General features: G+C 51.5%; 1 protein-coding gene and 1 long non-coding RNA gene across 2 annotated transcripts; both read left to right on the forward strand.

Annotated features, from left to right (window-relative positions):
- Positions 1-19,619: 19,619 nt before the first annotated feature.
- Positions 19,620-21,144, forward strand: LOC147965691 (uncharacterized). The gene is made up of 3 exons (XM_087530560.1): positions 19,620-19,874; positions 19,970-20,632; positions 20,674-21,144. The coding sequence occupies exons 1-3, from the start codon at positions 19,620-19,622 to the stop codon at positions 21,142-21,144; spliced, it is 1,389 nt and encodes a 462-aa protein (XP_087386686.1).
- Positions 21,145-33,534: 12,390 nt separating this feature from the next.
- Positions 33,535-35,971, forward strand: LOC125514060 (uncharacterized). Its single transcript, XR_007286251.2, has 3 exons — positions 33,535-34,050; positions 34,342-34,464; positions 35,316-35,971. It is a non-coding gene; the product is annotated as an uncharacterized LOC125514060 (long non-coding RNA).
- Positions 35,972-71,678: the final 35,707 nt, after the last annotated feature.

Raw genomic sequence — 71,678 nt, forward strand, 5'->3', positions numbered from 1 at the left:
CCCATCGTCGGCCGTCGTGGCCGCCAGCCAACCATCGACCGCCGGGGTCATCACCCGCTCCGCCACTGCCGCCCGAAGGCGGGAGGCGGAGGTGGAGGCCCGTACTGCATCAGCAACCTTGCGTGCTACATCGAGTTCCTGCGGGAGGAGGAGGAGTGCCTCGTAGAGCATGCAAAGAGCCTTACTGTATCCTTGGCTGCAGCACACGCCGAATTAGAGGCGAGGAATTAGGAGATCTACGAGCAGTCCTGCCGCTTCAAGAGGGGTCGTCTGGAGCGGCAGAGGGCGTTCGAGGTGAGTGTCGCTGAAGGTGCAGCAGCAGCAGGCACCATATTGTAGTTGTCCAACTCGTCAGTAGTCTCCTCCTCCTATGGCTCTTACTGAGCATGCTCGGCAGAGGAGAGGCTACCGGAAGTAGTACAAAGCCCCTCCGTAGTAGTAGTATTTAGGGGCTATTTTATTCAGTTCATCTGACTATAGATGTGGTGGAACTGTAAACGTACTTAAAATTAGCTAGTATGTATAGTTGAACTAGCTATTCAGTACGTGGTTGGCAACAATTGGGGAAAAGTTTGGTCGGCTCAGCTATCGAGTTGAATTGTTTGTATAAAGAACAACTAATTAATCTATGAATGAAATCTATGCTTGATTACTGAATATTAGTTGCAAAAATTAGATAGTGCTAGTGATTTTTAGCTGCATATTTTGACAAATGGCAGTGTTACAAGGTTGAAAAATGGAAATTTTACTAGATCAACAAATGTCAATTTTTCCGGTTTGACAAATGGCAATATACCCAATATGACAGATGCAAATCTTACCAAATTGTCTGTACGTGGTTGCACATGGGTCATCCTAAAAAATCATTTGCGTCGAAGGGGGGTACAAATCCTGCTTGCCAGATTTTCTCTTGGCTTAGCGCCGAAGTCTCGTCTTGCATACCTTATTCAATCTGAATCGTTTGCGTTGAAGAGATGCACAAATACTGCATGGTGAATTTTCCCTTGGCTTACTGCGGAATGATACGTCTCCAACGTATCTATAATTTTTAATTGTTCCATGCTATTATATTATCTGTTTTCGATGTTTAATGGGCTTTATTATGCACTTCTATCTTATTTTTGGGACTAACCTATTAACCGAAGGCCCAATGCAAATTGTTGTTTTTTGTGTGCCTATTTTAGTGTTTCATAGAAAAAGAATATCAAACGGAATCCAAACGGAACAAAACCTTTGCAAGGATCTTTTTTGGAACAAACGCAATCCAGGAGACTTGGAGTGGAGGTCAAGGAAGCAATGAGGCGGCCGCGAGGTAGGGCGGCGTGCCCCCACCCTCGTGGGCCCCTCGTAGCTCCACTGACCTACTTCTTTCGCCTATATATACTCTTATACCCTGAACACTTCCAGGGGAGCCACGAAACCACTTTTCCACCGCCGCAACCTTCTGTACCCGTGAGATCCCATCTTGGGGCCTTTTCTGGCAATCTGTCGGAGGGGGATTGGATCACAGAGGGCTTCTACATCAACACCATAGCCTCTCCGATGATGTGTGAGTAGTTTACCATAGACCTTTGGGTCCATAGTTATTAGCTGGATGGCTTCTTCTCTCTCTTTGGATCTCAATACAAAGTTCTTCTCGGTGTTCTTGGAGATCTATTTGATGTAATACTTCTTGTAGCGTGTTTGACGAGATCCGATGAATTATGGGTTTATGATCAAGATTATCTATGAACAATATTTGGTTCTTCTCTGAATTCTTATATGCATGATTTGATATCTTTGCAAGTCTCTTCGAATTATCAGTTTGGTTTGGCCTACTAAATTGATCTTTCTTGCAATGGGAGAAGTGCTTAGCTTTGGGTTCAATCTTGCGGTGCTCGATCCCAGTGACAGAAAGGGAAGCAACACGTATTGTATTGTTGCCATCAAGGATAAAAAGATGGGGTTTATATCATATTGCTTGAGTTTATCCCTCTACATCATCTTGCCTAATGCGTTACTCTGTTTTTATGAACTTAATACTCTAGATGCATGCTGGATAGCGGTCGATGTGTGGAGTAATAGTAGTAGATGCAGAATTGTTTTGGTCTACTTGACATGGACGTGTTGCCTATGTTCATGATCATGCCTAGATATTCTCATAACTATGCGCTTTTCTATCAATTGCTCGGCAGTAATTTGTTCACCCACCATAATATTTGCTATCTTGAGAAAAGCCACTAGTGAGACCTATGGCCCCCGGGTCTACTTTACATCATATAAGTTTCCAATCTACAATTCTAGTTTACTATTTAATTTATTTTGCAATCTTTACTTTTCAATCTATACAACAAAAATACCAAAAATATTTATCTTATTATCTTTATCATATCTCACTTCCCTAAGTGGTCGTGAAGGGATTGACAACCCCTTTATCGCGTTGGTTGTGAGGTTCTTGTTTGTTTGTGCATGTACTAGGCGACTTGCGTGTAGTCTCCTATGGATAGATACCTTGGTTCTCAAAAACTGAGGGAAATACTTACGCTACTTTGCTGCATCACCCTTTCCTCTTCAAGGGAAAACCAACGCATGCTCAAGAGGTAGCAAGAAGGATTTCTGGCGCCGTTGGCGGGGAGATCTATGGTCAAGTCAAGATATACCAAGTACCCATCATAAACTCTTCTCCCTCGCATTACATTATTTGCCATTTGCCTCTCGTTTTCCTCTCCCCCACCTCACCTTTGCCATTTTATTCGACCCTCTTCCATCCGTCCTTCTGTTTGTTTGTGTTATCCTATGCCCTCTATTAGCTTGCATCTTCGCTTGCTAAATATCTATTGATATGGATCCTCATCCGCTTGCCAATATTTTTAAGAGATCCAATTATGATGAACCAATTGCTAGTGAGTTTTGTGCACTAGATTATCTTTATGAAGTTTTGCTCGAAATTCGTGAATCTGAAAATTATGATGAAGTACTTTATGAAGTGATTCATGATAGGTATTTGAATAAAAAGCATGATTGCAATGATGTTATTATAAATTCTATTGATGTAAATTGTGCTAATAATATGCAAAGGTGATTCTTGGGGATGCTAGTTTTGCTATGTCCTCTATTTGTTGCAATAATCATGATTTGGGGTGATTCTTCTTTTGATCTTGAAAATTTATTTAAGCCCCATGATGAATATGAGATTGATATAGTGTTTGCAATATTATTGAAAGTGGGTTTGGAAGAGTGTCAACTTTAGATCCCACATATTTGGGGAATGTTCAATCTTATATTATTTTTTGATAAAAGTGGGTTTGGAGAGGTCATGACTTTAGTTAATGTTAATCCCACTATTTTGGAACAGTGTCAACTTTGCATGCATGTGGATCGTGTTGAGAATATTTTATGTGATAGCTATATTGTTTAATTTGAGTATGATCCTACATGTAATTATTACGAGAGAGGAAAATATGGTTGTAGAAATTTTCATGTTGCTAAATTTCCTCTCGTTATGTTGAGAGTGCTATTGTTTCTTCCTTCTTCCTTCCATATGCTAGATCTAGCTTTTTCTTGCTAATTTGTTTTCCTGTAAAATGACTATGCATATGAAGTATGTTAGACTTAGATGTGATTCTCATATACTACATGATGCTCCCTTCATGTTTCAGTTGCTATCTTTCATGTGAGCATCATTAAAATTATGCCTAGCTAGGGGCGTTAAATGATAGCGCTTGTTGGGAGGTCACCCCAATTTTATTTTTGTTCCTTGCTTTTTGTTCCTGTTTAGTAATAAATAAATCATCTATCATCTGTTATGATTGTGTTTTTTATGTTTTAATTAGTGTTTGTGCCAAGTAAAGCCTTTAGGATCTTCTTGGGTGATTGTTATTTGATCTTGCTGGAAAAAACAGAAAGTATATGCTCATGAGAATAACTTTCCTTTTTTACCAGAGTGATAAAATACCAATTCCAACTGCAGTAGATCAATATAAAAATTATTTAGGACGTCCTAATTTCTCAGGATTTTTGAAACTACAGAAGTATTCAAAACCTACAGATTACTACAGACTGTTCTGTTTTTGACAGATTCTGTTTTTCATGTGTTGTTTGCTTATTTTGATGAATCTATGTCTAGTATCGGGGGGTATGAACCATGGAGAAGCTGGAATACGGTAGGTTTAACACCAATATAAATAAAGAATGAGTTCATTACAGTACATTAAAGTGGTGGTTTGTTTTCTTATACTAACGGAGCTCATGAGATTTTTTGTTGAGTTTTGTGTTGTGAAGTTTTAAAGTTTTTGGGTAAAGATTTGATGCATTTTGGAACAAGGATTGGCATGAGCCTAAGCTTGGGGATGCCCAAGGCACCCCAAGGTAAAATTCAAGGACAACCAAAAGCCTAAGCTTGGGGATGCCCCGGAAGGCATCCCCTCTTTCGTCTCCGTCTATCGGTAACTTTACTTGAGGCTATATTTTTATTCACCACATGATATGTGTTTTTCTTGGAGTGTCTTGTATGATTTGAGTCTTTTCTTTTTAGTTTACCACAATCATCCTTGGTGTACACACCTTTTGGGAGAGACACACATCAGAATTTAGTAAAATACTCTATGTGCTTCACTTATATCTTTTGAGCTAGATAATTTTGCTCTAGTGCTTCACTTATATCTTTTTACAGCATGGTGGTGGTTTTATTTTATAGAAATTATTGATCGCTCATGCTTCACTTATATTATTTTGAGAGTATTTTAGGACAACATGGTAATTTGCTTTGGCTGTAAAATTAGTCCTAATATGATAGGCATCCAGGATGGGTATAGTAAAAACTTTCATATAGAGTGTATTAAATACTATGAGAAGCTTGATACTTGATAATTGTTTTGCGATATAAAGGTGGTAATATTAGAGTCATGCTAGTTGAGTAACTGTGGAATTGAGAAATACTTGTGTTGAAGTTTGCAAGTCCCATAGCATGCATGTCAGGGGGATGAACCCCAGGCAGGCAACGGAACCCGGATCTTTTTCAAAAACAACGGGGCCGACAAGCCCCTCGAGCCGGCTCACTCTTGGCCAGGTCGCTTGACCCGGCCAAGCCCCTTGACCCGGCCAAACCCCGCAACTCAACCGGACTCCTCAACTCAGCCTCAACCACCAGCTCAAGACAGCCGAGCCCAGCACGTCAAGACTTCTCCAACAAGCCAGCTCAACCCTTGGCGCATTCCTCAACCCGACCACGGGTCAGCTCCCGTCCCATCCTAGCCGTATGATGGGACGAGTCTCCACCTACCGATGACCGAGGCAACAATGCCCCGCCCATGCCTCTTGTCAGCCGGGGCGTGGCAAAAGTGCCCCACCTACCCTCTGACCAGGGCCAACGTGGCAACAGTGCAACCATCGTCACCAATGACGCCAGCAAGCGATGACCTGACGGAGCGCCACTTTAGCCGACTCAACCCGGCCACTCCCTGACGATCGACAAGACGGCCAACAGTGCCCCCGTACCTGGCTGGCCCCACGCCCGGAGAACCCGGCGAGCCCGGACCCTCGGTGGGTCCCAGCGCCGGTTTCCCGGACAATGACAACCCGGCCCCATGACCTTGTAACGTTACCATTGTACCCCTGGGGGGTTGACCTATAAAACACCCCAGGAGGCCTCCATGCACAGGGTGAAGAAATCCGATCAGTAGAATACACACACACACGGAGAGGGAGTAGCCTAAGCCCTGGCATGCCTTCCTTCTTCCCCGACATAGCTCAAGAAGCAACTCTATACTGATACACATCAACCACACTCGGCAGGACTAGGGGTGTTATCTCTCCGGAGAGCCCCGAACTTGGGTATGTCTTGCGTCCCGCGCTTGCTCATGCCGACGTCACCTCTGGAGCCCACCAGTGCCCTCGAGCCTCCTCCTATCTTTAGCCATCCCTTAGCATCTTCCGTGAGCCCACCACGACAATGCACGTATGGTAAACGTTGTGTGACAAATTTGAAGCATGGGGTGTTCTTTGATTGCTTTCCTTATGAGTGGCGGTCGGGGACGAGCGATGGTCTTTTCCTACCAATCTATCCCCCTAGGAGCATGCGCGTAGTGCTTCATTTTGATGACTTGTAGATTTTTGCAATAAGTATGTGAGTTCTGTATGACTAATGTTGAGTCCATGGATTATATGCACTCTCACCCTTCCATCATTGCTAGCCTCTTCGGTACCGTGCATTGCCCTTTCTCACCTCGAGAGTTGGTGCAAACTTCGCCAGTGCATCCAAACCCCGTGATATGATACGCTCTATCACACATAAGCCTCCTTATATCTTCCTCAAAATAGCCACCATACCTACCTATTATGGCATTTTCATAGCCATTCCAAGATATATTGCCATGCAACTTTCCACTGTTTTATTTATTATGACACGCTCCATCATTGTCATATTACTTTGCATGATCATGTCGTTGACATCGTATTTGTGGCAAGGCCACCTTCATAATTCTTTCATACATGTCACTCTTGATTCATTGCACATACCGGTACACCGCCGGAGGCATTCACATAGATCCATATTTTGTTCTAAGTAACGAGTTATAATTCTTGAGTTGTAAGTAAATAAAAGTGTGATGATTTTCATTATTAGAGCATTATCCCATGTGAGGAAAGGATGATGGAGACTATGATTCCCCCACAAGTCGGGATGAGATTCCGGAGAAAAAAAAGGCCATAAAAAAAGAAGAGAAAAAAGGCCCAAATAAAAAAATGAGAGAAAAAGAGAGAAGGGGAAATGTTACTATACTTTTTCCACACTTGTGCTTCAAAGTAGCACCATGATCTTCATGATAGAGAGTCTCTTATTTTGTCACTTTCATATACTAGTGGGAATTTTTCATTATAGAACTTGGCTTGTATATTCCAATGATGGGCTTCCTCAAAATGCCCTAGGTCTTCGTGAGCAAGCAAGTTGGATGCTGGACCTCCCCGAGACGCTCGCCGCCATGCAGCGTCGCCTGGACTCCGCTCAGCTGGAGTGCAACGCCGCCTACGGCTTCACACCGGCCGTGCCTGAGCCAAGCCGGGTCGCCGATGTGTGGGCCCGGGGCGGCGCGATTAGACGCGCCTTCGGCGCCCTCCCGCCCGTCTACGAGACTCCCGTGAAGAACATGCGCGCCGCTCAGGCGGCGGCAGTCGGCCTGGATCAACTCGCAGGTGAAGAGCTGCAGGACTGCCTCCAGAGGGTAAATGACCTCCTCGCTGCAGCCAACGCACAGCAGGACCGCCTCAACCAACTCGCCAAGCCGACGGGATCCTCCTCCCTACGCGACGACGGACCCGGCGATCATCAGCACACGACGTCTTCACCACCCGGCGAGGCGCACTTCGGCCGCACCCGGACCCGGTGCAACCCCGCCCCGATGACTGCCGGTGCCCTGGGCGACGAGATAGCCTTGGAAGAACGACGCCGGCTCGGTCCCCCTCCCCAACCCAGCCGACGTCTGATTGCAGTCGACCTGGCCGCCCGTGGCGCGGTCGCTAGCCGCCTGGGCCCTCGCGCCATCGACGACACAGACGCCCGCCACCGCCTCGATTGGCTCGCCCTCTCCCGGAGCTGGAGGAGAGCAGTCATGTCAGCCCGGCGTGCTTCGGTCCGCGCATCCGGGATGAACCCTTCACCAAAGGGTTCACGCTCCCCCACGACACCCCCAAGTACAATGACACCATGAAGCCGGAGGACTGGATCACTGACTACACCACCACCATCGGCATCACCGGCGGCAACCACCGCCTCCCGTGCGCTACGCGCCGCTCATGCTCCAAGGATCGGCCCGCACGTGGTTGAATAGCCTGCCGGTGGGCAGCATCAACATGTGGTTCGACTTCGAGCAAGCCTTCATGCGCAACTTCACTGGCACCTACAAACGACCCGGCCGCCCCAGTCAGCTCGCCATGTGAGTGCAGGGACCGGTGGAGACCGGCCGTGAGTATCTCGCACGCTTGACCGAACTCCGGAACAGCTGCGAGGGCGTCCACGAAGTCCAGGCGATCCAGTACTTTGTCAACGGGTGCTGGGATGGCACCCTCCTCAAGCACAAGCTCTTGCGCAATGAGCCGGCCACCATGGCCGCTCTCATGGTGACGGCGGACAAGTAAGGCAACGCCGACTCCGCCATGAAGATCCGGGTGGCGCTGGATGAAGCCGGCAAAGCAAAGCCGGTTCCCCCTCCGAAGCCGGCCGGCGAAGGAAGCCGGCAACAGCACAACCACCAGAACAACAAGCGCAAGGCCGATCAGCCTGCCCAGCGCTACGATAACCGGCTCCTCGCGGCCGCTAAGCAGGTGCCCGCGACTGACCCGGCCGCCAAGCGCCGGTAGACCATCAAGATGGCATGGGCTTCGAGGAGATGCTTGACGCCCCTTGCAAGCACCACAGCGGAGCAAGGCCATCCACGCACACGCTGCGGTAGTGCGCCATCACCAAGCGCCTCATAAGGGGCGACTTCCCGCCTCCTCCAGCCCCGGCTCCGGGAGCGGGGCAGCCGCCTCCACCTCCACCACCGCCTCGGGCAGGTGGCACGATGCACGACGACGCCTACCCGTCCTAGAATGCGACCTACGTCATCTTCACCAGCCTCGGCAACGACAAACGCAACGAGCGCCTCCTTCGGCAGGAGGTGAACACCGTCATCCCGGCCAAACCACAGTATATGCATTGGTCGGAGCACCCGATCACATGGACCCGGGAAGACCACCCGGCTGTCATGCTGAGTCCAGGTGGCTACGCCCTCGTCCTCGACCCCACCATCGTCGCGCCTCGGCGCACGTGCAAGTTCTCCCGAGTCCTCATTGAGGCGGCAGCATCATCAACATCCTGTACCGCGACACCATGACCAAGCTCAGCCTCGAGGCCAAAGACCTGGAGCCGACCCGGATGATCTTCCATGGCATCGTTCTCGGCCTCTCCTGCTCTCCAATCGGCCGAGTCTAGCTCAACATCCTATTCGACAACATCGACCATTTCCAACGCGAGCCGCTCTGATTCGAGGTGGTGGACCTAACCAGCGCGTACCACGCCCTGCTGGGCCGGCCCGCGCTCGCCAAGTTCATGGTGGTTCCCCACTATGCCTACCTGAAGATGAAGCTTCCGGGTCCGAAGGGCCTCATCACCATCACCGGCGACTACCGCAAGTCGATAGAGTGCGCCCGAGATGGCGCCAAGCTGGCCATGACACTGGTCGTAGTCGAGGAGCGGCGCCAACTCGACCGGATCATCGCCTTGGCCAATGAGGCATCGGCTACGCCAATCCCGACTGAGTATCCAGCCGACGAGGCCTCGTTCAAGCCCTCCAAGGGGAATAAGAAAGTGAAGCTAAACTTGGAAGACCCCGGCTGAAACAAGTACATTGTCGTAGGCACCCGCCTCGACAGCTAATAGGAAGGCGAGCTCATCGACTTCCTCTGTGAGAATCGGGATATTTTTGCATGGACCCCAAAGGACTTGACGGGTATCCCGAGGAAGTACGCCGAGCACAAACTCCACGTTCATAAGGACGCCAAGCCTGTCTATCAACCCCTACAACGTTTTTCCGAAGAGAAGAGAAGAACCATCGGTGAAGAGGTCGCCAAGCTTTTGGCGGCCGACTTCATCATGGAAGTGTTTCACCCCGAGTGGCTGGCCAACCCAGTCCTCGTCCTGAAGAAGAACAAGACATGGCGCATGTGTATCGACTACACCAGCCTGAACAAGGCTTGCCCCAAAGATCCATTCGCCCTCCCGCTAATCGGCCAAGTCATCGACTCCACCACCGGGTGCGAGCTCCTGTCCTTCCTGGATGCTTACTCCGGCTATCATCAGATCTAGCTGGCCCCGGCCGACTCCCTAAAGATGTCCTTCATCACGCCCTTTGGGGAATATTGCTACATCACCATGTCATTCGGCCAGAAGAACGTCGGCGCCACCTTCCAGCGCTGCATGCAGAAATGTTTCCTATCACAACTCGGCCACAACATCCACGTCTATGTGGCCGACACCATGGTGAAGGCCAAGCAGCACCTCACACTCCTCGATGATCTAAAGGAAACCTTCGCCAAACTGCGCGAGTACAAGGTCAAGCTCAACCTAGAAAAGTGTGTTTTTGGCGTCCTGGCCGGAAAGCTACTCGGCTTCCTCATCTCAGAGCACGGCATTGAGGCAAACATGGAGAAGATCAAGGCCATAGAGCGCATGCGCAAGCTGGCTTGGCTACGCGATGTCCAGAAATTCACCGGTTGTTTGGCCTCGGCCAGCCAGTTTCTCAGTCGGCTGGGCGGGAGGGCCTTGCCCCTGTACCAGCTGATGAAGAAGACGACGCCATTCGAATGGAGCGACCAAGCAGACGAGGCCTTCCGGGACCTCAAGCAAATGCTCTCCACCGCACCCGTCCTGGCCGCACCAACTGAGAAGGAGACGTTGTTGCTCTACATCGCCGCAAACTCATGGTCGGTCAGCACGGTTGTCGGTGTCAAAACCGGCGGATCTCGGGTAGGGGGTCCCGAACTGTGCGTCTAAGGAGGATGGTAACAGGAGGCAGGGGACACGATGTTTACCCAGGTTCGGGCCCTCTTGATGGAGGTAATACCCTATGTCCTTCTTGATTGTTCTTGATGATATGACTATTACAAGAGTTGATCTACCACGAGATCGGAGAGGCTAAACCCTAGAAGCTAGCCTATGGTATGATTGTGTGTTGTCCTACGTACTAAACCCTCTGGTTTATATAGACACCGAAGGGGGCTAGGGTTACACAGAGTCAGTTACAAGGGAGGAGATCTACATATCTGTATTGCCAAGCTTGCCTTCTACGCCAAGGAAAGTCCCATCCGGACATGGGACGAAGTCTTCAATCTTGTATCTTCATAGTCCAACAGTCCGGCCAAAGGATATAGTCCGGCTGTCCGGAGACCCCCTAATCCAGGACTCCCTTAGTAGCCCCTGAACCAGGCTTCAATGACGATGAGTCCGGCGCACAGTATCTTCTTCGGCATTGCAAGGCGGGTTCTTCCTCTGAATACTCCATAGAAGATTCTGAACACAAGGATAGTGTCCGGCTCTGCAAAACAAGTACCACATACCACCGTAGAGAGAATAATATTTCCACAAATCCAATCTGCTGATACGTTTGACAGCATGACATCATGTCATGGCCCGGTCATTATTCGAACTGTTTTTCCCAACTAGCCACTGCGCACATCGCGAGGTGGTTTTCTTAGCATGTCTTGTCAAAGTAGAGATCGTGTCCCCTTATCACGGGATTCTCATCAATACGGATGCGGGTAACCCAACCGCGCCATCAATTATGGCACTTGGGGAATAAGAGGTTTTATCAGGCGAGTGGGGAGGCGCATCGCCTCTGCCCCCCTTATAAAGGGATCAGGATTCATTCTTTTCTCTCACGCCTTCTTCCCAATTCATTCCATTCTGCTCAGGCTCCAACACCCAGGTGTTCACCTTCTCTACCCAAAAAAGTTCTTCCAAAGATGTCCGGATCCAGAGCGGGAGGCAAATGGATGGCCTCTACCGTCCGAGAGAAGGATATCAAAAAGCTTCGGGAAGCCGGGTATCTAGTCAAGAAAATCAACCACCGTCTCCCGACGGCGGGACAGATCGTCCCTACTTCGGAACCCCATGAGAGGGTTGTATTCCTCCCTCATTTTGTCCGCGGGCTAGGGTTTCCTCCCCACCCGTTCGTCCGTGTCCTCATGTATTATTATGGGATCGATCTTCACGATCTGTCCCCTAACTCCTTCCTCAACATATCGACATTCATTGTCGTGTGCGAGGCTTTTCTCCGCATTTTGCCGCACTTCGGTTTATGGCTGAAGATTTTTAATGTGAAGCCCAAGGTGGTGTGCGGCGAGCACGCCGAGTTCGGGGGCGCTATGGTGAGAAAGATTCCCAACGTCGTGTGGCCAACGGGAACCTTTAATGATTCTGTCAAGGAGTGGCAACAGCAGTGGTTTTACATCACTGAGTCGTGCGGCAAGGAATGGGCCGCCTCTTTTGAGTTTCTCTCCGGCGCCCCTCTGCGGCATACATCTTGGGTCAAGAAAGGCCTGGACTAGTCCTCGCCCGACGAACTGTTGGTGCTTCAGACGCGTGTTAAAGATATGGGAGATAAGAACATTGAACTTTTCAACGTAGTCCAGGTGATGTTAGTCCGTCGTATACTGCCATGTCAACACCGGACTTGCAATCTATGGGATTTTGATCTGGCCAGGCACCAACCTTTGTGAAGGTTCTTTGGCTCCTCGCACGAGGACATTTGGAAGGTGCTTTTCAAGTCTGGCGAATCATGGCCGGACTCCGCCGAAGACCGCGGGTACCAACTGTCTCGCCCTGCAAGTTCGGTGAGTTTATTAAACTTTTCTATCCGCATGACCCAAAGGAAGCGCTTAACGCATGTTTATTGAACTCCCCCAGAGCTGGACGAAGAAGGCAGAGCGGATCCATTGTCCGTCCCCGTTTCCCGAAGACCCGGCCATTCCACTTCTGACGAAGATGCTGGTCCCAGCGCCCTACAAGGTGCCGAAGAAGACATCCGAAAAGGAGGCCAAAAAGACCCGGGGCAGCCTTCGTCATCGCGGCACTTCGGACACAGTACCCGAATGCTCTGATTCCTGTTCCGCCTCCGAAGAGGATAAAAAGGAGGAGGAAGATGAATCCCCTGTGGGGGGAAGGAGGAAGAGGACAGGCTCCGCACCCTTAGAGGCAGAACTGCCCAAAAGGGGAAGAGCTTCTCTTCCAGAGGGGTCCACTGCCGCCGCCGACAGCGGCCTGGCATGGGATCCCAGGGCCCAGCCCCTGGTCAACTCTTAAGGATATAAAATCCGAGTACGTTTAAGCGTCCGGACTCATCATGGCTTAGCATTTTAACCTTAAGCCATATTTTTTGGTAGTCCGGTGAGGTCCCGTACCAAACAATCCTCATCAGAGGACATGCTGAGCTCGAATGCTATGGAGAGTGGGACGCCCCAAAAGGCCCCTTCCTCCAAATAGGTGCATAACACCGAGGCTTCGTCCCAGAAGGACCACGACCAAGGAGGAAAGGAAGAAACCGTGAAGGCGGCACCTGGAGGTCAAACCGCAGGGGTCGGACACATGGGAGAAAAGATTCCCACAGGGTCTGACGGCAGGGACGACCCTGAGTTCGGTTCCTCACCGTATGTGATTCCAGAGGTTTATACGGCTCCAGAATCGAGAAGGCAGCCTCCTTCGGCTAGAGGGGGCGTGCCTGTTTCGCCGACGACCTCTGTCCATCCAGAGGTGTCGGATGCTTTGTTGGCGGCGTTACGAGACGCCTCCATTGTTGACGAACACCGTGCCCTTATGGGTGCGGTGATTAAGAAAATTCAGTCAACCGAGAGTGGACTGAACGAAGCCTGTATCAGCCGTATAAGAGGCTTTGAGGTATGTTTTATAAGTTTGCCAAAGAGTGTCATAGTATAGATAGTAGCCCCTGATACCTTGTTTGGTGAAAGAAGGAACCGGACAAGGGATCACATTGAAGATCACAGGAAGACTCATTGAGTGATATTGATTTCTCTTCTATTCCATGCAGGTACCTACAGCGGCTGCTGCCTCTCGCACTGTGGAGATCTCCGGACTGAAACAAAGTCTGGAGCAGGCCATGGAAGAAATTGGCCAAGTAAAAATGCAGTTGAGGGATAAACAAGGTATGCACAAGCATTGCACGCATTTATTGTGAAGTAAATGTTCAATATGAAATAAGCCACTTAATTTGTGCTAGGGGTTATGACCGAAGTCGAGGCCCTCAAAAGGGTCATTGCCGAGGCCGAGAAAAGGGCGGCCATGGAGCATACTCTTCGTGAGAAACACGAAGCCAGAGTTATTAAAGCTGAGCAGGAGCTACAAGAGGCCGTAAGTAAATGCGAGGCCTTGGAGGAGAGTTTAACGGAGAAAGAGTCCAAACTCTCCAAGGCGCGTCAAGCCATGAGCGACGCCCAGGGGGAAACCCAAAGCGCCCTGCAGGGGATCCAGGAGGCGAGGAAGATCGCGGCGGGTAAGCTTTTCCCATGTAAAGCAAAAATTTGAAGGGAAAACTATGTTTCTGATTGTGAATCCGGACTTCTCAGGTGTATTTGCCGAGCTACCACACAGTATATCAGATGCCGGTCATTTCTACTAAGCCAAAGGAAGGAACACCGCCGATAAGCTCTTTTGGTCGCAGTATTTGGCACCGAATTATCCGGTGCCTTTTGCCGATTAACTGAAACAGCTGGTCGAACTGCATAAGGCGGCAGAACTAGCCATGAAAGATGTGGTTATCCGGCTATGGCCTGCCGAGCCAATTCCAAGCAGCTACTTCGGGCTCGTGAGGCGGCTTGTAAGCGCTTGCCCTCGACTTGACGTTATCAAGTGGTCGGTCTGTATAGACGGAGCGCGAATGGCCTTCGCGCTCGCAAAGGTGCATTGAGGGTAGATGGACGCTGAAAAGTTAGTGACCGAGGGACCGCCGGAGGGGAAGGAGCACCGCAAGCCTGAATTGTATTATAAGAGTGTCCTGAAAGGATCCTACCTTGCAGTGGAGCTATGTACCAAGGACATTATATTTGCATGAATGCTGATCATGTTGTCCGTTGTAATGTTTGAACAAGGTCGTTGATATGTCGCCTGTTATATAAAAGTTTACCCTCCTGTGCGGCCGTTTGTATGTTAAGGCTGAGAGTTGGCCAGTCGTCGGCTTCTGCCCCCACGTAAAGAGTACGGGGGTGTTCGGGATAAACCTGAGCACTCTTTATCCCAGTTTTGGGTCCTCCGAAGGAGGTGCTCAGCACAACGAACCAGACAATCAGACTATAGGGCTTTATCACTCTCACTTAGCCATAGGAGCTTTAGTATGGTCGACGCAGCCCCTTGTGTTCGGAAGACTGTACTAGGGGCTCTATAAGCGCCTGATCGGAGAAAAAGCCGATCCATCGCATGCTGCATTGGTTATGGCATTGTGCGGGAGAAATCCTTAAAGATTTTGTGACCGCTCGAATAGCTGACTAGCTCTCGCCGTATCATAACAGTCAGTTTTCAGCTTTCTCTACTGAGGTGCTCATCTGGAAGAACCGCGACACAATCGTAGTAGTTCTCCCAGTGCTACCTTAGCCGATATAGCGGAACGTAAGGTACTAAAACATGGGAGCTGGGCAAACCCAAATATTGACCCAAGACATGATTCGGAGCTGATGCATATAATGCTATAAGTTCGGGGTGCCGAACTTCCATGAAGGTGTTCGGACTTTTATTGCCATGTTACGGGGAAAACGAAGCCCCTGGCGTATTTAAGGCATATCACTGTGTACGGATGCCATTTGACGAAATGATTTCGATAAGAAATAATCAGCAAGTAAGCGTCATATGAATCCACATGTTGTATTTGACTAATACGTCTATGCATATGGGTACAAGTAATGTGATAAAAATGGTTGTGATAGCAGAACCTGCTGTGACCAGGGGGAAGAGGTTGAGTGCGGATCCGTATTGTAGCCGGACGTTTGCTGCAGGGAACGTCTAAGGATCCCCTGACGCGTTCGAGCTGCCTCTGTGGAGTCCGTCCTGGTCGGTGCGAAGGTGAACCTGCAAAGGAAATATAAGAAATGTTTACGTGCCGGAGGGCGGTTGAACCGTTGAGTGCGGCCTGTCATGGCCTTCGTCGGAGTGTTTAGTTGAGCCCTGGACGAGCCGGGGTACTCTTCCGCAAAGTAGTTCGGAGCCCCTTGACGGTGTCCGGGAGCCTAGGTGTTGACTTGAGGTTCGTCTGCAAGGTGCTGCTCGGTGTTCCTGCTGCTAAGGCAGGGATGTATTTGTTGGTGCCGAAGGAAGGTTCGGCCTTGCCATGAACTGTGATGACGCCGCGTGGACCGGGCATTTTGAGCTTATAGTAGGCATAATGTGGCACCGCGTTGAATCGAGCGTATGCGGTTCGCCCGAGCATTGCTTGATAGTCACTGCGGAAAGGGGCGATTTCGAAGATTAACTCTTCGATACGGTAATTTTCTGGTGATCCGAAGATTACCTCGAGGGCAATGGAGCCTGTACACCTGACCTCCATACCTGGTATGATGCCTCTAAAAGTGGCTTTAGTGGACTTGATCGTTAAATGATCGATGCCCATCTTGCGCACTGTATCCTGGTACAGCAGATTTAAACTGCTACCTCCGTCCATAAGGACTCGAGTGAGGTGGAACCCGCCTACTATTGGGTCAAGGATTAGTGCGGCTGGATTGCCCCGATTCTCGTTAACCAGACGATCCATGTGGTTGAAGGTGACCGGCCCTAGCTTATATTGTGAGACTGCGAGTTCCGTTGGGCCGCCGTCCCAAAGGGTGCATATCTGGTGCAAGTGGGCAATTTGGGTGGTATTTACCACATTTACCGAATGAGTATGGGGGGGAATTTCTTTTGCCCTCCTGTGCTTGGCGATCTGGGTTCTTCGTCGCTATCGTCTCTTTGAAACCCCTCTTCATTTTTGGCGCCTGCCTTGCTGGCTTGTTTGAAGACCCAACATTCTCTGTTAGTATGGGTGGCTGGCGTTTCTGGGGTGCCATGAATTTGGCATTGATGAGCGAGTATGTGGTCCAAACTGGATGGACCAGGATTTGTATTTTTGGGCGGCCATTTCCGCTGACCGAACTTTGAGACCCTGAGCCCGGCATTAACTGTCGTATTTTTGGTTTTATCACCATATTTACAGCGCTTGTGTTTGTTGTGTCGTGGTTTGCCGTTGGCATCTTTGGTATCTGGAGTGCCCGGATTCCTAGATGTGTTGTTGCTGCGAGCCAGCCAGCTATCCTTGCCCGCGCAAAAGCGGATCATGAGTGTCGTGAGGGCTGCCATAGACTTTGGCTTCTCCTGGCCGAGGTGCCGGGCAAGTCACTCGTCATGGATGTTATGCTTGAATTCCGCTAAGGCCTCTGCATTCGGACAGTCGATAATTTGGTTTTTCTTAGTTAAGAACCGTGTCCAGAATTGCCTGGCCGATTCCCCTGACTGCTGAGTTATATGGCTCAAGTCATCAGCATCCGGTGGTCGCACGTAAGTGCCCTAGAAGTTGTCAAGGAATGCGTCTTCCAAATCCTCCCAACTGCCAACGGAGTCTGCTGGCGAGCTATTTAGCCAATGCCGAGCTGGTCCTTTGAGTTTTAGTGGGAGGTACTTGTTGGCATGTAGATCATCACCGCGAGCCATGTGGATGTGAAGGAGGAAATCCTCAATCCATACAGCGGCATCTGTTGTACCATCATACGATTCGATATTTACGGGTTTAAAACCCTCCGGGAATTCGTGATCCATAACTTCATCAGTGAAGCATAGGGGGTGTGCGGCGCCTCTGTGCTGGGCTATATCACGATGCAGTTCATATGAGTCTTGTCTGCTGTATTCGGCCCGGCTGGATTTACCTTTAGTGTATCCGTCACGACGGTCATCGTCCCGCGTTGGCGCGTGCCCCGTGACCGGTATATTGACCTTGCCTATTTTGCCCTACTGTCCAATACGTCTCACAGGTCCCGTGTGTTACCCCGGGCCTTGGTGTTTTTGATTAAGTGGCGGCGGGGTGCAGGCTGAACTTCGGGCTAAAACACCTTTCTGGCTCGGCCACACGGTGGCCGGTCAGCCGCATCGTACACTGGTGATGGAGGTTTCAATGCTTCCTCCTCGAGGTGAGGTAGCAACCTGCATTTTGGGTAACTCTTGGAAGGACGCTCGAGTTCATATTCCTCGGCCGCAAGGACTTCGGTCCATCTGTCTGCTAGCAAGTCTTGATCAGCTTGAAGCTGTTGTTGTTTGTTCTTCAGGCTATTTTCTGTGGCGATAAGCCGGCGCTTAAAGCGCTCCTGCTCGACGGGATCCTCAGGCATGGTAAATTCTTCGTCGCCGAGGCTCACCTCGTCTTCGGAGAGAGGCATGTAATTGTCCTCCTCTGGTTCTCCATCTGCTGCCTGCTCTGGAGGGCTAGCTTGTTCATCCTCCGGCCCTACATCGTGCTGTAGGGGATTGTGGTTGTCTTCTGCACTATCTGGATTGTTATTGTCTCTTGTGCCGGTATCACTACTTGTGCTGTGGCGGGACTTAGAGCGGCACCGCTGATGTTGGCGCTTGCGTTGATTCTTGGAGGGGTCGTCCTCCGTTGTCTCGTCGCCATTGCCTTCTTTGGGTGTGTCCACCATGTATATATCATATGATGAGGTGGCGGTCCAGTGCCCAGTGGGCGGTGGTTCCTGTTCATCTCCTGCATCATCGTCCATACTGTCGATGTCTTCAGAGTCGAAGTCGAGCATGTCGGTTAAATCGTCAACAGTGGCTACTAAGTGGGTGGTGGGTGGGCAGGGAATTTCTTCGTCGTCTGCATCCCATCCTAGCTGGACATAGTTCGGCCGAAGTTCTCCTGACAAGGAGAGAGACCTTAATGAATTTAGAACATCGCTGAAAGGCGAGTGCTGAAAGATATCCGCGGAGGTGAACTCCATGATCGGCGCCCAGTCGGATTCGATAGGCACAGATGTAGGCGGCTCGGAGTCCGTGACCGGGGACGAATCTAGTGGTTCGGCGGCACGGCTCTCGTAAGGGGTGAAGTCAGTATCCGGCTCCATCGCCACTGAAATTGCGGCCTCTATGGCGGGGTCTATCCCTTTGCTCTCGGATGACGCAATTTGCTCCGGATTGAAGGCCGGAGTAGTTGCAGATGCGATCTCCCGAACACTGTCCAACGGCAGAGTTACGTCGTGCTCGTCGTGACTGTGCGGCGCACCTGACATGGGCTCGAATCCGTTGAAGATCAAGTCTCTGCGGATGTCGGCAGTGTAGTTTAAGTTTCCGAACCTGACCTGATGGCCAGGGGCGTAGCTCTCAATCTGCTCCAGATGGCCAAGCGAATTGGCCCGCAGTGCGAAGCCGCCGAATACGAAGATCTATCCGGGGAGGAAAACCTCACCCTGGACCGCATCGTTACCGATGATCGAAGGAGCCATCAAGCCTTACGGTGACGGCACAGTGGAACTCTCAATGATAGCACCAATGTCGGTGTCAAAACCGGCGGATCTCGGGTAGGGGGTCCCGAACTGTGCGTCTAAGGCGGATGGTAATAGGAGGCAGGGAACACGATGTTTACCCAGGTTTGGGCCCTCTTGATGGAGGTAATACCCTACGTCCTGCTTGATTGTTCTTGATGATATGAGTATTACAAGAGTTGATCTACGACGAGATCGGAGAGGCTAAACCCTAGAAGCTAGCCTATGGTATGATTGTGTGTTGTCCTACAGACTAAACCCTCTGGTTTATATAGACACCAGAGGGGGCTAGGGTTACACAGAGTCGGTTAAAAGGGAGGAGATCTACATATCCGTATTGCCAAGCTTGCCTTCTACGCCAAGGAAAGTCCCATCCGGACACGGGACAAAGTATTCAATCTTGTATCTTCACAGTCCAACAGTCCGACAAAAGGATATAGTCCGGCTGTCCGGAGACCCCCTAATCCAGGACTCCCTCAACGGTGATGGTGGTCGATCGACCAGAGAAGGGTAAGATCCAAGTCGTCTAGCGTCCCATCTACTACCTGAGCGAGGTGCTCTCCGCCTCCAAGCAGAACAACCCGCACTACCAGAAGATGTGTTACGGCATGTACTTCACCACCAAGAAGTTGAAGCAGTACTTCCAAGAGCACATCATCACCGTGGTCAGCATGGCCCCCCTCAGCGAAATCATCGGGTGCCGGAATGCCTCTGGCCAGGTCGCCAAGTGGGCTCTCGAGCTAGCCGCTCACACCATCCTCTCCGAGCCCCGCACCATGATCAAGTCCCAAGCCCAGGCCGACTTCCTCGTCGACTGGACCGAGACCCACTCCTGTCGCCGTCACCGGACTCAACGCATTGGCGTATGCACTTCGACGGCTCGAAGATGCGTCTCGGCCTAGGGGCCGACATCGTGCTATCCTCCCCATAGGGCGACTGGCTCAAATACGCGCTCCAGATCCACTTCACTGCCTCCAACAACGTTGCCGAGTACGAAGCGCTTGTGCATGGCCTCCGGCTAGCCAAGGAACTCGGCATCCAGCGCATCCTATGTTATAGCGACTCGGATCTGGTGGTGCAGCAATGCTCTGGCGAATGGGACGCCCGCGACCCCAACATGGCGAGCTACCGCTTCCTTGTCCAGAAGTTGTCCGGGTTCTTCGTGGGCTGCGAGTTCCTCCACGTCCCGCGTGCAGAAAATGAGGTGGCCGACACGCTCGCCAAGATCGCCTCGTCTTGGCAATCCATCCTTTCAGGCGTCTCCCTCGAGCACCTGCGCAAGCCATCTCCGGACTCCGGGTCCATCCACGTCCCGGACGCCCCAGCCGCGCCTCAACCCGACCCAGGGACTGCTGAACCCTGCCCGGGGGTTGCTGCCGTTGACCCGGCCACCGCCGTTCCCGTCCTAGGGATTGCTGAACCCGGCACGGGGACTACTGCCGTCGACCCGGCCACTGCCGTTCAAGACTCAGGGGCCGCTGAACCCGGCTCGGGGGCTGACGTCACGGAACCCGCCATAGTGGTCATCCTTGCCGTAGTGATAGCGCCATCATGGGCCCTGCCCATCTCAGTGTTCCTGGAGAACGGGGTTCTCCCCATGGACGAGATCGAGGCCTGGCAGGTGCAGTGCCGGGCGTCCGCAACTCCACCAGTGTGTTCCAGTGCTGCGCCGAGCAAGACAAGGGCATTGAGATCCTCCTCGACATACACCAGGGTGGGTGCGGATACCACGCCGCCTCGCAGTCCCTGGTGGCCAAGGCCTTCCGCTATGGTTTCTACTGGCCCATGGCCCTCGAAGATGCCGAGTCGCTCATCCTCAAGTGTAAGGGATGCCAGCGCTTCACCAAGCGCAGCCACCAACCGGCGTCGGCACTCCGGACCATCCCGATCGCCTGGCCCTTCGCGGTCTGGGGACTCGACAAGGTGGGGCCTTTCAAGACCGCTCGAGGCGGCATGATGCATTTGCTGGTGGCGGTGGACAAGTTCACCAAATGGATCGACGCAAGGCCAATCAAGAAGCTGGATGGGCCAACGGCTGTCCGATCCGTCAAGGACATCGCAGTGCGCTACGACATGCCGAAGAGCATCATCACGGACAATGGCACCAACTTTGCCAAGGGCGCGCTCGTATAGTACTGCTCCGTCTTTGGCATCCGCCTCGACCTGGCTTCCGTTGCACACCCGCAGTCCAACGGTCAGGATGAGTGGGCCAATGGCCTCATCCTATCCGGCATCAAGACACGGCTTGTCGAGCCGCTCATCCGTTCGCTCGGCAGCTGGCTCGACGAGCTGCCAGCCGTCCTCTGGAGTCTTTGAACAACGCCAAACCGGTCGACCAGGTTCACCCCGTTCTTCCTCGTCTACAAAGCGGAATCCGTCATCCCGACCGACGTCGAGTTCGACTCGCCGCGTGTCGCGATGTACACCGAAGCCTAAGCCAAAGAAGCCCGCGAAGTCGGTGTCAACCTGCTCGAAGAAGCACGTCTCTTAGCGCTTAGTCGCTCAGCCGTTTATCAGCGAGGCCTATGGCACTACCACAGCAAGAAGATCAAACCCCTGGCGTTTCGGGAGGGAGACCTCGTCCTCCGACTCGTCGAACAACAAGCCGACCAGCACAAGCTGTCCTCCCCGTGCGAGGGCCCCTTCATCATTAGCAAGGCCTTGTGTGTTCGCAACGCCTACTACCTCATCGACGCACGCAAGTCAAACAAGCGCAAGAGAGACACCACCGGTGAAGAAACAACCCGGCCGTGGAACGCGGAACTCCTCCGCCCGTTTTACAGTTAGGCATGTGTACATATGTATAACTGCCTTTTGTAATCATCTGAAAACCATGGAGTGCCCAAACGACCCTCGGGGGCTGCCTTTCCGACGAAGCTATTGTGTCTCCTACATTTGTGCATTTTTTACCTCTCCATCAAACCTGGCCACCAGTCCGTATCGCTCGACCCAGGGGCTCGGGGGGTGGCCAGCTTGGTCACCACCTGCCGCCTTACTTAGTGGTTCTTGACGCATTGGGATCGCCACGGTCTTTCACTTCGCCCTAAGCCACAGAACCGGCTCCGGCTGTCGGCCGGCAAGATCGCAAGGCCAGAGCACCAGCGCGTCATGAACACTAAGTTAAGGACCGCCGGGTTACCCAACCCGACCACGCTACTTTACGTTACCGCACGACCGACTGCTCGCCAACCGGCTTCGCCGGGTTGCCGCCAGTCCGCCCAGTGGGTGTTTCGCTCGCGCTCAACGTTTCGACAGCCTAAATACTGCACGCTCCTCTCAGAGGCCGAACTCCTTGTCACGGACCGGCGCCTCGACCGTCATACTTGCGGGGGGAAGCCCTAGAGGGGAAAATCGCGCGCGTGGCCTGTCAGGCCTCTACAGCTTCCGGGCGCCACATGGCATCCGCGCGAAGTTCAAAAGATCACCCCAAGATTTGACAGACTCTTTAGTTTCCCGCCCCTGCCAGGGTGCCGTGATCTGGCTTCCGGAAGCCGGCACACAGTGGCTGTTGCCGGACCCAGCGGGCATGAAATTCACCTCCTCAAGGGGGAGGGACTGTGAAGGCCCTCCCATCCGAAGACGGCGGACCTTCACAGCTTCGGGGACTACTTTCGGGGGATGAACCCAAGGCAGGCAATGGAACCCGAATCCTTTTCAAAAACAATAGGGCCGGCAAGCCCCTCAAGCCGGCTCACGCTTGGCCAGGTCACTCGACCCGCCCAAGCCCCTCGACCCGGCCAAACCCCACAACCCGGCCGGACTCCTCGACTCGGCCTCGACCACCAACTCAAGACAGCCGAGCCCGGCACGTCAAGACTTCTCCAACAAGCCAGCTCCACCCTTGGCACATTCCTCAACCCGGCCACGGGTCACCTCCCGTCCCATCCTAGCCATACGATGGGACGAGTCTGCACCTACGGATGACCGAGGCAAAAGTGCCCCGCCCATGCCTCTGGTCAGCCGGGGCGTGGCAACAATGCCCTATCTACCCGCTGACCAGGGCCAGCGTGGCAATAGTGCAACCATCGTCACCAATGACGCCAGCAAGCGGCGACCTGACGAAGCGCCACTGTAGCCGACTCAACCCGGCCACTCCCTGACGATCGACAAGACGGCCAACAGTGCCCCCGTACCCGGCGGGCCCCGCGCCTGGAGAACCCGGCGAGCCCGGACCCCCGGCGGGTCCCAGCACCGGCTTCCCGGACAATGAAAACCCGGCATCACGGCCTTGTAACATTACCATTGTACCCCTGGGGAATTGGCCTATAAAATCCCCAGGAGTCCTCCATGCAGGGGGTGAAGAAATCCGATCAGTAGAATACACACACACACACAGAGGGAGTAGCCTAAGCCCTGGCCTGCCTTCCTTGTTCCCTGACACAGCTCAAGGTGCAACTCTGTACTGATACACATCAACCACACTCGGTAGGACTAGGGGTGTTATCTCTCCGGAGAGCCCCGAACCTGGGTATTTCTTGCGTCCCACGCTCGCTCATGCCGACCTCGCCTCTGGAGCCCACCAGTGCACTCGAGCCTCCTCCTATCTTTAGCCATCCCTTGGCATCTATCGTGCGCCCACCATGACAATGCACGTATGGTAAATGTTGTGTGACAAATTTGAAGCATGGGGTGTTCTTTGATTGCTTTCCTTATGAGTGGCGGTTGGGGACGAGCGATGGTCTTTTCCTACCAATCTATCCCCCTAGGAGCATGCGCGTAGTTCTTGATTTTGATGACTTGTAGATTTATGCAATAAGTATGTGAGTTCTTTATGACTAATGTTGAGTCCATGGATTATACGCACTCTCACTCTTCCATCATTGCTATCCTCTTTGGTACCGTGCATTGCCCTTTCTCACCTCAAGAGTTGGTGCAAACTTCGCCGGTGCATCCAAACCCCGTGATATGATACGCTCTATCACACATAAGCCTCCTTATATCTTCCTCAAAACAGCCACCATACCTACCTATTATGGCATTTTCATAGCCATTCCGAGATATATTGCCATACAACTTTCCACCGTTATGTTTATTATGACACACTCCATCATTGTCATATTGCTTTGCATGATCATGTAGTTGACATCGTATTTGTGGCAAGGCCACATTCATAATTCTTTCATACATGTCACTCTTGATTCATTGCACATCCCGGTACACTGCCGGAGGCATTCACATAGAGTCATATTTTGTTCTAAGTATCGAGTTGTAATTCTTGAGTTGTAAGTAAATAAAAGTGTGATGATTTTCATTATTAGAGCATTGTCCCGTGTGAGGAAAGGATGATGGAGACTATGATTCCCCCACAAGTCGGGATGAGATTCAGGACGAAAAAAAAGAGGCCATAAAAAGAGAAAAAAGGCCCAAATAAAAAAATGAGAGAAAAATAGAGAAGGGGCAATATTACTATCCTTTTTCCACACTTGTGCTTCAAAGTAGCACCATGATCTTCATGATAAAGAGTCTCTTTTTTGTCACTTTCTTATACTAGTCGGAATTTTTCATTATAGAACTTGGCTTGTATATTCCAATGATGGGCTTCCTCAAAATGCCCCAGGTCTTCGTGAGCAAGCAAGTTGGATGCACACCCACTAGTTTCTTTTGTTGAGCTTTCATATATTTATAGCCCTAGTGCATCCGTTGCATGGCAATCCCTACTCCTTGCATTGACAACAATCGATGGGCATCTCCATAGCCCCGTTGATTAGCTGCGTCAATGTGAGACTTTCTCTTTTTTTGTCTTCTCACACAACCTCCATCATCATATTCTATTCCACCCGTTGTGCTATGTCCATGGCTCGCACTCATATATTGCGTGAAAGTTGAAAGAGTTTGAAAAGGCTAAGTATGAAACAATTGCTTGGCTTTTCATCGAGGTCGTGCATGATGGGAGCATTTTGTGTGACGAAAATGAAGCATGGCCAAACTATATGATTTTGTAGGGATAAGCTTTCTTTGGCTATGTTATATTGATAAGACATAATTGCTTGGTTAGCATGCTTGAAGTACTATTATTTTTATGTCAATATTAAACTTTTTTCTAGAATATTTTCGATCTAAACATTCATGCCACAATAAAGCGAATTACATTGAAAATTATGTTAGGTAGCATTCCACATCAAAAATTCTATTTTTGTCATTTACCTACTCGAGGACGAGCGGGAATTAAGCTTGGGGATGCTTGATACGTCTCCAACGTATCTACATTTTTTTATTGTTCCATGCTATTATATTATCTGTTTTGGAAGCTTGGGGATGCTTGATACGTCTCCAACGTATCTACATTTTTTTATTGTTCCATGCTATTATATTATCTGTTTTGGATGTCTAATGGGATTTATTATGTACTTTTATATTATTTTTGGGACTAACCTATTAATCGAAGTCCCAGTGCAAATTGCTGTTTTTTTGCCTATTTCAGTGTTCCACAGAAAAGGAATATCAAACGGAATCCAAATAGAACGAAACCTTCGCCAGGATCTTTTTGGAACAAACGCAATCTAGGAGACTTGGAGTGGAGGTCAAGGAAGCAATGAGGCGGCCACGAGGTAGGGTGGCGCGCCCCCCACCCTCATGGGCTCCTCATAGCTCCACCGACCTACTTCTTTCGCCTATATATACTCTTATACCCTGAAAACATCCAGGGGAGCCACGAAACCACTTTTCCACCGCCACAACCTTCTGTACCCATTGGATCCCATCTTGGGGCCTTTTCTGGCGATCTGCCGGAGGGGGATTCGATCATGGAGGGCTTCTACATCAACACCATAGCCTCTCCGATGATGTGTGAGTAGTTTACCACAGACCTTTGGGTCCATAGTTATTAGCTAGATGGCTTCTTCTCTCTCTCTCTTTGGATCTCAATACAAAGTTCTCCTCGATGTTCTTGGAGATCTATTTGATGTAATTCTTTTTGCGGTGTGTTTGTCGAGATCCGATGAATTGTGGGTTTATGATCAAGATTATCTATGAACAATATTTGATTCTTCTCTGAATTCTTATATGCATGATTTCATATCTTTGCAAGTCTCTTCGAATTATCAGTTTAGTTTGGCCTACTAGGTTGATCTTTCTTGCAATGGGAGAAGTGCTTAGCTTTGGGTTCAATCTTGCGGTGCTCGATCCCAGTGACAGAAAGGGAACCGACACGTATTGTATTGTTGCCATCGAGGATAAAAAGATGGGGTTTATATCATATTGCTTGATTTTATCCCTCTACATCATGTTATCTTTCCTAATGCGTTACTCTATTCTTATGAACTTAATACTCTAGATGCATGCTGGATAGTGGTCGATGTGTGGAGTAATAGTAGTAGATGCAGAATCGTTTCGGTATACTTGACACGGACGTGATGCCTATGTTCATGATCAAGCCTAGATATTCTCATAACTATGCGCTTTTCTATCAATTGCTCAGCAATAATTTGTTCACCCACCATAATATTTGCTATCTTGAGAGAAGCCACTAGTGAAACCTATGGCCCCGGGGTCTACTTTACATCATATAAGTTTCCGATCTACAATTCTAGTTTACTATTTATTTTATTTTGGAATCTTTACTTTTCAATCTATGCAACAAAAATACCAAAAATATTTATCTTATTATCTTTATCAGATCTCACTTTCATAAGTGACCGTGAAGGGAATGACAACCCCTTTATCGCGTTGGCTGCGAGGTTCTTGTTTGTTTGTGCAGGTACTAGGCGACTTGCGTGTAGTATCCTATTGGATTGATACCTTGGTTCTCAAAAACTGACGGAAATGCTTATGCTACTTTGCTGCATCACCCTTTCCTCTTCAAGGGAAAACCAACGCATCCTCAAGAGGTAGCATGGAAGACCACAACTCTCACTTTGCATATGGGTGTTCCATCAAAAACGTTTGCGATGACTAGCTGCACAAATCCTGCTCGGCACATTTTAACTTAGCTTACTTGAGAAGCTGTCGATTTACATACGGGTGTTCTATCTAAAACGTTTGCGATCAAGAGCTGCACAAATCCTACTCGACACATTTTCCCTTGGCTTCCTGGGGAAGCTGTTGGTTTGCATACGGGTGTTCTAACTAAAACTTTCGCGATGAGTTATTTATATTTAAAAAATGTATTAAACGGCGACTTGGGAGCCATTAATGGAGAGGATGCGAGCAAGGCGGACATCCATGGAAGTCAAAGGGCTCACTTCCTAGTGAGCCTGCGCGGCGTACAGCTCACACGCTTCCCGATGAGCCTGCCCACTGGAGTACAACTCGCAAGCCTCCCGTTCAGTCAAGTACCTGTCCTCACGACACCTCCTAGCCATTAAAAGAGTGAGGCATGGCGTCACGTTAATGGTTAACAAAACGCACACGATTTAAATTATACAAAACGTTTGAGATTCTACAGTGGCAGCTATTTGTTTCAAAATGCCTTTGTTTGTGGTTATTCCAGTGCACCTTCTCTCAAAATGGACAAGAAAAATAGCAAAGTATGTCAGGTGCTATTCCATGATAGCATGCCAAGTTTCATGAATTTCAGACGAGTTTTGGATTTACTAGAATTTAAAAACAAAGCATCTCAATGTTTTCTCGGCAATCAACACCGCCCTGATATTTGAAATTCGTTCTCATTTCTTGCATGGGACCTAAGCATGCACCCAAGGACACACATTTGATATGTCAACCCATTTTTCTGCAATGGAGCATGTGCATGTAATTCAAATTTGAATTATGCACATAAAATGCCTAGAAAACCCAATTAATGTATAAAAATATCGTAGCAAACCCCAAAAAATCCCAAAAATTGACACAACACTCCTATTGTTCTTTGTTGAAACTAGAAAAAAGTTAAAGCAAGAAGAGGCAACGGATATTGTTTCGTCCCCAAAGGTGGCACGTTCGCTACCGAAACCATCAGGCTTGTTGTGAGAAGCTCTGGTTTGCGAGAAGCTTAATTATACCCAAACCTGCCCCAAATGGGACAAAAAAACTTACCACAACATGTTGATGCCACTCCATGATAGCATGCAAAGTTTCTTGAATTTCAGACGAGTTTTGGATTACAAGAATTTAAAAACAAAGTATCTCAACATTTGCGGCCGAGCGACGGTGGAAGGTGCTTGACATTCATTCCCATTTCTTGCATGGGACCTAAGCATGCACCTAAGTACACAGATTTGATTTTTCAACCAATTTATATGCACTGGAGCATGTGCATGTAGTTTAAATTTGAATTATTCACATAAAATGCCTAGAAAACCCAGTTAATGTATAAAAATGTCCAAACGAACCCCAAAAATTCCAAAATTTAACACAACACTCATGTATTTCTATGTTGACACTAGAAAAGATTTGAAAGCAATAAGTGGCAACGGATATTGTTTCGTCTCCAAAGGTGGCACGTTCCCTACCGAAACCATCAGCCTTGTTGTGAGAAGCTCTGGTTTGTGAGAAGCTCTAGTTTGTGAGAAGCTTATACCCAAACCTGCCCCAAATGGAACAATTTTTTTTCCATGACATGTTGATGTCGCTCCATGATAGCATGCCAAGTTTCATGAATTTTAAACGAGTTTTGGATTTACTAGAATTTAAAAACCATGTATCTCAATGTTTGCGGCCGAGCGACCGTGGCAGAGTGTTTGACATTCATTCCCATTTCTTGCATGGGACCTAAGCATGCAACCAAGGACACATATTTGATTTTTCAACCAATTTATATGCATTAGAGCATGTGCCTGTAGTTAAAATTTGAATTATGCACATAAATGCATTGAAAACTCAATTAATGTATAAAAATGTCCAAAAGAACCCCAAAAAATTCCAAGATTTAACACAACACTCATGTTGTTCTATGTTGACACTAGGGAAAAATTGAAATCAAGAAGAGGCAATAGATATCGTTTCGTCTAGAAAGGTGAAACGTTCTGTACCGTAACCATGAGGCTTGTTGCGAGAAGCTCTGGTTTGTGAGAAGCTTATACCCCAACCTGCACCAAATGGGATAATATTTTTATCACGACATGTTGATGCCGTTCCATGATAGCATGTCAAGTTTCATGAATTTTAGACAAGTTTTTGATTTACTAGAATTTTAAAACCATGTATCTCAATGTTAGTGGTCGAACGATGGTGGCAAAGGTGTTTGACATTCATTCCCATTTCTTGCATGGGACCTAAGATTACAACCAAGGACACACATCTGATTTTTCAACCTGTTTATATGCACTGGAGCATTTGCATGTAGTTAAAATTTGAATTATGCACATAAATGCATAGAAAACTCAGTTAATGTATAAAATGTCCAAGCAAGCCACGAAAAATCCCAAAAAATGACACAACACTCCTGTTGTTCTATGTCGACACTAGAAATGTTTTGAAAGCAAGAAGAGGCAACGGATATCGTTTCATCAACAAAGGTGACATGTTTCCCTACCAAAACCATGAGGCTTCTTGTGAGAAGCTTATACCATAACCTACCCCAAATGGGACAATATTTTTCCCCCAGCATGTTGATGCCATTCCATGATAGCATGCCAAGGTTCACAAATTTTAGACGAGTTTTGGATTTACTGGAATTACAAAAGAAAGCACCTCAACATTTGCCAGAGAGCCACGGTGTTGTGGTGTTTGAAATTCATCCCCATTTCTTGTATGGGACATAAGCATCAACCCATGGACACATAGATCATTTTACAACCCATTTTGGTGCATCGGAGCATGTGCATGTAGTTTAATTTTGAATTGTGCACCTGAAATGCCTAGAAAACCAAGTTAATGTATAAAAATGTCCAAATGAACCCTGAATAATTCCAATTTTTTTGACGACACACCTATAGTTGCATGTTCACTGCAGATAAAAGTTTTAGCAATTCAAACACCATCCTTTGGAGCCGCGACCCCATTATGTAATTCAAATCAAGACGAAAAATCAAGTAGATTGCACACAGTTTATTATCACCAACCGTGTGAGATGCAACACAGAATATCTTGGAGCACCGTCCGAGTACAGTACGCATATGGCTTACACGAGAAGGTACGTCGGCTACAGTCGACGGCAGGCGTGTCGAGCACACTAGCTCGCTCCCCAAATATCAATTCACTGTTCAATCATCACCAGTGAAAGATGGGGATGTGGACCCGCTTCGTGAGGGCAACTTCGGTGACCCACTCCAGCGAGAGCATGGCCGCAACCGCTAGGCGCGTGCTAACAAGCTTCGTGAGCGCGGCCGCAATCTGCGACCGGGCGGCCACGGTAGCCCAAATGGGTGATGTTGCTTCTTAGGTTGCGGTGGCAGCATCTGCCTGGGGGATAGAAACTAGCAAGAGGGGCACAATAACTTTCCGTTTCGCAGCGGCGGCATCAGCCCCGATGGAGGCCGCCCATGACCATGTTGAGGCCGCCCACGCCCAGCTCATGGCGGTCACCGCACAAATTGAACGAAGCTTCTCCGACAATGGTCGACAACCCACGACTGAAGAGTTGGCAATCGCTGAGACCGTTCGAGCAGCCGTCCGTTCCTGCGCGGCATACCTTGCCACGACAGAGCCCACCCAAGCCCAGATCACGGCCACCCACGCCCAGCTCATGGCGGCCTATTCTAAAGATATGGCAGATGCAGATGGTGAGATGCTTGCCGAGTATGCTGTGATTGATGCCATGGAGCCCCTTCCCCAGGAGATCGTCGGGCGCGAGCTGGACATGGAGGAGGCGGCGGAGATCGATGAGCACCAGCCATAGTAGTACTCTTTGTTTTGCTTAATTAAGAGAATCATTCTTTAATTTGTTAGAGTAATGTTTAGGCCAGCTAGCTCTGTTTAATTACTGAACTTGATCGATTAAGAAGTGTGGGTGTGTTGCAGTCTCCTTTGTGTACCCAAATTATGCAATGACGTGGATGACCACTGTAACCAGGGAAATTCAAACCAAAATTTGCACGTTCAAACTCATCACACACGGGTTAAGCTATATGAATCGTTTGTGATGTCCACATATCGTACACAATGCCGAATAAGGGACAGTGTCTGATGACACTTTGCACGCCTTTCGCTGCACCGATCCAAATTTTTTGGCTTCCACAGAAATATCTACCTCCCCGCCCATCCCCCTTACCAAAAGGCACATTTCCCCTGCTTCCGCCTTCCTTTCCAAGTTGAAATCTTCACTCCTTTCTTGCAGCGCCACCTCCTCGCCGGTGACCCTCCTTCACGCTGCTCGGCCTCGCCGATCCAGGCAGGTAATCCACACCCGACCCCCATCCTCCTCCTTCCACATCCCACATGCCCTGACTACCGGTGCAACACCTTCCACCCAAATCACCGACCCTCCCCCAATTAAGCACCGCCTTAAGTCATGGTGCACGCAGTATAGCCAGGAGCTCAAGGAGTATTTGGCAGCGGAGAAGCAAATCACAGCCGCACACGCGGATGAGGTCACGATGGCTGCAATTCGTGCCGACCCCCAAATCTTGGAGGAGCACCTCGCCGTCGAGGCCACCATCGATGCCTCGAGAGCCGACGCCACGACACGGTTGGCTGCTTTAAACGATAGTTCGTGGTATTTTCTCGAGGCCACCATCGGTGCCTTCGACGAAGACTACGAGGTGTTTTCTCAGCGTGCCCGTGCTTACCTCAACTCGAGAGCCAGCAGGTTGGTGCCCAGAGCGTCTCAGGAAACTAAACACTACGATGAGGGCACCCATGTTGTGGAGGCCTCGCCCTCTTCCATGTCCAATGAGACAATCATCATCAATATCTCCCATGATGAGGAGTAGCTTGTCTTATTAGCTCACTCTAAGGACCTATGTTTAGTTTGCTAGCTACGCCGGTTAAGCATGCTTAGTTTACCCGTTGCATGTGCTGCTCCTGCCTTTCCTTAACAAATTCTAGTGAATTGTCCAATCTACTTTTACCATGCAATCTGTTGCTCTAGTGTATATGTTCTATATGTCGTGCAATATGGTGCTCACTTATTAACTATTTGGTTAATTTGTTGTCGTGTTCAGTTAGCTGTTTGGTTCAATTCTGCAAATGTGTTGTTCAATTCTTCAGGGTGCAATTTTGTATTGTCTTCCATGTGAGAAATAAATCAAATTTATCTTTACAAAATACATGAGAAACAAATACAATTGCTATATTTCCAAGTTGTCAAGCATGCTTGGTTTGGTTAACTGTTTGATCTTCTAGTATGTTATACATTGTGCAATGTGGTGCTCAGTTAATGTTTGGTTCATTTGTTGTGGTGTTTAGTTAACTGTTTGGTTCAATTCTGCAATGCGATATTCAATTGTTGTGGGTGCATTCCGTTATTGTATACCATGAGAAATAAATCGAATTTTGCTGTACTAAATACATGAGAAACAAATACAATTGCTATATTTCCAAGTTGCTAAGCATGCTTGGTTTGGTTAACTGTCTGATCTTCTATTAGGAGTATGTTATATCTTGCAATGTGTGCTCAGTTAATATTTGGTTCATTTATTGTGGTGTTTAATTAATTGCTTGGTTCAATTATGCAATGCGATGTCCAATTGTTATGGGTAGAATTTTGTATTGTTGTGCATGTGAGGAATAAATCGAATTTTACTGCACTTAATACATGAGAAACATATACAATTGCTACATTTCCTAGTTCTTAATCATGATTGGTTTGGATAAATGGGTTTTCCATGTGGCTTGAATTAATCTGATGAATCTGCAATGTCCTTATTTTTCATCAACATATTTTACTAATAGCATTAGCATGCGAACTCTCAGTTAACCTGATCACTAACTACCTTATATGTGTTGCAGGGAAACAATGGGAAGCTCCGAGGTTTACAATAGAGGTTTGCACATGCATGGTTCTTTGTTTAATAACACATTATTGTGCAATTGCAGGAAACATTCTAATATTTAGGTTTTTAACAACTAGTACAAATGCCTGTGCGTTGCAACGGGCGATTAAATTAGTAGAGTTCGGTCCTTGTGCAATTTACAATATTTATTATATTCAATTTTGACGAACCTCGGTAAACAGGTATTCTTGAGTATCACTTTTCAGAAAAACCCTCCCTAACATTGTTGGTCAGGATGTATTTCAACTCCACACCTTCATCCGATGACAAAGTAATGGTGCCTGGAATGGTCTTTCAATTGTTTTTTTAATTGTTCAGAATGACACTAATTTGTTTTGTAATTTTATGACTAACAATTTCATATGTAACTTTTTTGCACTGTTTGGGCTTGGACCGGACATAACGACTTGGTATACACGACACACAAACTCTCAGAAAAAGATGTGAATATTTCTCAAAAAAAGAGAATAATAAGGTTTAATAACGACTCGAGATTATGAGAATATTAATATGTAATAATTCCAACTCAGTTTTCATGAAAGTTTGTAAAAATTTAAAAATATTTGAACCTCCGTTAAATCCCGGCCACAAAATCTCTAATTGCTGAAAATAAAATTGTTCTTGTTTGAGTAACCATAAAATAGGGGGACAAGAGGGAGAAATACACTCACGAGCCAGCCCCGACCCATCTTTGTTTAAGCCCACTAAGTAGCCGGCACACCCCCAACGCCAACTTCTTCTTGCAAAAAATATATAAAAAATGCTAGCCTCTTCCATTGCTCTCTCCTTCTCAATGGAGAACAGCGGCGGCACGCTTCTGCTCACGCTCTCCTCGCACTGACACTGTCTCCCTGATCCGCCTGGAAGCCACCTGCCCATGGCCGACTCGCTCTCCTCTGCCTCAGCTCACTGTCCTCCTGCTGTCGCTCAGTGGCGAGACCACCACGATGCCGCTCGCTCTCCTCCCACCGACCTCCTCTGCCCCAGATCTCTGCAGAGCACCTCCTCCTAGACGACCTCGCGTGTGCGCCGCCGCCGCTTCACACATCAACGCCGACACCTTGTTGTCGTCCCGGAGAGCTTCCTTCACGCCGCCTCCGCGCCAGCAAGTCCCGACACCGGCGAGCCACTGCCCTTTGGGTGATGCGGTGCTCCCTCGTCTGCGTGTGTGGCGGGCCGGCTGGTGCTGGGATTAAGCGCGCACTGCGGCCTCGGCTACAATTTTTGACTGGTTAGTCTTGTTTCCGCTCAGGTCTCTTGCGGCATGTGAGTAGAATTCACTTCTGAGCAGTTAATCATACTCAGAAACATATACACTTCATTTAGATCCAGATCCATTTAGATAGCTCCTAATCTTCATTGTGTTATGTGACATTTTTTTTACTTGTACCTGATACTAATAATATTGGGTTGGCATGGTAGTATCGTTAGGATTTTTTGCCTGAATGTGTTAGTGAGCACTTATTCCACACAGTTTTCTATCTATGATGGACTGAAAACTGAAGCTGAAATATTTTGGCAGGTAGTTAATTGTAAGGGCGATCTTGCACAATTCTACCTGATGTATTGCATAGTCCAAGTCTTTCCAGACGAATACCATCTACAGACATTGGAAACATTGTTGAACACCTTTCCCCAGCTACAGGTTTGCAAATTCACCTTTTCTAGCTTGCTTTCCTGCTGTAATTTCCCAGTTTATGCTATTCCATGCAGATAATTGCATAACTGAGGTTAATTCTGTCAATCAAAGACTCAACTTGCAAGTGATCCTCATGCCTTTGATCGATTTGGTTGGTTTCCCTGATGTTTATTATCTAGGAAACTAAAGTGTTATTTTCTCCTGTGCTTCACCACTTAAAGAAAGCATTAACATATAGGTTCAAGTGCACTTTTTTGTCTTCACCTGATTGAAAATTATCATGTTAGCTAAGGGACTTTTGAGGGCAAAGCACACTATTATACAGTTATGGTATGTTATTTTATTCTGGTGCCATAATTTGATGATGAACCTATACTTTCGTAAATTCAGGGTATAACATGGTAAATTATCATGTTTTCTTTTTCTGAAGGGCGGTTATCAAAGTTATCAAAATCATCTACAATGGTCAATTTAGTGATGCCATCAATTTTCTGCAATAACAACAAAATTTAAGTTAAACCTCCAATTTTGAAATCATCTAACTATATTGAAAAGTTAATTACAGTCTGCATAAGCGACTGGATTTTTGGATTTCCAGCACGATACGGGCATAGAACTATGTATATAAGTAACCAGCAAGCTGAGTCTGATCAAACTATCCACATCACTGTCAGGTATTGCATATTCTGCCTACCAATGTACAGTATACATGCATGTATCTCTAACGCATATCACTATAATTCAGGACCTTTAATCTTTGTCCTGGAAGATATGTTGCTTGGCATGGGCTGCAATTATAATAATAACAGAAATCATATGCATGCATGAATCTCTAATTGGTAGGCCCTCGTATTCAGGACAGACAGAGCACGGTCTGGCTGCCGGGACGCCGGCGAATAGGAACCTGGGCTTGCGACGGATGCCAAGATGAGCCATAGAGTTGCAGGAGCGAGCAGCAGAGCGAAGGGAGGTGCAGAAGAGCAGCTCTAGGAGGCGGCGTGGTGGAGCGGTGACGGCTACGCGTGTCAGTGGTGGTGGTGGTGCTGGGGCGATGAGCGGTAAGTAACGGCTACGCTCGCTGATGGTGGTGGTGCTGGGGCGAGGCAGGGCGGCAAGAAAAACACCCAGCGGCCAAGCGTCACGGCGGCGGGTGGGCACGGGGGAAGACATATTTGAAGCAATCAAGTGCAGGTCGACAGAGAACCAACAACCCTGATTTCAACCCTTTGTGCACATACCTCAAGCGTAGAATCGGCCGACGAATTTCCGGTGAACTATGGAGCGTTGTCGGACACCAGCTTGTTTTTCGTCGAAGTCTGAGGAGGCGACATTGGACAGTCTTCCAGCAAAGTAGGCGGAGACGACATTGGACAGATTTTGTGGGACGGTGTCTTGTTTTCTGTCGAAGTTGGCAGAGGCGACAGTGGGCAGACTACCGACGAAGGTGGACAGATTCTGCCAGACGACGGCTTTCCCGCGAAATCAGTGGAGGTGACTTGAAATTGCGATGCAATTTACGTGGATTGCCGATCGAGCCTTTAATATGTTATATAGCAGTCAATTTTGTGTGAAATCCTAGTCGGGATACTCATGGCTCCGTACTGGAGTTGGACACCCGTGACTCCGTATTGGAGTTGTTCTTGTACGCGTGTGCTGCTGGTTGGCTGGAGATATATTATGGGCTGATGTAACCAATATCAGCCCAATAATCCAAATAAACGTGAAAGGACGGGCGATCTAACCAAACTTGATCTTGCCGTACGTGAGCAAAATAGGATGGCTGGACGTAATGCGGGACGAAACCAAGAATATCACGGACGCGGAGTTTCTGCACCCGAGCTCAAATGAGCTCGGGTGAACAGTAAAATCAAAACAAAATCAATTTTTTTTAAAAAAAAAATCCAAATTTTTTTTGGGAGAAACATTGACAAAAGTTCTAAGTGCTTGCAAAAATTCGCCATGAAATCACATTTCTAGAAGGCGTGGCAAAAAAAAAAAACAAAATCAGTACTCTGAAAAAGCTACTTTCAAAAGCATTTTGGAGCATTGAATTTGTTTTTTTGCCACGCTTTACAGGAATGTGATTTCATGATGAATTTTTGCAAGCACTTAGAACTTTTGTCAATGTTTCTCCCCAAAAAAATTTGGAATTTTTTGAATTTTTTTGATTTTTTTCGATTTTACTGTTCACCGAGCTCAAATGAGCTCGGGAGCAGAAAGGCACTTTCGGAATATCACCTCCTTTTAATAGTAGGTATAAATATAGATATAGATAGATATAGATTTCGTCTTGCACATGATGATGATGCATTTATTAATGATGATGATGAGCAGCGTCATTACTGATAGTGATGATGATGATGCATTTATTGATCCCGAAGCATTTATTGAACCACATTATGACTAGGTATTCAATTTTTTATGTTGTACTTGATTTATATAGTTACTTGTATGATTGTATGATTTATATAGTTACTTGTATATTTTCTTACTTTGTATGATTGTTTCTTATACATAGTGCCATGGTCTTGATGTCCGTCCCCGTCGGCCCTCGCCCGCTTTATGATTCAGATGTGGTAAATTCTCTTTCATAACTATTTGTTGACATAGAGATATTTTAATCTAGGAGGTATGTGAACCGGAATTTGAAACCGACCCTCTTGTCAAGAAGTTAAATTTAGTTGAAAAAAAATGAGTATTTGAAAGAAAAAAATTAAAAGAATTGAAGAAGAGAAGATGACATTGGAGTTGTATGTTTCCGATGCCGTCGATGATCACAAGATGAAGATGAATGCAATGCACTTGAAGATGGATGCAATGCGCCCGAAGCTTAAGAAGATTAGAAAATATGCCATTGATAATGAGGCTTGATATCATTATGTCGTTGGATCAATCTTTATCTTAGTTGTGATCTTCATCGTATTTGTTGTGATGAGGGTAAGTTTTCCCTAATGTTTTACTTAACAAATGCATACTTAGCTTACGTTCCTACTAAATGGCATAACTACCTAAGTTAGACAAAAAATGAGCTATAATTAGCTTTGTTTTCTCAAAAATGTCATGATAATCTTTGTTACCTCCAAAATGATATAGACTTACCTTACTTTCTTTGAAAATGACATAATAACCTTAGTAAGCTCCAAAATGACCTATTTACCTAGCTTAGCTCTAAAATGACCTACACTTAGCATTTTTACCTAGCTTAGCAATAAAATGGTATTTTTACCTACCTTAGTTAGAAGAACAGATAAAATAGAGGAGAGGAGAAAAAGAAAGAGAAGAAAAAAAATCTTCTTCTTCTTCTTCTTCTTCCTCTTCTTCTTCTTCTTCTTCTTTTTCTAGATAGTCTTCTCTTCTAACTTGCTTCTTTCCCAATTTGCAGATTTGCTTTAGATGAGGAAGCTTGCGTCGATGGAGTCTACTCTTCTCTTTTAGGCTTCCTTCTTGTTTTGATTTTCTACGATGAACAATGTCAAACTTGCTACCTATATATGTATGTATGGATGAAACCATTGTATGCTTGTTGTTGGATATGTTGGCTATGTTTATGTGTTGGATGAAACCATTTGCTATGTATATGTGTTGGATGATCATATCCATATGGCAGGGATATGATTTGGTATGTATATGTGTTAGACGACAAAGAACGTTTAATCTTTGTCGTCAGCCAGCTGACGGCAAAGCTACCAAATAGGCCAGTGTAACATCCCAATTTTTCAATTTGGAATGTTATACATAGGTCATCTTATGCATATCATATTTTATTGTATTTTGATTTTGATCCTAAAAATACCAAAAACTCAAGGACCCACGGAGAGAGTTGGGGATTTCGTTACTTTCATATTTGAATTTTCTCAAATTTGAAAAGAGGATCGTTTTGGTTTTAATATTATGTTCTCCCTAAATATTTCCAACATAAAAATAAAAGAGAGGAGATCATATGACTTCTCAAAAATGAAGGAAATAGTGGAGGAAAAATATTAAAATCAAATAAATAATTTTATTTGGATTTTATTGCTATTTTATTTGAATTAGAAAAATATGCATTTTTCAAAATTGCATTTTTAGGCCAGAAAAGTGTTCACTTCGTTCTAAATATTTTATTTAGACAGTGAAAATTGTTTTTTGGCATTTTTAGATTTTTTTGTTATTTATTTAGGATTTTTCCTTTCGGTGGAATTTATTTTAAAAAATGTTCCCGGACCGAACTGGGCCGAAGGCCCAGCCGGCCCGCTGCGCGCCGCCTTCCCCGCCATGCTTGCGGCGGACTCCGCCGGAGTCCGGCTCCGATCCTCCCATGTCGCCCCCTTCCGCAAGCCGGCCTCGCCCCCTCCTCCCCTTTAAATACCCGCCGCCGCCCCTTTCCTCGTCTCGCACCGCACCACCTCCGCGGCCAGCGCCGCCCGCCGCCGCCACTGCTGCCGCCGCTGCCGCTAGCCCACGCCGCGCCGCTGTCGCCCACACCGCCGCACGTCGCCCTGCCTCGCCGGAACGTGCCGCCGCCCATCGGATCTCACCGCCGGACTTTTTTTTCGATTTAGGTATAACCATTCATTTTTTCTTGAAAAAAACACTAGATCAGTTTTTCTTTTATTAGATCGATTCGGTTTTTCTCGGTTTAGTTCTGTTTGCGAATGTTCGTTTGTTCGTTCTTTTTAACGAACGAATTCACCCGCTCGTCTCTGTTAGTGGACGTTCATCCAATAGAATTTTCTTTTTCCGTTTATTTTCGGCCAGGGACCTATCCATGATTATTTGTATCGTAGATTAGCCCCTGATCTTCAAACCCTTGCAACTTTTTAACCGTTCGTGCAAATCCAGTGAAACCACCGCCAAAATCTTCGTCTCGAAGCCCTCTTTCCAGTTAATCAACTTGAACATGATTTTGACAATTTAAAATTTTGTTTCAAGAAGATTTGAATTCAAAATTCTTTTGACCGTAGTTTGAGTTTAGTAGCTCCGATTTAGCTGATTCTTTTTGCAAATCGAAGCTCTTCAGTTGAACTTTCAGATTGGATCTTCTTATTTGAGTTTTACCCTTGCATATATGCTTGAGTGTTTATGTATGCTATAGTTTGTTTGTGATAGAATTCCTGGAGTGCGAAGCGTGCTACTACGAGTCTCTAGGGTTTGCAGATCGTCAACAAGGCAAGTAACACATTGATCATACCCCTTTATTACCCAGTTTTTATGCATTAGCTACAATACTCAAACATTGCATGAGTAGGATTTCTTAACATGTGGGTATTGGGAAGTAGATGATGAGGCAGAACCTATTGCCTTTTTTTATCAAACCTTGGGAGTTACTTCCACGTTATGCTTAGGTTGCTATGCTATGCTCGTAGACGTGGTTTGGTTTGAGTGATCCATGACAGATGTGAGGTTGTTAATTAATGGTTAACTTAAGGTGGCTACTTAAATACACATCTGGGTGGATTGGTTACAGGTACATGGGGATATACTAGTGTTGTCTTTTGGTTCGCCACCCAGGCTCAAAGGGATCATAAGATTATTCATGCTAGAAACTTCCATGTGCAGCCACAAGCTATTATGGGCTCTAGCATAGTTGAGTATGTTGCATGACCTCTTTCACTGGTGGGCTAGAAGATGTAGGGAAAAGTAGGTGTAATTGTCCACCCAGAGTAAAGAGTTAATGTTTCTGAAAGACTGTGTCTCGGTCATCCGTTTCTCAAATAGCATGTAGTGCGAGAAAATCCAACAAAGGAGATCGAGTCTTGTAGGGAAAAGTGTGCAAACCTCTGCAGAGTGTACAAACTAATCATGGTTAGCCATGTTCCCGGTTATGAACGTCTTGAGTATCTGGTTCTTGGATTATCCTGTTGATCTCATCACTCAAAATTAATTGTTGGGTTATTAATTACTATTTAATTGGGATTGAGATGGCGTTACCATTCTCAATGTTTGCCGACTGCCATGATAGTTAAATAAAAATATATTCCTTTGCTGTAGGGAAAAATTGGCTTTTCGCAAAACAGTATAACCATAAAGCCTCCACCAGCCATATATGCATGTAGTGTTAGCATTTACTTGTTCATTGCTCTACTGTGTTACTTTGCCAGCATATTCCATGTGCTGGCCCATTTTCGGGCTGCAACGTATTATGTTGCAGACTTTTCAGACGAAGTGTAAGGTGCACTAGGTCATTTGTCGTGCACTCAGCTATGCCGTTGGAGTTGATGGACTCACTTTATCTTCCAAGCCTTCTGTTGTTATCTTGTTTAGATGGCCTTAAGCCATATTATTGTATTGAGTTCTCTCTTGAGACTATCGATGTAATAAGTGTGTGATTGCTACTCTATTATAAATCCTTCGAAGTACTGTGTGTGTCAGCATTATCGATCCAGGGATGACACTTATGCATAGGGATTTGACTGTTTGAGGCCAGATCGCTACAAGATGGTATTAGAGCACACGCTGACTGTAGGACACGACCACTAAGTTAAGCCATAGGTCACTCTTCTCTACTCATTTCTGACTCCTCTCCATTTTCCACACTATAGGATGGCGGACTCAAGGAACAAGTTTGCACAACCAGATAAAGACACACCTTTTGGGAGAGACTTGAAGGAAGTTACTAGGTACCTGAACATCAGAATACCAAGTTTCACCGGGACCTATACCGCCACTTTACCAGAAGAAGAGCGTTGGATGATTCGAGTTCAAGTTCCAGGAAGGACATTCATGCCAGTTACTGGGCCCATAGAGTTTTCCTTTGATGCACCAACCTGGAGTCTAGGTAAGAGCATGGCAGCCCACATCTCCATGGGACACATCGGCGAAGTTTATCACAAGGATCTTAAGGACACCATCTACCAGATATGTGGGCGCGAGATGAGCAATGGGAGATGATCAGCACCAGGAGGTACAGGTCCATTGCAGCTTTCATCCAGGAGTTAAGCCAGCACATTCATCGCCAGGAGAACCATATGTGCGCAAGCATGATAGACCTGAAGAAGGTGATGACCAGGAACATGGAGCTAGAAGAGGAACTCAAGTCTACACACGACGGATATGAGGAGGAAATTGCAATACTAGTAGAGAAGAATGACGACCTTACAAGGAAGCTAGGAGTATTCATGGGAGTCCCCGTGCCAGCAGGAGATGACGACCATCCCGAGGACTACATCATCATACACCGACTCTAACCCCAACAGTAGTGATGATGATTACGAAGAGGAAGCTGGAGCGGATATCATGGAGTCTTCCACCGATCAAAATTTCTAGATGACCACCATATTATCAGTAGTATTCCCCCATGTATATAGTAGTAGTCCGAGCACTTTTGTAACGGTAGTTAGATCGTTTGTATACCCTTGTTTGAATTGAGTGGTTGTCGGATTTCGGGTTCCGGCAAAACCCTTGAGGTTCGAACACTGGGGTGCGCAAAAAGATCTCTCCCCCTCTCTAGCTCGCACACTCTACGATCTCATGGCCTAGCTCGACGAACCCAAAGAACATGAGACACAAGATTTATACTAGTTCAGGCCACCGTTGTGGTGAAATGCCCTACTCCAGTGTGGTGTGGTGGATTGCCTCTTGGGCTGAGGATGAACAGTTACAAGGGAAGAACAGCCTCGCGAGGAGAGGTGTTCTTGTGCTTGGTGAATTTGAGTGGTTGGGGTGCTATGGATTCGATCTAGGTCCGAATCACATGCCTCCCTATGGTGGTGGCTAGTCCTATTTATAGAGGCCCTGGTCCTCTTCCCAAATATTGAGCAGGAAGGGATCCCACAACGGCCAAATTCAAAGGGAGACAACTAGTACAAGCTATCCTGACAAAAGTAGTCTTCGCCTGCCAAAGGCTCTGGTGGTGACGCCATCTTGGGCTCCACAGTGACCTCCGTCCTGCTATCCTGCTGGTCTTGGTCTTGTTGCACCGATACGGAAACCTTTGCCTGATGCCTCGGGGCTCCTCTTCTGCGCTTGCCCCTTTAGCACCACAGAGGAAACGAGGACACTGCGCGCTGGTGCCCGCCTGGCGCCTGCCTGGCTCCAGTCGTCATGGCTTGCATCACAGAAGCCTCATGAGGTGCCCCTTGCCTTGATCTCTCCGCCCCTCGCGAGCCAGCCTGGTGAGGCCGCCCCTGAGGAGGTCTTGCGTCATCCGCCTCGCGAGGGTCTTGAATGTTTGCTAGTGAAGATGGGCCATACGGGGCCGCTGGTGGAGCCGTGCTGTGGGCCGCAGGCAGGCAAGTCTGGGGACCCCCGTTCCCAGAACGCCGACAGTAGCCCCGGGCCCAAGGCGCTCTCGGGATTGGCTTCGAGGTGAAGCCAAAGGGCAAGGGCGGAGCGCTGCGGACCCCAATAGCCCGCGGCCCTCCCTGACACATGGCGATTGATTGGACATGGACGGCCCCGCTTCCCCATGCAGCCTTGATATCCGCCTGGCTAGGCGGCCACAACGTCCCACATAGTTATTTCCCCCATGCTGGCAACGCACCCCCGACTCCTCTGCTTCCTCGAACCTCAGCTTCCTTTCCCAATCCAACCTGAGCTCAGTCCTCCTCATCGTCATGGCGCCAAGCCGGATGGAGAAAGGGAAGAAGCTCCTGTCCTCAGCCAACCCGCCTCTTGCCGTCGAGCCCGCTGTTGGCCGATCGCGGGTGCTCAATGAGGAGGTCATGGACAAGGTTCGCCTTGCGCTCGCCACCAGCTTCAACGAATGGGGTGGGACGGCGGCCTGGCCAGCGTCCCGAGCTTCTGTCGATAGAGCAGCCACCGAGGTCTAGTTCTTCGTCGACGCCCTGTGGGCCGGTCTGGTCCCCCCTTCTCCGCCTACTTCAACGCCGTGCTTTCCCATTACCAGATTCATCTGCTACACTTAGATCCCTAATCTATCGCTCTTCTTGCCGTCTTCGCCTTCGTCTTCGAGGCCATGGTGGGCATCGCCCCCTCCGTGGCCCTTCTACGACATTTCTTCTCGCTGCACCTGACCGACCCCCAGCAATGCTCGGGGTGCCTGAGCTTCCAGGCCGTGGCGGCGACGGCCGGCTCGTGGATTGACTTTGAGCTCCCTCTGTTTGCGAGCGGGTTCCGAACACGGTGGGTGTATGTGGATGTCGGTGTGCTCAGCCCTTTGATTTCGCCCCCGTCTGCGCCCGCCGTTCCCAGCTCTGGTTGGGCTCACGAGAAGCTTACAAGGCCCCACCTTCCCTTCGTTTGGCTCCGACTGAGGAGGTTGAAAGACCTTGGTTTGACTGCGCCCATGGTGATGAAGGAGTTCCTCCGACACCGCGTCGCCCCACTCCAGCGCCATTCCCAGCTGATGTGGGCCTTATCTGTCGGCCCGGATCACATGATGCTCCAGGAGTCAGAGCTTCCGCTTGAGGCATGAAGAACAGTGCTCGAGGTCCTGGCAAGCAACCACTCGCCAGCCGATATGCCACCGGCGGGCTGTCTCTTGTACTGCTGCCCGAATAGGGTGGAGTTCGCGGGGCAGATGCCCCCCTTTGACGAATGGGGGCTGCGTCCGGTCGGCTTTGAGGGGTCCCGTGAGAACCCCGCTACTGTGGTTCCCATCCTTGCCACTGGCGCCGAACTTGCCCCAAGAGTGGACGCAGGGGGCAAGCATCACCGGAAGCTGGAGGCACGGGCGGTGCGATGTTGGAGGCGCGCGCAGTTCCTGAGGCGTCAACTTCGGGAGCCCGCAACTCTCGCACTGAGGAAGCAATTGAGGGGGCGACGCAACCCGAAGCTCCCGAGGCCTCTGGAGGCCGTCATGAGGCGGTACTTGATGGCTCTCCCCAGCTTGGTGCTCCTGAAGTCGCCCCCTTGGGCGCTTCACCAGCCGCGCCTTGCGCTGATCGCCACGCCGAACGCTTCGGTCGGCTCCATGTAGACTTCGATGCGCCCCGGAAGAGGAAGGGGTCCCCAAGCTGCGGTAGCGGCGCTTTCCGGCCGTTGAAACAGAGGAAGTACATCGCCGTAGATGAGTAAGTACCTTATCTTTGTAATTCCTTGAGTGTTGCTTCCCTTCCTAACGGTGGCTCTTCAGGATCCCATCTGCTAAGGCCGCGAAGCCCCTCGGGAAGCAAACTCCTCCTGCCTCGGATCTCCCGCTGGCCTTGAGCGTCCCAGACCAACATGCTGCCCCCGTTGCGAGGTCGGCTGGAGATGCAGACGCGCTAGCTTGGCGCCTTGAGCCCACGCTCCTACCGTCTCTCCTTCGTGGCCTCGTCGGGGGTGTGACGAGTGTGCCAAGGACTCCTCCTTTGGTTATAGACAGTACACCGGATGGCTTCGGTCTTGGTTCCTTCTTCGAGCAGCGGGCCTCATCCTAACCGGGCTCCTGCCGAAGCCTAGTCGATGTCCAGAGGGGCGCCAGCCCCCAGCCCCCTGAAAGAAGGGGGAGAGCCACTTCGGGTCCCGTCGACGGCCCCTGCTGTGGAGAACGGAGTTGGCCGCATGCTCAAGGTTGCGCATGAACGGAGCGTCGTCCGCCACGAGCTCTTCCGGGAGGCGATAGGTGCGATGAGCCGGCTGGGCGGGGAGCTCGCAGATGTAGACGCGCGCCTTGAGGCTGAGGGTCTTTGTTTGGTGGAAGAGTGGCATAAAATGAAGGTGGCCATCAACCTTGGGCGCCACCAACATGAGCTTGATAACATGAAGGCCGAGGCGTCTCTTGCGACCTCGTGCGAAGCTTGCGCCCGAGCCTTGGAAGAAGCCCGGGAAGCTGATCGACGTCGCGAGATCGCAGAGAAACGCGCGTGGGAGCTCCAAGCCTGGAATGCTTCCCTGGAGCAGCAAGTTGAGGCGCGCAAGGCTGCCCTAGCGTCAATGAAGGGGACGCATGCCGAGGAGGAAGAGATCCTGAGGCGCGTGGAAGCGCTGGCGCTGGAAGCCACAGAGCGCAGCCTTGAGCTCGAGCGGTTGGAGACGAGGGGGCGCCAGGTTTCCCAAGCTGAGGATGATGTCGGTGCGCGAGAGGCCAAGGCTCAGGAGGAAGTCGACTGCCAGGCGGCCGAGGCTCGCGCGGATCTTGTGGGCAGGTACGACCTGAAGTTGAAGCTTGTGAAAGCCGAGGCTGTGGGCAGGACTAATGCCCTCAGGTCAGGGTTGGATGAGGCTGAACATAGCGAGAGAGCCGTTGTAGCTACCCTATCTTAGGTGCAAGTCGAGCTGGCTTCCGCACGTGCCGAGCTGTTTTCCCTTCAGCAGCGGGTCGCCGGCGCCGAATCCTCCGCGCAGCAGGGCAGGGAGGAAGCGCTCCGGTGGCGGACGCTGGAGCAGGAGCACGCCCCCATGCTCCAAAACCTCAGGTTCAGAGCCAACGCGGTGCTGGGCGCCGTCTGTGACAAAAATGCACCTCGTCCCCACTCAAACGACTATGCCAATCACCTCCTTTTCTTCACCGACGTGGTGACACGCTTGGAGAATCGATCCGAGAGGGCTCGCGTGCTTGTTGAGGAGAGGAGTTGCGGCCTTCTCAAGCGCGCATTCTCCCGTGTCTTCAGCCACCTCCGAAACACCTACCCCAACTTTGACTTCGACACCGCCATTGCCCCTGTGCCCGAGGCCATCCGGGACGACCTGGCGCTGGGTAGAGGACAATGTGGACGCTCTAGTCAGGGCCTTCACCTCCGAGGATGACGCGGTAGTGGTCGCTGCGGATGAAGGCGACGTGGTCGACGATGGTGCGGGCGACGCCGGCAATGGTGACGGTGATGCTGGTGATGAGGATGGCGGCGCCAGCGATGGTGATGATGATGCGAGTGATGCGTCTAAGGGCGTCCCGGAGGACGCGGCGAGCAATATGTCTGATTGAGCTCGTGCTCCCTCATTGCTGAACCTGTAAGTGAAAACTGGGGCACGGCCTTGAAAGTTGTGAGAGCATTTTGGGAGGGGGAGCCCCTCATGTAAACAGATTACTGCCTCTATTCCTTAGGCCAAGCTGAAGATGTGTTTTTATGGGCCCGCGAGTCATGCCGCGAGTTTACTACTGAAATTTACCTTGGTTAGGACCGGTTTCCGGCCAGTTCGTGAGGTCGTGAGCTCCTGAAGGGCCTGCTGATCCGCCCGAGAGGGCATCACGAGGAGCAAGCGCCAGCCATGGAAGGGCGTGCGCGCAGCGCGCGCGTGCCGCGCCCAGCCCCTGCTTTCGAGGGGCTCGCGAGGGGGGAGGCAGCAGGTGCGAACTCTGAGTTGGGCAAGGAACCAGATGGCAAGAAATCGAACGAACGAGAAAAGTCACCCCCCGCGCATAGCAATGAAAATTCAACTTCAACTTAAATCCAAAGCCAGAAACAGGGCTACAGAAAAGAGGTTTAGAGCAAATGGCATCGTTTGGCACCTAGTCTAGTCTTCTTGTCTTCTCACCAGCGCGGAGCTAAGTGTTGCCACTAGGTGTGGGAGGGAGCCCCCGAGGCCCAAGGGCGGTGTCGGTGTCAAAACCGGCGGATCTCGGGTAGGGGGTCCCGAACTGTGCGTCTAGGATTGATGGTAACAGGAGACGGGGGACACGATGTTTACCCAGGTTCGGGCCCTCTCTATGGAGGTAATACCCTACGTCCTGCTTGATTGATCTTGATGAATATGAGTGTTACAAGAGTTGATCTACCACGAGATCGTAATGGCTAAACCCTAGAAGCCTAGCCTGTATAACTATGGTAATGAGTATATCCTTTCCGGACTAACCCCTCCGATTTATATTGACACTGGGGGAGGGGAATCTAGGGTTACATAGAGTCGGTTACATAAAAGGAATCTTCATAGTCGGTCGCCAAGCTTCCCTTCAACATCAAGGAGAGTCCAATTCGGACACAGGTACTTCTTCGGCCTTCATGTCTTCACAACCCATCAGTCCGGCCTATGTACAATAGGCCGAACGCCCGAGGACCCCTTAGTCCAGGACTCCCTCAGTAGCCCCTAAACCTGGCTTCAATACGAGGAGTCTAGCGCGCAGATTGTCTTCGGCATTGCAAGGCGGGTTCCCTTCTATCCGAAGTTCAAGATAGTCTTCGGATGCGATGATAGCATCCGAACCTGTCACACACACATACCATACATAACCGCAGAGAGAATATATTTTTACACGAGTCTAATTTGCTGACAGCTTTTTACAACATGACATCACGTCTGCCCCGTCACAATTCCAAACCGCTTTCATGTTTGGACACCCCACGTCCCGAGAAGCGGTTGCCATTGGCACGTCTTGTCAAAGCATAGATCGTGTCCCCTTATCGCGGGATTCTCATCATTGCGGGCATGGGTAACCCAACCGTGTCGCTTATACACCCCTTGGGAATAGGCGAATCTTAAGGCGAGTGAGGAGGCGTTTAATATTCGTTGCCTTTATAAGGGGATAAGGATTCCCTCTTCCTCTCCACGCCCTCTCTCTGTCTCCACCTTTCCAATCTCGAGCTCCAGTGCCCAAGTTCTCATCTCCTTTCCACTCAAGCAACCATGTATGGATCTGGAGGTCAAGGCAAGTGGATGGTATCCTCCGTCAAGGAGGAGAACATTACGGAGCTTCGGGCGGCCGAATACTTGGCGAAGGAGATCACTCACCGCTTGCCGACCAAGGGAAAAGTCGTCCCCACGCCGAAGCCCACCGAGAGGGTAGTGTTCATCCCCCATTTCTTCTGCGGGCTAGGGTTTCCACTCCACCCTTTCGTCCGCGGGCTGATGTATTATTACGGGATAGATTTCCATGATCTGTCCCCGAATTCCTTCCTCAACATCTCGGTGTTTATCGTCGTGTGTGAGGCCTTCCTCCGCATCCAACCCCACTTTGGGCTATGGCTCAAAGTCTTTAACGTAAGCCGATGGTGGTGGATGGCCAGCACGCGGAGTGCGGAGGAGCCATGGTGAGCAAGCTGTCCAACGTCTCCTGGCCCAAAGGTACTTTTGTGGACACGGTAAAGGAGTGGGAGAAGCAGTGGTTCTACATCACAAAACCTCGCGGTACCACCTGGGCTGCAGCTGCCGAATTCCGCTATGGCGCTCCCATGCGACTCACCTCCTGGGTCAAGAAGAGTCTGTACTGGGGTTCCCCTGATGAGGTGATAGCACTGCAGACGTGCATTCAAAGCATGGTAACCAAGAACATCAAGCTCGTTGATGAGATCCAAGTGATGCTAGTTCGCCGAATCCTTCCGTGCCAGCGTCGAAGCCATCCTCTGTGGGAGTTCAGCCCGAAGAAGCACCAGACCCTGGTGAAGCTCTTCGAGACTACTCACGAAGGTGCATGGAAGTTGCTCTTTAAGGGCAACAAGAAACCGCCAGCCGCAGATTCAGATCGCGGGCACAATGCTAAACACCTCGCTAGCGAGGTATGTCTTTTTTGATGCATTCTCCACTTGTTTGTTTCAAGGATGATGCCTGAGATTTTATTGTTGCTTTTTCAGGACTGCATGTAGAGGGCGAAGCGGATCTAGTGTCCGGCTCCGCTGCCTGTAGAACCGGCAATCCCGCGTCTAGCAAAGATGCTAGTGTCGGCGCCTTATAAGGCGCCGGAGAAGAAGGCCAGGAAGAAGGCCAAGGGGGCCAAGAGTGGCCCCCATCGCAAGGGCACTTCAGACGGGACGTCCGAAGACGACGAAGCTCATTCCTATGTCCGTGAGGACTATGGCAAGGAAGAGGAGGTGGAGGAGGAAAACAATCCTCCCCTGGGGAGAGGAAGAAGAAGAGGGCGGCTTCGGCGCATCCGGAGGCAGAAACGCCTAAGAAGGGGAAGGGCGCCCCAGCAATCAACACTGCGTGGGATGTTGATAGCAGTCCAGAACAATGCCCCCGCACTAAGCCCCAGACCGCATCGTAAGTGACATGGCTCGCTCATGCACGCATCCAGCCCTTTCTCTTCATTATCTTGACATAGTTAATTGTACTATTGCAGTCCGGCCCGCGACCTTATCCAGCGATCCTCATCTGGAGGTTCGTTGGCTCCATCGGAGATGGCGAGCGTGTCGCCACCGCCTGCTTATTCCCCCGGGGCCAGGGACGACATCGAAGTGTTATCCTGAAGGACCGCTCTGAACCGGGGAGGAGCCCAGGACACCGTCCGGGAGGCGCCACAAGGCGAGACCTCCACTGCCGGACACATGGAGGAGCCGATCCCCATGGAGACTGGCGAAGAGGGCCGCATCCAGTCCGGCCCTCAGCCAAATACGATTTCGGAGGCCCATATGGCTCTGGAGTCGGGCGAGCAGCCCCCTTTAAAGGAGGGGGGTGCGCCGCTTCCACCGGTGGCCCCTGTCCATCCAGGGGCACCGGATAACCTGATGGAGGCGCTACGAGGCACCTCCGTTGTGGACGAGCACCGTGTCCTTATGGCTGCGGTGACCGAGAAGGTTCAGTCCGCCAAGAGTGGACTGAATGAAGCCTGCAGCAGCCTGTTGACGGGTTTCGAGGTAAGAAAGAGAGAAAACCCCATGTAGACAGTAGCCCCTGAGACACTGTTCGGTGTTCGGCAAGAAGAACCGGACAGAGGATCAATCTTTTGTTATAGGAGACTAACGTAATATGTATGAATAAGCAGGCGTCACTGTTGGCCGCAACCTCGCATGCTGCCGAAGTATCTGAACTGAGGCAGAGACTGAAGCAAGGTGAGTGACGACTTGCTGTGTGTTCGGAAAGGATAGGCGCTGCATATTGACCGCAGTGTCGTGATATGTGCAGGATCCACGACCGAGGTCGAGGCCCTAAGGGAGGCCCTGGGCAAGGCCGAAGAGAAGGCTGTCCAGCAGCAAGCCCCCCGTAAGAAGCTCAAGGCTCGGGTCAAAGAAGTCCAGCAGGAGCTCCAAGATGCGGTCAAGAAATGCGAAGTCTTGGAGCATGATGCGTCGGTTCAAGGGATCGAACTGTCCAAGGCTCGTCAGAGCACGGAGACCGCACGGAATGAGGCCTAGGCCGCCCTCCAGGAGATCCAGGAGGCCAAGAAGATCACGGCGGGTAAGGCATTTAAGATGCAAAGCAAGTATGCGGAGAAGCAGTACCTTTTACTAACCCAGGTTCGGAGTTCCCCAGGAGCTTTTGCGGATTTACCACGCAGTGTATCAGACGCCGTGGAGTTCTATCGAGCCGAAGGAGGGGGTTCTATGGAGAAGCTATTCTGGTCGCAGTATGCGGTGCCAGAGCATCCCGTGTCCTTCACCGATTAGCTAAAACAGCTGGTGGAGCTGCATAGGGTGGCCAAACTAGCCATGAAGGATTTCATAATCCGGCTATGGCCAGCCGAAGCTATGCCAAGCAGGTACTTCGGACTTGTGAGGTGGATGGTGAACGCCTGTCCTCGGCTGGACGCCGTCAAGCGCTCGGCCTGCATTGAAGGTGCACGCATGGCCTTCGCCTGTTGCAAGATGTGGTGGGCGAAGATGGACGCCATCGAGGTGACCAGAGGGCCACCGGAGGGCAAGGAGCACCGCACACCCGAACGGTATTTTGCGGATATCTTGGATGGGTCTTGCCTTGCGGCAGCACAATGTTCGCGGGATGTTGTATTTGAATAAATGTATTCATGTCGACTTTGCCTTGTATTATAAAAAACAAAGCCTGTTTTGTGATGTAATTTTGGTATGCTTTAATTGTTTCCTCCTGTGCGACCGTGTTGTATGTAATCTAAGGGTTGGCCAGTCGTCGGCTTCTGCCCTCACGTAGGTAGTAGTGAGGTGTTCGGGATGGAATCTAAACAATCTTGATCCAATTATATGGTCCTTGAAGGAGTTGTTTAGCACAACGAACAAGGCAATCAGACAATACGGCTTAAACGCCCTCACTTAGCCATATGAGTTTTATAATAAAGCATGGGCGCAGCCCCTGGTTCAAGCCAGGGTGCTGTCAGCATGTGATCGGGAAGTGTCGATCTTTCGCATAATGCGGAAAAAATCTCCAACGATTTGTAACCCTCGAATAGCTGACCGGCTCTCGCCGTATCATGACAGTTAGTTTTCGGCTTTCTCTACTGAGGTGCTCATCTGGTCAAGGCCAGGGCCCAATCGCTGTAGTTCTCCCTTTACTACCCTAGCCAATTTAGCGGAATGTAGGGTAGCAAGCACAGGAGCCGGGCAACCCAACTATTGACCAAAGACATGATTCGGAGCCAATGCATATAATGCTAAATTCGGGGTGACGAACTTATCTTTAAGGATTGTTCGGACTTTGTTGTCGTGTCATGGGGCGACAGGGAGCCCCTGGCAAATATGAAACGTACGAGAGTGTACGGTTGCTAGGAAATAAGTAATATAAAGGAAAACAGAGGGAGAATGGAGATAGGGTCTGGAGCCCTTGAACTTGAATCATGAACTGTTCCCATTATAGTTGGGTTAATGCGTCCAAGCACATTGGTACAAAATAATGCAATAAGCAACCAGCTATTTGACATGCCATACCCGAAGGCGAGCTGCGCGTGGGTCTTGAAAACGGTTAGCCTCTAGGGCTTCCCATGTACGCCTGTGTTTCGTGTCAATCCGGTGTGTTTGTCCTTTGACGGGATCATTAATCAGACCGTTGAAGGAGGCCCCCATAGGAGAAACCCGAAACAAGGGAAAAGGAGATAGTAAAGTTATATGTGTGTCCGGGATCGGTCTGGCCAAATCGTGGATCCCGGGATAGCTTGTTTTCGGCGTTCTAGGAACGGGGGTCCCCAGACTTGCCTGCCTGCGGCCTGCGGCGTGGCTCAAAGGAGGGCCCAGCACGGCCCGTCTTCACCAAGACAAACCCAAGACCCTCGCGAGGGGCCAAGCCTCGCGGGGCGGACGACGCGGAGCTTCCTCAGGCACGGCCTCATCAGGCTGGCTCACGAGGGGGCGGAGAGATCAAGGCGGGGTACCTCACAAGGTGCCCGTGACGCAAGCCATGACGATTCAGGGCGCCAGGCGGGTGCCAGCCCGCGCAACGTCCTCCTTCCCTCTTTGGTGCAAAGGGGGCAAGCGCAGCCGCGGAGTACCAAGGCATCAGGCAAAGGTTGCCATTTTGGTGCAACGAGACCAAGACCAGGAGGACTACGAGACGGAGGTTACCGTGGAGCCCAAGACAGCGTCATCACCAGAGCTTTGCACAGGCGAAGACTGCTTTTGTTAGGATAGCTGATACTTGCTGTCCCCCTTCAAATTAGCCCGCCATTGTTGGCTCCCTTCCCGCTCAATTTTTGGGGAGAGGACCAGGGCCTCTATAAATTGGACTAGCCACCCCCAGGGTAGGGAGGATCGAGAATCAGCCAACCCAGAAACAAGCTGGGGTCGAAATCAGGGTCGGTCAGTTGGAGGAAAGCAGAGAGAGAAAGAGAGAAAAACGTGACTGAACTCCTCCGAGCAGTTCATCGCCCCAGCCAAGAACAGACCCTCGCGAGGCTGTTTCCCTTGTATAGTTCATCATCATCAGCCCAAGAGGTAATCCACCACACCACACACTGGAGTAGGGTATTACACCACAACGGTGGCCCGAACCAGTATAAACCCCGTGTCTCTTGTGTTGTCCTTTCCTTAGTTTAGATGCTAGCATGGCAGAGGGGTGCAGGTAGGTAGGGGGCGAAATCTCCGCGCGCACCCCAGTGTTCGAACCTCAAGGGTCTGCCGGAACCCAAAATCCGACATTTGGTGCGCCAGGTAGGGGTGCACCGGAATTCGTCTTCCACCGCCCCGTTCTCGTCCGACCGTCACGCCCATGTCTGACGCTCGTCGGGCCCGCGCCGAGCGCCGGGCTGCACTCGCTTCCCGCGTCGCCCGGACGGCCCCTGTCGGCGGGCATCCACGCCGTTCCCCGTCACCTGCCGTCAACGCCGCCACCGGCCCGGCGGGGGACGAGCGGCAAGCATCATCCCAGCATCCGTCCATGCGGCAAGACGGCCGCACCGCAACTCCCTCGCTCACCCCAGCTGGTTCTTCGTCCCGCGCGCTCCGCGCGCCCATGGAGGCTCGAGCTGCACTCATCGTGGCAAACGAGCTCCTGCGCTACCGTCCCGTCGACGACGTCTACGAAGAATGGCTCGACCGCGTCGCCGAGCTCGTCCGCGCCGCAGGAGGCTCTCCTGCGCCGTCTGTTCCACTGCACCACACCCCGCCCCGCGCGGGCGACGAGGCTCCGGCGGCGCCCCGACCGCCTCCTCCTCAAGAAGACGCCATGGCCCCAAGGCGCGTGGCCCCTGGGTGGAACCCGCTCCGTCAGGCGCCAGCGCGGCAAGAGCAGAGCTGCCAAGAAGTCCCTCGCCCGCAAGAAGCTGCCCGGGCGCTCCCTGCTCCAGCACGTCACGACCATGCTCCTGCTCCCGCGTGTCAAGACCCCGCGCTGCTCCCAGCTGCAGCGCGTGGGAACATGCAAGACCAGGCTCTCCGTCACCCAAGGCCTCCCGTGGCCACAGCAGGCTGCCGCGCCTTCACCACCGAACTACGCAGCGTAGCGTGGCCCGGCAAGTTCAAGCCAGACCTGCCTCCTCGCTACGACGGCACGGCTGACCCTGCAGAGTTCCTCCAGCTCTACAAGCTAGGCATCGAAGCTGCCAACGGAGACGAGAAGGTCATGGCGAACTGGTTCCCCATGGCACTCAAGGACGGGGCCCGCACCTGGCTCCTGAACCTGGCTCCAGGCACAATCTCCTCCTGGGAGGAGATGCGCACCCGCTTCATCGCCAACTTCCAAGGCACTCGCGACCGGCCACCTGCCATGAGCGACATGCGCCGCATCAAGCAACAGCTCGGGGAAACCGTGCAGAAGTACATCCAGCGCTTCAACAACGCACGCCTCAAGATTCCCAAGGTGACTGAGGAGGCCATCATCTCGGCCTTCTTCGACGTCGTGCGCGACGTCAAGATGAAGGAGGAGCTGGCGATGCATGAAGACCTGTGCACTTCCTTGGAGCTGTTCAACTTGGCAAACAAGTGCGCCAGGGCTGAGGAAGGACGTCTCTCCCTCCTCGAGCTGCCTGCCGCGGACCCAGAAGAGAAGAAGCCCAAGGCCAAGGACGTGAAGCGCAAGGGGGCTGCCGTGCTCGTGGCAGAACCAGACACCAAGCGGGGCAGAGATCAGCCCGAACCCTCCAAGGGCAGCCGGTACTGTGTGTACCATGACCTCCACACCCACAACACCAACGAATGTCAAGAACTCCGAGCCGTGCGAGAAGGAAGGATTGGCCGTCGCCCCGACCGCAGTGACCGGGACTACGGCCGAGGAGGAGGAAGAAACGCAGGACACTGGGAAGACCGTGGGCAGCGCCAAGGGTGGCGCGACCAACCTCGCGAGGATCGCTGGCAAGACCCGCCTCGCGAGAGAGGATGGAGGGATCAGCCTCGCGAGGGAGACTGGAGGGATCAGCCTCGCGAGGATCGCCCGCAAGGCAACGCAGGCCTCCCACCGCTGCCGCTGCAGCCAAGGAGAAACGAGGACCGCCACCAGGACGAGGAGGCTGGGGGCTTCCAGGAGCCGCGTGCGACCGCCTGCATCTTGGGCGGAGCACAAGCCCCAGCCTCTCAGCGCATCTTCAAGCAGTTCGCCCGCGAGGTGAATGCAGTCCTCCCCAGGCTCGAAGCCACGCGCCCCTCACGTGGTCAGCGTGCGCCATCACGTTCAGCTCAGCCGATCAACTCAAGTGTGCGGCTACAGCCGGAGTCCTCCCGATACTTTGTTCCCCAATCATCAGCAACGTGGTGGTCACCAAGACCCTCATCGATGGAGGGGCAGGGCTCAACGTCCTGTCCGTGGAGACGTTCAACAACCTCCAAGTGCCCTACAGCCAGCTTCATCCAACCAAGCCCTTCTCCGGTATCACTGACGGCTCCACGGTCCCGATTGGGCAGGTCCGCCTCCCTGTCACCTTCGGGGCACGCGACAACTACCGCACCGAGCTCATCGACTTCGACATCGCTCACATTCTCCTGCCATACAACACCATCCTTGGGTACCCAGCGCTGGCCAAGTTCATGGCCGTAACTCACCACGGCCACAACGTCCTCAAGATGCCAGGAAGTGGCGAAGTCATCACAGTGCCCTGTGAAGAGAAGGACGCGGTGTGTTCCCTGGAACGAGCCTTTCAGGCCGCGTCACTGGAAGACCCGGATCGTGGAAGCAGGAGGCCTCCCGAGACCACCCCCAAGAAGAAGAAGACATCGTCCGGCCTGACCACTCAGGAGGAAGGCCCCTCTGGGCCCGCGCCTGCCCAGGGGGAGCCTCCCTCCATCGCATAGGAAAGCATGCCCGGCGCCCTCCTCAGGCAGGGCTCGGGGGCTCTCCCCTGGAGGGCCACCGACCTGGCTAGGGTCATGAGGGAGGCGCTTGGGCACCACATGGGGGTGTGTTTTGAAGCACGTTTCCCTCGAGAAGGAGCAAGGCAAGGAGATCCAGATCCTCAGGAGTTCGTCAGCAAGGCCATTCAGGAGCTACAGGAGTCAAGAGTCATGAAAGGTGGCCGCCGCTTGCCAGCAGCGGCCCCCCATCCAGGCGAGGATGGTGGGCTGCGCGTCTGCATCGACATACCAGGGCTCAACCGAGTCGCCTCTCTGGAGCGCCTCTGGCCCTCGCGAGTGGGGCGCTGTGGAGGTCCACCCCACAGCTACGTTCGCATGCCTTATGGCTTGCCGAACGCGGCTGACACGTACTAGCACCTCATGAGGGGCATCACGGAGGCACGAGAGGCCAGGCGTCCAGCAGCCCTGGCAGAGATGGAGATGGCCCGCGAGGAGCCGCCAGCGCCTCCGGAGCCTCCCGAGGCCCCTAGGCCTGGGGGCTCGTGAGGATTGGCTCCCGCAGCCCACCGAGCCTGCTACACCAACACCCCTTCGTCCTCAACATCATTAGGTGACATCTTTCGAGTTTTACTTCTAGCTAGGAGCGCCCCCAGGGCTGCATTATTCCTAGGCCGCGTGGGTCCGTCCCTGCGGCGTGTATCCCTTCATTCCATGTTGTTAGCTTACCTTGTTGGGGGCGCCCCTCAGGCTGCATGATCCCCAAGCTGCTCGGGCTAGGCCCAGTGGCATGTATCCCATTTGCGTTTATTTCCGATTATGCGTTAGACCCACCATGCTTGATTATTTGATGCCGGTCCACGGCCCCTCTTCTCCTCCATGGCGACCACTTGCACGTTAAAGGGGGGGCACCCGAGCATCGCGACTCAGGGCTCTTACTGGCTCTCCAGCCCTCACCCTCTGGCCTTGTCTATGGCATCGCGACCTGGCATACCAGCTATGGCTGAGACCAGCTTGAGGGCCGGGACCCGAGGACGTAGAGTGCCGACATCTAACCAAATTTGCAGGGACACATCACAAGATAAGGCCCAGTGCCAGGCGCAACCCGCCTAGAGGTAGGGCCCCATGAGTCCCGCGCTGGCTCACGGGTGCCCAGATACACCTCGCCAGGCCCTACCGTGCCAGCCACGTGTCAGGGCGGGGCTGTACACGCCCCGGGGGTTCCTCCCGGAGGGGGCCCCCTCCCACATACCAGTGGAAGCACCATGCTCCGCGCTGGCTGACGACACTGCCGAGGAGCGGCTATGCCCGTACACATACGGTAGCACTATGCTCTGCGCTGGTGATAAACAACTGAGGGTGGCCCCCGGGCCGCATCAACCTCAGGGAGCCCAGAGCTCAGTGTCTAGCCTCATCGTAACGCCTCCCCTCGGGAGTGCCGCGCGAGGGGGCTGGGCACGGGGGCTGCGCCTGGGTCACACCCAGACGCATGCCGCCCAGCCAGGTCCCCCCGGGCCTGGTTCGTCGCGCGTCTCTCCCCGAGCGGAGCCAAGGTACGAAGGCCATTTGAGTGTCAAGGGGGACTCCTGAGCATCGCGACTCAGGAGCCTAACTGGTCACGTAGCCCCTCACTACGTGGCCCCGTCCTGGTTTCCGGTCGGGACCATCGCTGGGTGAGGCACGCGCGCGGCCGGGCTCTGCAGACGTAAAACGGTAGATCCACCCACATCATACCTCCCTACTTGTAGTTCGTGCGTCAAGGGGGACTCCTGAGCATCGCGACTCAGGAGCCTAACTGGTCACGTAGCCCCTCACTCCATGGCCCCGTCCTGGTTTCCGGTCGGGACCATTGCTGGGTGAGGCACGCGCGCGGCCGGGCTCTGCAGACGTAGAACGATAGATCCACCCGCATCACACCTCCCTACTTGCTGTTCGTGCGCCAAGGGGGACTCCTGAGCATCGCGACTCAGGAGCCTAATTTGTCACGTAGCCCCTCACTCCTTGGTCCCGTCCTGGTTTCTGGTCGGGACTATTGCTGGGTGAGGTACGCGCGGGGCCGGGCTCTGCCGGCGTAGAACATAAGCAAGTAGGAAGGAAAAGCGCTAATTTCAAGGAATTCAAAAGCAAATATTACAGTCCACACTATTATTTCAATGCCGAACGCAAGTTTAAACGCCTCCCCGAGGCATGATACGTGTGCAGGAATTAAAAGCAGGACAGGAGCCACGACGGAGTCACTTGGCGGCGGGGGAGCAGCGCGGAGCGGGTTGGCCTCACGGAGCAGCGGGGTCGGCAGCGCCTTGCTCCGGCTTGGTGCTGAAGGCCCGGAACTTCCCCAGCAGAGCCTCCGCGCGACCTTCACGGCCTCGGCAGCGGCAGCGGCACGCTCACCACTCACTGGCTCCAGCAGGCCGTCGAGGTCGACACCGGGATCGCGAAGGTAGATGTGGGTGAGGACCCGCGTCAGTGCTGCAGAAGACAGGACATGCGCCTCGGCCTCGGCCATGGGGCCAAGGCCAAGGGTGACATCTTCAAGAGCGTGAACCAGGAAGGGAAGTAGCTTGGCGGGGTTGTCCTCGGCGCCAGCCAGCAGGCTCTCCAGGCCGCTGTCGTAAAGCGTCCTCAGCGAGGAGCGAGCCTTCGCCTCCAACTCCGTGAAGGCCGCGCGGTCCTCGACAAGAACCAGGGCCTTGCCGTCCAGCTCGGCCTTCCTCGCCCCCAACTCCTGCTCCAGCGCGCCTAGGCGGTCGCGGCGCTTCCTGAGCTTGGCCTCCCGGCCCTCGACGGCTGCCTCGCGAGCCTTCATGCCTTCTTCCTGCTCTTGGCGAAGGCGGACCTCTTTCGCGAGCTGATCCCGCAGGCCTTGCAGCTCGTCCTCCAGCGCCTTGCAGCAACCGCGGACGTCGACCACCTCCCCCAGGGCTGCATCACGAGCATCCTTCGCCTCCAGGACGGCCTGCTTCTCCTCGTCGCATGCCGTCGAGGCCTGGACCAGTGCCGCCCGAATCGAGGCGTCGGAGCGAACCCATCCAGAAGCCAGCTCCAAACGCCCGGCCACCAAGCGGGGGTCGGCGCCAAGAAGATCCTGCCGCAGTTGGTCCAGCTCAGCAACCGCACGATCCAGAACGGCAGAAGGAGTCGGAGAGACAGCAGCCGGTGGAGTAGGAGGAGAAGGCGGCAGCGCAGCCGCAACATCCTGAGGCGGAGTCTGCCGTGCCCCGATAGCTGTAGTGGCGGCGGCAGGCAAGAGCACCTCGGGAGCCACTTGGGCCGTGGGGGCTGAGCTCGCCCCAGCCGGCTCAGCCAAACCTCGCGAGGACGACCGGGCAGGAGAAGCCTGTGCGTCGCGGTCACCCTCCTTCGCGGGCAGAAGCGCCGCCACAGATGGAACCTCGGGAGCCCCCCTTCGGCTTCTTTGCTGCGGGCGCCAACCTATCCAAAGATGCGGACGTCAAGCCTCAGAAGCAGAGCAAGAGATAAAGACAAGAATCGAATGCTTACGGGTCGTCGCCAGTAAGCTCAAGCGGCCTCCGGCCAAATTTGAAGTTTGAAAGCTGGCTGGAAGGGTCAACCTCGGGAAGCTTGGAGGCGGAAGGTGCGTCCGCGGTTCGCCCCGGGGCCGGGGGAGACCCGCGGGAGATCAGCCCGGTCCTGTCCTTCTTCGGGATCGGGGGCGATCTCCCGCCGTCCTTCTCATCGTCGTCTTCGTCGTCATCCTCATCGTCATCGTTCGGAGAGAGGCGGAGAACGCGGGACCTGCGTCGGGGGAGGGGAGCCCTCGACTCTCCGTCAGTCGCCTCGGAGTCAGGCCCTTTTCCTCGCTCCCCTCCTTCTTCCTCTTTGCTGGAGTCGCCGGAGGGCACGTCCACCGGTTCCTCGGGAGCTTCCAGGGGCACTGGCCCATCCCCGTTGAAGACGGGCATGGACTTCACCACCCGCTCCCAGTCGTTGCGGAGGAACAAGGGCGTAGGAGCACCCTCCAGCCTCGCCACATTGCCCCCGACCAGAGATTGGAGAACCGCAGCCAGGTCTCCATCGGCCAAGGCCGCGGGGCTCGGACAGGGCCCCCACATTGGAAGCGAGTACTGCCGAAGCAGAGCCAGCCGGTGCTCCAGGAACTCCCTCAGCAGCGACGCGCCGGTCAGCTTCGCCACCGCCATGTCGGTCGGCTTTAGATCCGCGTCCATCTTCTCCAACACCATCTTCGCGTGGGGATCCGCGAGCTCCGCTCGACCCCAGTCGCTGGAGCTCGTGGGCTGCTCTGTGGGCAGGATCAGCCGAGGATGGATGCGCCCAGCATCCACCAAGATCCACTTGCTCCTGAAGCCCTCAATCCTCTTCCCAGAGTTCGAGATGGCAATGGCGCCGCCGTACGCGACGAAGCTCACGCACGCGGAAGCAGTCCCACGAGAGGTCCAGAGATAGAAGTAGTGGCGCAGCAAGGCCACTGAGGGCTGCACCCCAACATGTGCTTCGCAATAATAAGCAAAGATTGCTAGGAGAAGGACGGAGTTGGGATGGAGATGCAGAGCCTGTAGCTTGTAATGGCAGAGGACAGAGAAGAAGAACTCGGAGAAGGGAGGCACCAGGCCAGCAACAATGGCACTTACAAAGAGCGGATAGAAGGTGCTCCTTTGACCCTCAGGGGTGGCGGAGCCGGCCTTGAACACCTTCGCCCCGTCGATGCCCCACGCCATCGCCATCCGGCGCAACCGGGCAAGGCCCGCCTCCGACACGTTCGGCGAGTCCAGGGCAGACGAGTACCAAGCTGCGGCCGGGGACTGACGAGGCGCCATGGCTCCCTAGGTCGCGCGGTCAGAGCAGATCTGGAAATCTCGGAGGAAGGAAGGAGATACGCAAGAAAGGGGATCTGAGCAGCAACCGGACAAAGCAAGAAGCAGGGCCTAGGCGGATGCCACTCCTTTATCAACTCGCGCGGTTGCTAAGGCGCCCACGTCCAGTCAACCGCCATGCGGCGCCCAAGGCCGTAGGCTGTTAGGGCCTGCGGCGCTTCGCTCTTGCCCTTCCGCCTCCCTGCACAGCCAAGCCCGGGCGCGCCTTGGGCCTGGGGGCTACTGTCGGCATTCTGGGAACGGGGGTCCCCAGACTTGCCTGCCTGCGGCCTGCGGCGTGGCTCAAAGGAGGGCCCAGCACGGCCCGTCTTCACCAACACAAACCCAAGACCCTCGCGAGGGGCCAAGCCTCGCGGGGCGGACGACGTGGAGCTTCCTCAGGAACGGCCTCATCAGGCTGGCTCACGAGGGGGCAGAGAGATCAAGGCGGGGTACCTCACGAGGTGCCCGTGACGCAAGCCATGACGATTCAGGGCGCCAGGCGGGTGCCAGCCCGCGCAGCGTCCTCCTTCCCTCTTTGGTGCAAAGGGGGCAAGCGCAGCCGCGGAGTACCGAGGCATCAGGCAAAGGTTGCCATTTCGGTGCAACGAGACCAAGACTAGGAGGACTACGAGACGGAGCTCACCATGGAGCCCAAGACGGCGTCATCACCAGAGCTTTGCACAGGCGAAGACTGCTTTTGTCAGGATAGCTGATACTTGCTGTCCCCCTTCAAATTAGCTCGCCATTATTGGCTCCCTTCCCGCTCAATTTTTGGGGAGAGGACCAGGGCCTCTATAAATAGGACTAGCCACCCCCAGGGTAGGGAGGATCGAGAATCAGCCAACCCAGAAACAAGCTGGGGTCGAAATCAGGGTCGGTCAGTTGGAGGAAAGCAGAGAGAGAGAAAGAGAGAAAAAGGTGACTGAACTCCTCCGAGCAGTTCATCGCCCCAGCCAAGAACAGACACTCGCGAGGCTGTTCTCCCTTGTATAGTTCATCATCATCAGCCCAAGAGGCAATCCACCACACCACACACTGGAGTAGGGTATTACACCACAACGGTGGCCCGAACTAGTATAAACCCTGTGTCTCTTGTGTTTTCCTTTCCTTAGTTTAGATGCTAGCATGGCGGAGGGGTGCAGGTAGGTAGGGGGCGAAATCTCCGCGCGCACCCCAGTGTTCGAACCTCAAGGGTCTACCAGAACCCGAAATCTGACACTTGTGACTCCGTCGATGCCCATGGAATTTTGAGTGCGTAGTTATGGATGCATGGTATGAATGCCACTACCTCATCGGGATTGGGACGGAGGCTGAATTGCTAATCGAGCTCTTGACGAGCCGCGCTGTCCTATTGTAGTGTAGTCCGAACCCTCTTAATGATGTCAAGGGGCTCGGCAGCCAGACTATGATGCTGCTTGAGAAGGCTGCTTTGTACCTCTGCTGCTAGGGCGGCGGTGTGCTCCTTTGTATGGAGGGAGCGTTATGTGTTTTCATTGACTGTTATGACACCGCGCGGACCGGGCATCTTCAGCTTGAGAGAAGCATAGTGTGGCACCGCGTTGAATCTAGCAAACGCGGTTCGTCTGAGCAGTGCGTGGTAGCCGCTGCAGAAGGGGACGATATCGAAGATTCACTCCTCGCTTCGGAAGTTGTCCGGAGAACCGAAGACCACCTACAGCGTGATTGAGCCCGTGCAGTGGGCATGAACGCCTGGTATGACTCCTTTAAAGGTAGTCTTTCTGGGTTTGATTCGTGAGGGATTAATGCCCATCTTCCGCACTGTATCCTGATAGAGCAGGTTGAGGCTGCTACCACCGTCCATCAGGACTCGTGTTAGGTGAAACCCGTCGATGATTGGGTCGAGGACCAGTGCGGCTGAACCGCCATGCCGAATACTAGTTGGGTGGTCTCGACGATCAAAGGTGATCGGGAATGACGACCACGGATTGAATTTTGGGGCGACTGGCTCTAACGCGTAGACGTCCCTAAGTGCTCGCTTGCGCTCCCTTTTGGGGATGTGTGTAACGTATATCATGTTCACCATTTTGACTTGAGGGGGAAATTTCTTCTACCCTCCAGTGTTCGGCTGCCGGGGCTCTTTGTCCTCGTCCTCACTTTGTGATCCCTTTTCTTTGTTTTCGACATTTAACTTGCGAGCCTGTTTGAAAACCCAACAGTCTGTGTTGGTGTGATTGGCTTGTTTATCTAGGGTACCATGTATCTGGAACGGACGATCGAGTATGCGATCCAGGCTGGATGGTCCCTCACTGTTCCTTTTGTAGGGCTTCTTTCGCTGGCCGAACTTGGAGCCGCTGAATCCGGCGTTAACGGTGGTGTCATCGGTGTTGTCGCTATTGCTTCGGCGTTTGTGTCTGTTGCGCCGGAGCTTGCCGGAGCTGTTCTTGGCCTCGGAGGGGCCTGTCTCGCTGGCTGCGTTTTTGCTATGAGCCACCCAGTTGTCCTCACGCGCGCAAAAGCGGGTCATGAGTGCCGTAAGGGCTGCCATGGACTTCGGCTTTTCTTGGCCGAGGTGGCGTGCTAGCCATTCGTCACGGATGCTGTGTTTAAAGGCCGGTAGGGCTTCGGCATCCGGACAGTCAATGATCTGGTTCTTTTTGGTTAGGAACCTAGTCCAGAATTTTCTGGCTGATTCTCCAGGTTGTTGAACTATGTGGCTTAAGTCATCGGCATCGGGTGTCCGAACATATGTACCTTGGAAGATGTCAAGGAAGGCCTCTTCCAAGTCCTCCCAGCTGCCGATGGAATTCTTGGGCAGGCTATTCAGCCAGTGTCTAGCTGGCCCTTTGAGTTTCAGTGGGAGGTATTTGATGGCGTGGAGGTCGTCTCCACGGGCCATGTGGATGTGGAGAATGTAGTCCTCAATCCATACTGCGGGATTGGTTGTTCCGTCGTATGATTCAATATTGACGGGCTTGAACCCCTCGGGGAATTCGTGATCCAGCACCTCATCTGTGAAGCAAAGAGGGGTGCGGCACCTCTATATCGGGCCACATCATGGTGCATCTCCGATGGAGTCCGTATGCGGTTATCGGCCCGGGTGTGACTAGGTTTGTCACGTCCGAATAGGTAGCCGTCATCCCGAGTCGGGAAGCATCCTCGCAATCCATAGATTGATCTGGTGTGTTCTGCTCTACTATCCAGCTCCTACCGAAGGTCGTATGTATGGTCCCGAGCTGTTATGTCCCTGTTTTTGCGAGGTGGTGGGGCGGGCTGTTGTTCGGCCTGAGTTGCCGTTTTATCCCGACCACGGGGTGGTCGGTCTGCCTCACTATCCCGACCACGTGGTGGTCAGTCCGCATTGCGTGAGGGAGGTATGGGATCTGGTGCCTCCTCATCGAACTGAGGTAGCAGTCTGCGCTTTGGGTAACTCTTGGCTGGGCGCTTGAGGCCATATTCTTTGGCTGCCAGGACATCAGTCCACCTATGAATGAGCAGGTCTTGATCAACTTGGAGCTCCTGCTGCTTCTTCAGGCTTCTTGTAGTGGCTATTAGCTGGCGCTTGAAGTGCTCCTGTTCGAGGGGTGCCTCAGGCACGATGAAGTCCTCATTGCTGAGGCTCTCATCATCCTCGGAGACTGGGCGATAACTATCATCATCTGATTCATTGGCCATGGCCTGTTTATCAGGGTTATCTTGCCCGTTGTCTTGTTCCTCCTGTTCGGATGCGGCCCCGACAGGGTCTGTATTGTTTTTGGCGTCGCCCGGAGTGCTATCTTCTCCGTTGCTAGTGCTGCCATCGTTTTAGCGATGAGGCTTAGAGTGGCGTTTAGGGCGCCGGCGCTTGGACTGTGTCTCAGAAGGTTTATTCGCAACTGGATCTCCTTTGTCATCGTCGCTAGCTTTTTTAGGTGTGTCGACCATGTACACATCGTATGAAGAGGTGGCCGTCCAATGTTCAGTAAATGGCGGGTCTTGGCCTTGCTCCTGATCAGCATCGTCGTCCATAACATCGATGTCTTCGGAGCCATAATCAAGCACGTAGGTTAAGTCATCGACAGTGGCTATGAAGTGGGGGTGGGTGGGAAGCGAAATTTCCCATCATCAGCCTCTGGCTCAAACAGAACATAGTTCGGCTGTGAGTCCTTCTCCAAGGACAAGTACTTTAAAGATTTTAGCACATCACTCAAAGGTGAGTGCCGGAAGATGTCTGCGGTGCTAAATTCGAAAATCGATAACCGATCCAACTCGGTGTCCGCAGGCGTACCCAGTCCGGGACTTATAGCCAGAGACGAATCCAGAGTTCCATTGACGCAAATATTGCAGGGTGCCGAGTCCGTGTGCGGCTCCAACGCCGCGGACTCTGTGGCCTCGGATGGCACGATCTGCTCCAGTTCTAAGGTCGTTGCAGCAACAGGGACCATCTCCTGGATGTGATCTGATGACAGATTTAAGTCATGTTCATCGGGGCAAGGGGGAGCGATCGCTACGGTCTCAAATCTGTTGAAGATCAAGTCTCCACGGATATCTGCAACATAGTTCAAGCTTCCAAATCTGATCTGGTGGCTAGGGGCATAGCTATCGATCTGCTCCAGATGGCCAAGCGAGTTGGCCCGCGGTACGAAGCCGCCGAACACGAAAACCTGTCCGGGGAGGAAGGTTTCTCCTCGGACAGCGTCGCTATAGACGATTGAAGGGGCCATCAAACCTTTCATCGACGGCACAGTGGAACTCTCAATGAAAGCACCAATGTCGGTGTCAAAACCGGCGGATCTCGGGTAGGGGGTCCCGATTTGTGCGTCTAGGATCGATGGTAACAGGAGACGGGGGACACGATGTTTACCCAAGTTTGGGCCCTCTCTATGGAGGTAATACCCTATGTCCTGCTTGATTGATCTTGATGAATATGAGTGTTACAAGAGTTGATCTACCATGAGATCGTAATGGCTAAAACCTAGAAGCCTAGCCTGTATAACTATGGTAATGAGTATATCCTTTCCGGACTAACCCCTCCGGTTTATATAGACACCAGGGGGAAATCTAGGGTTACATAGAGTCGGTTACATAAGAAGGAATCTTCATAGTCGGTCGCCAAGCTTGCCTTCCACGCCAAGGAGAGTCCAATTCGGACACAGGTACATTCTTCGGCCTTCATGTCTTCACAGCCCATCAGTCCGGCCCACGGATAACAGGCCGGACGCTCGAGGACCCCTTAGTCCAGGACTCCCTCAGGCGGTGCTCCTGAGACTCCGGGGCGTGTACAACCCCACTCATTATTACGTGAGAGTGTCATGAGCGGAGATCGTCACATGCACGGGCCTTATTTCATATCGCCAGACGAGGGCCCTGCCTTGCGCCACCGTCAACCACCGTCGGTTTGACCGGAAACCAGGACGAAGCCAAGGGGCAAAGGGGACGCCAGAGGCGCTCTCGGTGACCACGGGTCCTCTTCCGGGGGAAGGCTCATCAGCACCTCCCCGATAGAGGGCCTACCTTCGGGGGGCGCCTTGCTCCGTGCGATGCGAGGAGGGACCTTGCTCCCGGCCTCTCCCCTGCATACCCTAGTGCGCTACTCCTGGTGGGAGGGAGGCCGTTCAGCTGGGACCGCCGTCCGCCGTTGTGACCTGATCCTCCTGAGACCCATGGTTAGCATAAGCTTGCTCCTGAGAGATTAGTGGTACCCTGTAGCTGTCGTCGCCAGCATGGTTGGTGAGGGTCACGGCGCACTCGGGGGGGCTCCTGGAAGGCCTCAGCTTCTAGCGCCTCATCCTCCCAGCCCGGCTCAAGGAACGAGCCGGGGTCGTCTTCCAGCGCGTACTCCTAGTCTATCATGCGGGGCACGTAGGCCTCCGAGGCCGCCGCCCCGAAAACCTCGCCAAAGTGCCGCACACTCCACGTCGTGCCGCCCTGAGGATGGTAGGGTGGCACTCCGCCGAGGCCACGGGTGGCAACGCTCGTGCCCACACCCATCGGAGGTGGCGCGGGCGCGAGTGGGCGCCTAGCGCTTCTGGCTGCACCGGTGTCGGTGAAGCCTCCTGGCGCACCTGAGGGTGCGCGGGCGTGGCAAGGACCGCCATGCGATCCGGCCGTGGCCTGAGGCGTGATCAAGGAGCAAAAGGGCGGTGCTCCCGAGGCCGCGGCGTCCAGTAGCTCGGCGATGCGCTCCAGCAATGCGTCCCGGCCACTCTCCATCAGTCGGCATCGCAGCAGCTCCCGAGCCATCGTGAGTGCGGCCCTCATGTTTTCTTGTTCCCATCGGGTGTGCAGCCCCGTGGCCACAGCGTGGCTTGAGGCCCTTGCGGCCGCTCTCACTTGTCGTGGAGTGAGGGTGGACAGCGCTTGACTGCGCCGCCCGTGCCCCGTGGCGCTTAGCGGTCCACCCGCCGCCTGGGGCGCTGGGTTGAGGTATTCTTGGGCGGACGGCGCCGCCTCAGCCGGCCAAGCTGCCCAGCGGTCGGCGTTGGTCCTTTGGTCGCTGAACATCGGACCCACGGGGCGTTGGCAGATCAACCGGGGGAAGAGAAGCTCCGGCGCACCCCTACCTGGCGCGCCAAATGTCGGATTTTCGGTTCTGGCAAAACCCTTGAGGTTCGAACACTGGGGTGCGCACAAACATCTCTCCCCCTCTCTAGCTCGCACACTCTACGATCTCAAGGCCTAGCTCGACGAACCCAAAGAACATGAGACACAAGATTTATACTGGTTCGGGCCACTGTTGTGGTGTAATACCCTACTCCAGTGTGGTGTGGTGGATTGCCTCTTGGGCTAAGGATGAATAGTTACAAGGGAAGAACAGCCTCGTGGGGAGAGGTGTTCTTGTGCTTGGTGAACTTGAGTGGTTGGCGTGCTATGGATTCGATCTAGGTCCGAATCAGATGCCTCCCTATGGTGGTGGTTAGTCCTATTTATAGAGGCCCTGGTCCTCTTCCCATATATTGGGTGGGAAGGGATCCCACAATGGACAAATTCGAAGGGAGACAACTAGTACAAGCTATCCTAACAAAAGTAGTCTTCACCTGCCAAAGGCTCTGGTGGTGACGCCGTCTTGGGCTCCTCAGTGACCTCCGTCTTGCCGTCCTGCTGGTCTTGGTCTTGTTGCACCAATATGGAACCTTTGCCTGATGCATCGGGATTCCTCGTCTGCGCTTGCCCCTTTAGCACCAAAGAGGAAACAAGGAAACTGCGCGCGCTGGCGCCCGCCTGGGTCCAGTCGTCACGGCTTGCGTCACAGAAGCCTCGTGAGGTGCCCCTTGCCTTGATCTCTCCGCCTCTCGCGAGCCAGCCTGGTGAGGCCGCCCCTGAGGAGGTCTTGCGTCGTCTGCCTCGTGAGGCTTGGCCCCTCACGAGGGTCTTGAATGTTTGCTAGTGAAGATGGGCCGTACGGGGCCGCTGGTGGAGCCGTGCTACGGGCCACATGTAGGCAAGTCTAGGGACCCCCGTTCCCGAAATGCTGACAGTGGTGTGATATGAATGTGTTTGTCTTATGTGCATATGGGTAGTGCCTACTCACTAGACCTCACTCTATCCTAATCTCTCCCCTCTAAACCCATCAGATGCCTCTGAGACGTGACCCCGGATTTGTCTTCCCACGGGAGCTCACTCAGTTGATCCAATAGCAGAATGCCTTGATGCAGCTACTAGTCCAGAACCAAGGCAACAACAACAACAACCCACTGCCACTACTTCCAGTTGATAACTTAGCTCGTTTTCTGAGGTTGCAACCACCTGTGTTCTCCAGTAGCACCGAGCCAATAGTTGTTGATGACTGGCTCTGTAGGATTAGAAGGGAGTTGACCACCGTAGGTTGCACAAATGCAGAGAAGGTGCATTTTGCTGCACATCAGTTGGATGGACCTGCCACCTCATGGTGGGAGCATTACACAACCACTTTCCCCATAGCCAATGTCACTTGGGAGCAGTTTCAGCAAGCATTCCGCACTACACATGTCTCAACTAGAGCTATGAGCATGAAGAAGCGTGAGTTTCACAACTTACCCCATGGAAACTGTATTGTGGGGCAGTATGTGGATGAGTTCAGTAAGTTAGCCTGCTATGCCCCAGATGATGTGGCCACAGATGCCGCAAAGCAGGAGAAGTTTATGGAATGGCTGAATGATGATATGAGTATGCAGTTAATGGTGGCAACATTTAACAACTACCAGGAGTTGGTAGACAAGGCTCTTATGATTGAAGGGAAGCAGCAGCAGATTGAGAGTCGCAAAAGGAAGTATGGACAAGTGAATACAATTCAGGAGCTCAGCAGAAGCCTCGTTTTACCCCGAACTCGGGAGGATATACCCATAACCATGGAGGCCATACCCACAATGGAGGAAGTTCGCATAACCAGAGTGGCCCCAAGAATGGAAATGGGAATGGAGCAGGTATCAGTCAGAATCGCTCTAACCCAGCCACACCCGCCAAGAAGGACCAAAGTCACATTACTTGTTTCAAGTGCGGGAAGACTGGACACTATGCCAATGAGGTTCTGAAGCAAAGAATGGAAATGGCAATGGAAGCTCTTGGAAGAAGCCCAACCGTTTCAACAGGGGACAAGTGAACCACGTGAACGTGGAGGAGGTTGAAGAGCAGTCAGATGCAGTTATAGGTAAGTTTTTGGTTAAGTCATTTACTGCAATCGTTCTTTTTTATACTGGTGCATCAAATTCACACATATCAAGAGGATTTGTGGATAAGTATAAGTTGCCCACTAAAGTTCTTAGGACACCTATCTTAGTAAGCTCGCTAGGAGCGGAGTATATGGCAAGCCAAGGATGTTTTCAGGTGTCATTGACCATAGGTAGGCATGTTTTCCCCTCAGACTTAATAATTCTGGAGTCGCAAGGATTGGATGTGATACTAGGAATGGATTGGCTATCAATGTATGGAGGAAACATTGATTGCGCCAGTAAGTCAATTCTGCTCACCACCCCAAAGGGAAAAAGGATTAAGTATGTATCTAGGCATGCACCTAGGAGGACCCAAGTAAATGCTCTATCAGGAGTTGTTCAGGAGGAAGTGCCTATTGTGAAGGATTACCCGGATGTATTTCCAGAGGAATTACTAGGCATGCCGCCGGATCGAGACATTGAGTTTTTGATAGATTTGTTGTCAGGCACCGGACCAATATCGAACAGACCATACTGAATGCCCGCAAATGATCTAGAGGAGACTAAGAAGAAGATCAAGGAGTTATTGGAGAAAGGTTAAATTCGACGAACTTCATCACCGTGGAGAGCCCCAGTGCTCCTGGTTGAGAAGAAGGATGGATCATTGAGAATGGTTGTTGATTATCGTGCATTGAATGAAGTAACGATCAAGAACAAGTACCCATTGCCGATGATCAATGATTTGTTCAACCAACTGCAAGGAGCTAAAGTATTCTCCAAGATCAATCTACGATCAGGATACCACCATCTAAAGATCCGAGAATAGGATATACCTAAGACAACCTTCACCACAAGGTATGAGCAATATGAGTATACAGTTATGTCATTTGGATTGACTAATTCCCCTGCCTATTTCAGGAGTATGATGAATAAGGTGTTCATGGAGTTCTTGGATAAGTTTGTTGTGGTGTTCATTGATGATATTTAGGTGTACTCGAAGAATGAAGAGGAGCACAAGGAGCATTTGTGTTTAGTTCTCGAGAAGCTCAGGGAACATCACTTGTATGCCAAGTTCAGCAAATGTGAGTTTTGGTTGAAGGAAGTTGGATTTCTTGGACATGTTATATCAGGAGAAGGTATAGCAGTAGATCCTACCAAGGTTCAGTCTGTCACTGATTGGTTGGCACCCACCTCAGTAGGAGAGATCCGGAGTTTTCTTGGACTCGCGGGATATTATCGGAGATTCATTGAGAACTTTTCCAAGATTGAGAAGCCCATGACGGAGTTGTTGAAGAAGGACACTAAGTTCAAATGGACAGATGAATGTGAGGCAAGTTTTCAGGAGTTGAATTATGCCACACACGATTTGGAGTTAGCAACTGTAGTGCATGCACTCAAGATCTGGAGACATTTTCTTATTGGAAACCGTTGCGATGTGTACACGGATCACAAGAGTTTGAAGTACATTTTCACACAGAAGGAGATGAATCTCAGGCGAAGGAGATGGTTGGAGCTTATAAAGGATTATGATATGAAGTTGCACTATCATCCAGGAAAGGCCAATGTCATAGCAGAGACTTTGAGCCAGAAGAGTTATGCCAATACCCTCGTAAGCGGAGGATTACCAAAAGAGTTAGCCGAAGATCTCAGGGAGCTTCGTTTGGAGATAGTTCCTAGAGGTTTTGGTGCAGCAATGGAGGTTCAGTCAACATTGTTGGGAAAGATTCGAGAAGTTGAGAAGGATGACAAGGAAATTGCTGAGATAAAGGAGAAGATGAGCAAAGGAAAAGCCAAAGTTTTTCATGAGGATGAGCACGACACCTTGTGGTTTGAGGACCGTGTTTATGTACCCAATAATGCAGAGATTAGGAAGTTGATACTTCAGGAAGCTCATGACTCGCCATACTCGATACACCCCGGAAACACCAAGATTTATTTGGATTTGAAGGAGCGTTTCTGGTGGACGTGTATGAAGAAGAATATTGCCGAGTATTTAGCCGTATGTGATGTGTTTCAGAGAGTGAAGGCTGAACATCATAAGCCAGCAGGATTACTGCAGCCTATGCCGATACCCGAATGGAAGTGGGACAAGCTTGGCATGGATTTCATCACCAGATTGCCCAGGACCCGATCGGGAAATGATTCTATCTGGGTAGTAGTGGATTGTTTGACCAAAGTGGCTCACTTTATCCCAGTAAAAACCACCTATACAAGTGCAAAGTTGGCCAAGATATATATGACCAGGTTCGTATGTCTTCATGGAGTTCCGAGGACCATCATATCAGATAGAGGGACCCAGTTTACTTTGAAGTTTTGGAATCAGCTGCACCAAACTTTGGGTACCAGGCTAGAGTTTAGTACAGCCTTTCATCCGCAGACATATGGACAGACCGAGAGTCAATCAGATTCTGGAGGACATGTTGAGAGCTTGTGCGCTAGATTATGGATCTAGTTGGGATGACAACCTCCCCTACGCGGAGTTCTCATACAACAATAGCTACCAGGCCAGTTTGAAGATGGCACCTTTTGGAGCTTTGTACGGATGAAGGTGCAGGACACCGTTGATGTGGGATGAAGTTGGAGACCGACAGTTGTTTGGACCAGATTTGATCTAGGAGTCCGAAGAGAAAGTTAAGTTGATTCGCGATAGACTGAAGGTAGATCAGTCCAGGAAGAAGAGCTATGTAGACTCA

This window comes from Triticum urartu, chromosome 6A (genome assembly GCF_056163025.1).
Source record: "Triticum urartu cultivar PI428250 chromosome 6A, HENAU_Tu73, whole genome shotgun sequence".
Lineage (NCBI taxonomy): Eukaryota > Viridiplantae > Streptophyta > Magnoliopsida > Poales > Poaceae > Triticum > Triticum urartu.

Excerpts from the sequence above, each read along its gene's own strand:
- LOC147965691 (XM_087530560.1), top strand. The coding sequence starts at position 19,620 with ATGTACTTCACCACCAAGAAGTTGAAGCAGTACTTCCAAGAGCACATC. Across the intron at positions 19,875-19,969 it reads ACCGGACTCAACGCATTGGC|ATCCACTTCACTGCCTCCAA; the intron begins GTATGCACTTCG and ends TACGCGCTCCAG. Across the intron at positions 20,633-20,673 it reads ACGAGATCGAGGCCTGGCAG|TGCTGCGCCGAGCAAGACAA; the intron begins GTGCAGTGCCGG and ends AGTGTGTTCCAG.